Source organism: Hemitrygon akajei, chromosome 13, assembly GCF_048418815.1.
Source record: "Hemitrygon akajei chromosome 13, sHemAka1.3, whole genome shotgun sequence".
NCBI lineage: Eukaryota > Metazoa > Chordata > Chondrichthyes > Myliobatiformes > Dasyatidae > Hemitrygon > Hemitrygon akajei.
Genome location: NC_133136.1, coordinates 39,126,650 through 39,198,738, shown reverse-complemented (window position 1 = coordinate 39,198,738; position 72,089 = coordinate 39,126,650). Strand labels below are relative to the sequence as shown.

At 42.8% G+C, this 72,089-nt stretch overlaps 2 protein-coding genes and 1 pseudogene across 3 annotated transcripts; all 3 read left to right on the top strand.

Moving 5' to 3' along the window:
• LOC140737481 (granzyme K-like) overlaps positions 1-1,169 on the top strand; it is a 6,007-nt pseudogene extending 4,838 nt beyond the window's left edge.
• A 4,922-nt stretch (positions 1,170-6,091) lies between these two features.
• Positions 6,092-9,466, top strand: LOC140737482 (granzyme K-like). Of its 2 annotated transcripts, none has more exons than XM_073063940.1 (4): positions 6,092-6,243; positions 7,285-7,438; positions 7,976-8,134; positions 9,146-9,466. In XM_073063940.1, exons 1-4 carry the CDS (start codon positions 6,140-6,142, stop codon positions 9,320-9,322), a joined length of 594 nt encoding a protein of 197 aa, XP_072920041.1. In that variant the 5' UTR covers positions 6,092-6,139; the 3' UTR covers positions 9,323-9,466. The 2 variants fall into 2 exon arrangements, with proteins under 2 accessions (XP_072920041.1, XP_072920040.1); XM_073063939.1 differs by having other exon boundaries at positions 7,976-8,245.
• Positions 9,467-48,686: 39,220 nt separating this feature from the next.
• Positions 48,687-56,565, top strand: LOC140737788 (granzyme A-like). Its single transcript, XM_073064425.1, has 3 exons — positions 48,687-48,719; positions 54,841-54,999; positions 56,245-56,565. Exons 1-3 carry the CDS (start codon positions 48,693-48,695, stop codon positions 56,308-56,310), a joined length of 252 nt encoding a protein of 83 aa, XP_072920526.1. The 5' UTR covers positions 48,687-48,692; the 3' UTR covers positions 56,311-56,565.
• The last annotated feature ends 15,524 nt before the right edge of the window (positions 56,566-72,089 follow it).

Below are 72,089 nucleotides of genomic sequence, written 5' to 3'. Positions count from 1 at the left end.
GCCGTGTTATCAGTAACATTTCTATCAAGCTATTGGATTAAGTATAAAAACCCCAGTGATTCACTGGTGCCTTCTACAGATTGAAACTTTCCACCCTTCCTCAGTGTTATTGTGACTGACTCTTACCTGCTTTCTGAAGGGCTACTCAGCTGCATTAAAAAGTCTTCAGAATGTGGTCCAGCATTACCCTAGGGAAGCTAAGGGAAACTAAATTAGGCCATATGAATATCTTGACAGCCTTCAACAGCTCACAGTGAAAAATGACTGAGATGATTAAAAACTACACAAGCATATTTCAGAAAAATTGTTTAAAGACAACTTGAACATAATAGCAAATAATTAAAAAGGTTAAAATAAAGTAAATTTAATAGACCATTTCCCGTTATTTAGTTATTTCACAGATCAGTAACTCCATTCAGTGAAGGAGGTTACTTTTCTTGCATCAGCTAGTCTTGCTTAAAAGCAGGGGGTCGGGTACAAAGTGAATCTGGCCAGATGCACGAGCTGGGTTTAGTGGAGAGTCGAGTGGCAGAGCGGAGGGACAGCTATACCAGCATTTGACATCTGTTTCATTCTGAACTTCCACATTCCACCAGAATTTGAAGTCAAACTGAAGTACAGATTGCAGATGGCTGATGGTTTTCTACACAATGACTAATTTAGGAATAAACTCAATCCAGGCCATGGGAAACATTCCATGAAAAGACTCTTTGTGAGTCCAGTTACCTACGTTTGCTCCTAAAGTAAACTCACACCTCCTCGGTACAGCTGGGCACGGATAATGAATTGTGATGTGATGTCAAACTGACAGTTTGCAGTCTGTCACTTTAGCTAATTCTCCTCAATTGTCACCTTCATCTTTTTCTCTCTCTTCCAGGGTGATTCAGGCGGCCCTTTGATATGCAACAAAATGTACACTGGGATTGTGTCCTTTGGGAAAAAAGGATGTCCAGATCCCCAAAAGCCTGGGGTGTACACTTTACTAACAAAGAGATACATTGATTGGATTCGGGATACAATTGGTTGACCGCTGAAGAATGCTGAAGAGCTGTACTGAGTTATCACAATCCTGCTTCACTCTGCTTTACTTACACTGATGCTCAGTTAATTGGCCTAGAGGGCCGGCTTACCTCTATCCTTACCTTTTCTGTTTTGCATAAAATGTTACAGCAAAGTGCAATAAAAAACAATAATTATCGAATTCCTTGCCTTGTGAAATCCCTGTCCACTGATGTAAGTTATGAAAGTGAACTGAACCACATGTAGGTGACATTTTAGACCAGCAGCAGTGACTTGCTTTGCACCATAGAGATGTCGATAGTGGAGGCAATCAGATTGTGAGATCATTAGGATTTGCATTAAAATATCACAGATTGATGGTGGAGTAGCTTTATAGAGGTTGTCGCAACTTCATGGACAGAAGGGGCTGCCCGGTGCTGTGAAGTTCCTTGTTCTATCAAGTAAATATTTAACTTTGGAACTGAATGCTCCTCTTGCACTACCAATGATCGAATGAGATTTACAGGAAGATGTTGTTTCCTGCTTCTCATTGCTAACTGTCACAACTCCAACAGTGACCTCAGGTCAGCTGCAGGGTCATCAGCCAGGACCACCACTCATTGATATTTCTCTCCCTTAGCCCTGGTCCATCTCCTGGTGGCACAGCAGTGACACGGGCCTCCCTGTCACCGCCTGCAGCTTCCAGTGGGGTTAGTTGGTCCCTTAATTATGTCCTTCCTCCTCAGCCACAGCCAAAAGCTGCCCTTTTCTGCCTCTTCAACCAGCTTTCTGGTGGGCCTCCTGAGCCTCATTCCTGTCACTGCCCTATCACAGGGTAACCTTGTCAGGGTAGATGATTGCCTCATGTCTTACACTCAGCTGCTAGGACTGAGTACTTCAGCCTCTTCCACTCATGGGCAGCCTCCACTCCTTCTTCCCATGGGACAGTTAACTCAATGAGAACCTCTGCACTGTGAGAGGGAGCAGCTGCTCTCAATTTATCAATTGTCTCAGCTTAATTTGCCTGTATAACAGAAGCCTAATGTCTCCATGATATCCAGATGCCTCCTTAGTTGAATGATTATCTCAACTCTCCAAATGTTTCACAGAATGGTAGAAAAAGTCTAAGGAACTTTGCAATTCCCAAGCAGCAAATATCTTATTTGCGGAACCTCATTACTGGATTTCACGATTCTATAATGACAAACCAATCCGTGCTAAATTGTACAATGATAATTCAAATTCATTTATCTGGCTCTATTTTTGTCAGGAGGAAATTGTCACTCATTTCTTGCTACCTCACCTGTAATATTCATAATCCTGTTAACATCTGACAGTCAGACTGTTCATTTAATTGGATTTGGATTGGTTTATTGTTGTCAAATGTACTGAGGTGCAGTGAAAGCTTGTACTGCATACTGTTCATACAGATCAAATCATTACACACGGCATTGCGATAGAACATGGTAAAGCAAGAACAGAATGCAGAATAAAGTGAAACAATTACAGGGAAAGTACAGTGTAGGTAAAGATATAAAGTGCAAGATTGGAACAAAGTAGATTCTGAGGTCAAGAGTTTATCTCCTTGTACTACAGAAACATTTAATAGCCTTATAACCTCAGGGTCATTTCTTCGGCAGTTGGAACGGATACGACTGCACAAGTGCATGAAAGTTGGCCTGTGAGGCAGCGGGAGAGTTTAAAAAGCGAGCAGATTAACGGAGCAGGTGACGGAGTAGTGGGAGACAGAGTAGGAAGGCTTTGGCTCGAGTGGCTTCGGCAAGCAGAGGCTGAGGACGAGCTTGCTCCCATTCAGGTAAGGCCGGGTAAGTTCCTTTAATTAATCTAATTAGCTTAGGAGTAGGCAATGGAGGCAGCAGTTAGGGCAGTTGAGTGCTCTGTTTGCAGTATGTGGGAAGTCAGGGTGAGCACAGCTGTCCCTGATGACTACACCTGCAAAAGGTGCATCCAGCTGCAGCTCCTGACAAACTGAGTTAGGGAATTGGAGCTGGAGCTGGATGAACTTCGGATCATTCGGGAGGCAGAGGCAGAAATAGACAGGAGTTTCTGGGAGATAGTCACCCCTAGGAGTCAGGAGACAGGTAGTTGGGTAATTAAAAGAAATCCCTCTCAGAAACTCATAATGTTTGCTGAAAATTTCCGGTTCGCTGTGACCCTGTTATGTGATGTTGATTCAGAACAGTCGACTTGCAAATCTTCACATTCATTATTGGTTTAGGGTGTTAGTGCGACACTGAAATAAATAAACCACTTCCCTCCAAGTTCATTATAAATTCAATAACTTAGGTGTTATCACAGAAGAAACAACAATGAATCCTTCACTGTACATTCCACTTCTTTTGTCAATTGTCGTCTTCCTAGCTCCAGCGTGTAAGTAGCAAAATAAGGAATATTTAAATACTTTCCATTCATGAAGCATTTATTTTAATTATATTTAATTTATGATGCACATTATAAGCATGGTTTATGGTAAGTACTGTACTTTTACTTTTTAGCTACATTAATATTTATCTTCTATATATGCCAATAGATCTCTACTTCATTGTTTTTCATTGTAATTTTATTTCTTATTTGGCGAGGACAACTATATAAAATGTGGTTACAAAATTTCAATGAGCAACATGTCAGGCAGCATGTATGGAGGGAAGGAAATTGTAGAAGTGTTGGCTTATTTCTCCAGCCCGTGGCATCTGCTGTTTCTTGTGTCTCCTTGTACTACTAACAATTTTTCCTGTAAATCTACTTCATAATATTTAACTAAGTACTATTACCTTGGGGATTAATGAGAAGCTGTTGAATTTAATTTTGCAGCTATGTAGGGTACTGGTCAAACCCCACTTGGAGTACTAGGCCAAACTTTGGTCCCCTCACTACAGGGAAGATGTGGAAACCATAGAGAGGGTGCAGAGGAGATTTACATGGGTGTTGCCTGGATTGGGGAGCATGCCTTATTGAGAATAGGTTGAATGAACTCGGCCTTTTCTCCTTGAAGCGACGGAGGATGAGGAGTGACATGATAGAGGTGTACAAGATAATGAGAGGCATTGATCATGTAGATAGTCAGAGGCTTTTCCCCAGGGCTGAAATAGATAGCAGGAGAGGGCATAGTTTTAAGGTGCTTGGAAGAAGGTACAGAGGAGATGTCAGGGGTAAGTTTTTTACACAGAGAGTAGTGAGTGCGTGGGATGGGCGGCTGGTGGCGGTGATGGAGGTGGAAATGATGGGATCTTTTAAGAGACTCCTGGATGGCTACATGGATCTTAGAAAAATAGAGGGTTATAGGTAAAGCCTAGGTAGTTCCAAGGTAAGGATATGTTTGGCACAGCTTTGTGGGCCAAAGGTCCTGTATTGTGCAGTAGGTTTTCTATGTTTCTATGACTGTCTCATCAGCTCACTGCCATTATCGTTCCCCGGTTATTCCCACCTCCCCCCAGTCGCTACCTCACTTACCCTTTAAAAGAGCGACATCTTTCTTCATTGTTTGGCGTTCCCAGTAGTTGCCCATGGACCATCCCGCACCCTCTGGGCCAGATGGTTCCACGTATTCCTTGGGCACTTCGCTTTTACCAACATGTGTATATCTTTAGTGTGCATCTGGTGAACCTCTCCCTGAAATATCTCCACAATAATTCCCACACTACGCGAAATAGAAATGATGGGTACCAGCTAAACAGCACTTCCTTAAAACCGCAGAGTATGTACTCCGCAATCTGCCACTTTTGAGTACCTGAACACATGACATCTGCTGTGTTCCTTCACATCACACTCGCAAAACGTGTACTCTGAAATGCAGCTCCCCGATCGAATGAGTTTCCACGTCCCCACTCTGGCGTCGTGAAATGTCAATAACCACCCTTCACAACTGGTGGCTTCATCTCACCAAATTAACACGCAAAGTTTTGTCTCTTACATAAACAAACATGCACACACACACACCACATTTATGCCTACCAGTTCAGCTCTCTGTGTTCGTGATTTCTCATGTTCCCATTTACCACCGACCTGAACAGATCCAAGTGTAAGTGCTATTTTTTAAAATACTCACCCAGTCAGACTGCTAAAATCGCTGGCCACACGATGGGTCAGGAAGGTATCCCACTCCTGACACCAAGTGTTGTTGCGTGAATGAAATCGCTGGAGAAAATTACTGGTAGATGCAAAGCAGCTTCCTTATTCGACAAAACAAGGTGCAGCAGGCATCATTCGGAGATGCTTTTGGTCGAAAGATCTCCAGAGCCAACATGGGGCTCAATATTTTATGTGCTCAACATCAAAGGACAACTTTATATTTACAATGTATGGACAATACTTTCTTTGAAACTATGCCCAAACTTCACAGCTCCCGATTTGCATGCACACCGCAGATATCTGATTTTAATGAATTTTTATCAACATTGTCTAGTCTGGGATTCATGACTTTTATGAACTCATGGTTCAGAGATACAGTCCAAATTAAATCCACAATGCATATTCAGATACGGACACTTGTAACCAAAGTCATTTGTTAAATGTAAATTGCTAATCCCAAAATTCCCTCCAACACCTTCGGCACATCTATTCCTGGGATGCGGTTTTGGGTTTCTCTCCCTCTACTGTTGATGCTCCCCTCACCCGAATCTCCTCCATTTCCTGTACATCTACACTCACTCCATCTTCCCTCTGCTGTAATAGTGATAGAGTCCCTCTTGTCCTTGCCTACTCGCCCATCAGCCTCTGCATCCAACACGTTATCCTCCGCAATGTACACCATCTGTAAAGGAAACCTACCACTAATCATATCTTTACCTTCCCCACCCCCCGCTTTCTACAGCGATCGATCCAGTGCCATATTGGGCTGAGTCCATTACTCTCTGCACCTTCTTACACTCTTGTACAATCGAATTGCTGTGCAAGGCCATGGTACAACTACTCTAGGGGAACTAAAGTAGTTACAGGGTACAACTACCCTGTCAAGGGTAATTAGAGATGGCTAATAATTGCTGGCATTGTCAGTGATGTTCACATCCTGTGTGTGAATAAACATGTATGTGAAATAAAATGTCAGTATCTTCTATATATTGCAGATCCCGGAGCTAAAATTATTGGAGGTCATGAAGTCAAACCGCATTCAAGACCTTATATGGCATCTCTCCAACGACATTTCAGGAACGGTTTGTTTGCTCCCTATTGCGGAGGTGCTTTGATCAGACCAAACTGGGTACTAACTGCAGCACACTGTGAAAAGTAAGCTATGTGGTGTATGAGTGAAAAAGATATTTTGTGATTAACATACAAGTGCTTAGCTCCCAATCCTAGCTTTCATAAAATAATTCCTTTTACACTGTTGTCACATTTCATTAATATGTGTATCACCGTATTATTGGCATTTATTTTTATTAGCAAGTGTCAGTTTGAATGGTCAGATATATACTCAGTGGCCACATTATTAGGTACCTCCTGTAGCTAAAAAAAGTGGCCACTGAGTGTCTGTTCATGGTCTTCTCCTGCTGTAGCCCGTCTACTTCAAGGTTTGACATACTGTGAGTTCAGAGATGCTCTTCTGAACACCACTGTTGTAACGCGTGGTTATTTGAGTTACTGTCAACTTCCTGTCTGCTTGAACCAGTCTGGCCATTCTCATCTACCCTCTCTCATCAACAAAGTGTTTTTGCCAACAGAACTTCTACTCACTGGATGCTTTTTCCTTCTTTATCACACCATTCTCTGTAAAAGCTAGAGAATGTTTTACCCGAAAATCCCAGGAGACCAGCAGATACTCAAACCATCCCGTCTGGCACCAACAACCATTCCACAGTCAAATTCACTTAGATCACATTTCTTACCCATTCTGATATTTAGTCTGAACAACAACTGAATCTCTTGACCATGTCTGCCTGGCTTTTATGTTTTGAATTGCTGCCACATGATTGGCTGATTAGATATTTGCATTGATGACAGGTGTACAGGTGTACCTAATAAAGAGTTAACTGAATGTGTGATACCAGGTCCACAACTAGACTTTAGCACTCTAGGTAAGCGTAGGAGTGATTTACAATGAGCTTGTCTGATGAACACTTTGAAACAATTTCAATCAGGAGTATAGTCTTGGCCCTTGCTTCGACACTGATTGGCTTTTGGAATCTGCGCATTAACTACCAAATATAATGTTGCTGCATTGTATATTTCCATAAAGTTTACTATTTGATTGTTGCCTTCCTGATGAATTTCTGTAAACTATTTTTAAGCAAAGTGTACTTAAGTATCTTTATTTTCGATTGGTAACAGAACAATTGGATCAGGCCAGGTTCTTCAAGCAGTTCTTGGAGATCATTCTCTTTCGAAGGATGTGACAAGTGAACAAAGACTGCGCATCATCAAACAGATTCCCATTACAAAATACAACAATCTGACTAAGAAAGATGATATCATGCTGGTGCAAGTATGAATATTTTTCTCATTCTTATGCAGTGTTTAAAATATCACAGTTAACCTTGCCCTTGACATATAAAGGGTTAGTAAGTTAATTGGGCACATGAGTATAACTGGGTGGCTGGGTTCATTGGGCTGGAAGGGCCTGTTACTGTGTTGTGTCTTTAAACTAAATTAAATATAAACTTTAATTAAAAGTGTGATAGCTGCTAAGTCTGACTTATTGGAGTTTCATCATTAACAAAGAAAGAGTTAGAGTGAAGAACCTTCACAGTAGGATCAGTGCTTTATGATCATCATCCAGAACACGGTTTTCATGACGAATTATCGATTCCATCATAAGATATGTAATTGATATTTGAGTTTATTGGTCACTTTTAATTGAGTCTCTGTCACATTGATCATCTGAAAATAAAGTAAGAATTCTGGAAAACAAAACATTTAAATAGATAGACTAACAAATCTCTTCAGGATTAAACAGATCATTCAAGATATTCTTCACTTTTAGGATCACAAATATGTGAATTCAATGTTTTTGTGTCAACAGCTCGAGACTGATGCAAAAATCAACCAGTATGTGAAAGTACTCAACCTTCCCAAACGAGGAATCACCGACATTAAATCTGGAACAAGGTGCACCGTGGCAGGATGGGGAAGAACAAAAATAAACAATTACTCTGACACACTTCAAGAGGTGAAGGTCAAGGTAATTGATCGCAGAAAATGCAACAGCATGGATTATTACAATCATAGGCCTGAAATAACCCAGGACATGATCTGTGTTGGTGACAGCAAGGGCAGAGGAGATTCATGTACGGTGAGTATGATGTCTAGCCGTGTTATCAGTAACATTTCTATCAAGCTATTGGATTAAGTATAAAAACCCCAGTGATTCACTGGTGCCTTCTACAGATTGAAACTTTCCACCCTTCCTCAGTGTTATTGTGACTGACTCTTACCTGCTTTCTGAAGGGCTACTCAGCTGCATTAAAAAGTCTTCAGAATGTGGTCCAGCATTACCCTAGGGAAGCTAAGGGAAACTAAATTAGGCCATATGAATATCTTGACAGCCTTCAACAGCTCACAGTGAAAAATGACTGAGATGATTAAAAACTACACAAGCATATTTCAGAAAAATTGTTTAAAGACAACTTGAACATAATAGCAAATAATTAAAAAGGTTAAAATAAAGTAAATTTAATAGACCATTTCCCGTTATTTAGTTGTTTCACAGATCAGTAACTCCATTCAGTGAAGGAGGTTACTGTTCTTGTGTCAGCTAGTCTTGCTTAAAAGCAGGGGGTCGGGTACAAAGTGAATCTGGCCAGATGCACGAGCTGGGTTTAGTGGAGAGTTGAGTGGCAGAGCGGAGGGACAGCTACACCAGCATTTGACATCTGTTTCATTCTGAACTTCCACATTCCACATTCCACCAGAATTTAAAGTCAAACTGAAGTACAGATTGCAGATGGCTGACGGTTTTCTACACAATGGCTAATTTAGGAATAAACTCAATCCAGGCCATGGGAAACATTCCATGAAAAGACTCTTTGTGAGTCCAGTTACCTACATTTACTCCTAAAGTAAACTCACACCTCCTCGGTACAGCTGGGCACGGATAATGAATTGTGATGTGATGTCAAACTGACAGTTTGCAGTCTGTCACTTTAGCTAATTCTGTTCAATTGTCACCTTCATCTTTTTCTCTCTCTTCCAGGGTGATTCAGGTGGCCCTTTGATATGCAAGAAAATGTATACTGGGATCGTGTCCTTTGGCAAAGGATGTGCAATTGTCAAAAAGCCTGGGGTGTACACTTTACTAACAAAGAAATACATTGATTGGATTCGGGATACAATTGGTTACCCGCTGAAGAATGCTGAAGAGCTGTACTGAGTTATCACAATCCTGCTTCACTCTGCTTTACTTACACTGATGCTCAGTTAATTGGCCTAGAGAGCCGGCTTGCCTCTATCCTTACCTTTTCTGTTTTGCATAAAATGTTACTGCAAAGTGCAATAAAAAACAATAATTATCAAATTCCTTGCCTTGTGAAATCCCTGTCCACTGATGTAAGTTATGAAAGTGAACTGAACCACATGTAGGTGACATTTTAGACCAGCAGCAGTGACTTGCTTTGCACCATAGAGATGTCGATAGTGGAGGCAATCAGATTGTGAGATCATTAGGATTTGCATTAAAATATCACAGATTGATGGTGGAGTAGCTTTATAGAGGTTGTCGCAACTTCATGGACAGAAGGGGCTGCCCGGTGCTGTGAAGTTCCTTGTTCTATCAAGTAAATATTTAACTTTGGAACTGAATGCTCCTCTTGCACTACCAATGATCGAATGAGATTTACAGGAAGATGTTGTTTCCTGCTTCTCATTGCTAACTGTCACAACTCCAACAGTGACCTCAGGTCAGCTGCAGGGTCATCAGCCGGGACCACCACTCATTGATATTTCTCTCCCTTAGCCCTGGTCCATCTCCTGGTGGCACAGCAGTGACACGGGCCTCCCTGTCACCGCCTGCAGCTTCCAGTGGGGTTAGTTGGTCCCTCAATTATGTCCTTCCTCCCCAGCCACAGTCAAAAGCTGCCCTTTTCTGCCTCTTCAGCCAGCTCTCTGGTGGGCCTCCTGAGCCTCATTCCTGTCACTGCCCTATCACAGGGTAACCTTGTCAGGGTAGATGATTGCCTCATGTCTTACACTCAGCTGCTAGGACTGAGTACTTCAGCCTCTTCCACTCATGGGCAGCCTCCACTCCTTCCTCCCATGGGACAGTTAACTCAATGAGAACCTCTGCACCGTGAGATGGAGCAGCTGCTCTCAATTTATCAATTGTCTCAGCTTAATTTGCCTATATAAACAGAAGCCTAATGTCTGCATGATATCCAGATGCCGCCTTAGTTGAATGATTATCTCAACTCTCCAAATGTTTCACAGAATGGTAGAAAAAGTCTAAGGAACTTTGGAATTCCCAAGCTGCAAATATCTTATTTGCGGAACCTCATTACTGGATTTCACGATTCTATAATGACAAACCAATCCGTGCTGAATTGTACAATGATAATTCAAATTCATTTATCTGGCTCTATTTTTGTCAGGAGGAAATTGTCACTCATTTCTTGCTACCTCACCTGTAATATTCATAATCCTGTTAACATCTGACAGTCAGACTGTTCATTTAATTGGATTTGGATTGGTTTATTGTTGTCAAATGTACTGAGGTGCAGTGAAAGCTTGTACTGCATACTGTTCATACAGATCAAATCATTACACACGGCATTGCGATAGAACATGGTAAAGCAAGAACAGAATGCAGAATAAAGTGAAACAATTACAGGGAAAGTACAGTGTAGGTAAAGATATAAAGTGCAAGATTGGAACAAAGTAGATTCTGAGGTCAAGAGTTTATCTCCTTGTACTACAGAAACATTTAATAGCCTTATAACCTCAGGGTCATTTCTTCGGCAGTTGGAACGGGTACGACTGCACAAGTGCATGAAAGTTGGCCTGTGAGGCAGCGGGAGAGTTTAAAAAGCGAGCAGATTAACGGAGCAGGTGACGGAGTAGTGGGAGACAGAGTAGGAAGGCTTTGGCTCGAGTGGCTTCGGCAAGCAGAGGCTGAGGACGAGCTTGCTCCCATTCAGGTAAGGCCGGGTAAGTTCCTTTAATTAATCTAATTAGCTTAGGAGTAGGCAATGGAGGCAGCAGTTAGGGCAGTTGAGTGCTCTGTTTGCAGTATGTGGGAAGTCAGGGTGAGCACAGCTGTCCCTGATGACTACACCTGCAAAAGGTGCATCCAGCTGCAGCTCCTGACAAACCGTGTTAGGGAGCTGGAGCTGGATGAACTTTGGATCATTCGGGAGGCAGGGGCAGAAATAGACAGGAGTTTCAGGGAGATAGTCACCCCTAGGAGTCAGCAGACAGGTAGTTGAGTGACTGTCAGGAGAGGGAAGGGGAATAGACAGGAAGAGCAGAGCACCCCTGTGGCCATTCCCATCAACAATAAGTATACCGTTTTGGATACTGTCGGTGGGGATGACCTACCAGGGACAAGTTGCAGTGGTTGCGTCTCTGGCACTGAGACTGGACCCTCAGCTCAGAAGGGAAGGAGGGAAAAGAAGAGAGCAGTAGTGATAGGGGTTTTGATAGTTAGGGGGACAGATAAGAGGTTCTTTGGAAGAGATCGAGAATACTGGATGGCACCAGGTGCCTCCCTGGTGCCAGGGTCTGCGATATCTTGGATCAAGTTCTCAGTATTCTCAAGAGGTAAGGTGAGCAGCCAGATATCGTGGTCCATGTAGGGACCAATGACGTGGATAGGAAGAAGGAGGAGGTCCTGCAAAGAAGATTTAGGGAATTAGGTGCAAAGTTGAAGGACAGGACCTCCAGGGTTGCAATCTCAGGATTCCTACCCGTGCCACGTGCTAGTGAGGCCAGAAATAGGAAGATAATGCAGCTAAATACGTGGCTAAGGAGTTGGTGCAGGAGGGAGGGCTTCATGTTTCTGGGCCTTGATCCAGGGAAGATGGGACCTGTTCCAATGGGATGGGTTGCATCTGAACTGGAGGGGGACTAACATCCTTGCGGGATGGTTTGCTAGTGCTGCTCCGGGGGGTTTAAACTAGATTTGTGGGGGGATGTGAACCACAGTGTTAGAGCAGATAGTGAGGTGGAGGAGGATAAAGGTAATGTGAGAGCTGCAAGTATAGTGCATGGAGTAAAGCTAGATCTAGCATATAAAGAGGCTTTGTGGAAAGAGTAACAGAACAAAGGGTGTAAAGGTAGTAAGGTAGAAGGGCTAAAGTGTGTGTACTTCAATGCAAGAAGCATCAGGAACAAAGGTGATAAAGAATGGTAGGGTAAAGGAACCATGGGTGACAAGTGAGGTGGAAAATCTAGTCAGGTGGAAGAAGGCAGTATACATGAGGTTTAGGAAGCAAGGATCAGATGGGGCTATTGAGGAATATAGGGTAGCAAGAAAGGAGCTTAAGAAGGGGCTGAGGAGAGCAAGAAGGGGGCATGAGAAGGCCTTGGTGAGTAGGGTAAATGAAAACCCCAAGGCATTCTTCAATTATATGAAGAACAGAAGGTTGACAGGAGTGCAGATAGGACCGATTAGAGATAAAGGTGGGAAGATGTGCCTTGAGGCTGTGGAAGTGAGCGAGGTCCTGAATGAACACTTCTCTTTGGTATTCACCAATGAGAGGGAACTTGATGACGGTGAGGACAATATGAATGAGGTTGATGTTCTGGAGAATGTTGATATTAAGGGAGAAGAGGTGTTGGAATTGTTAAAATACATTAGGACGGATAAGTCCCTGGGGCCTGACGGAATATTCCCCAGGCTGCTCCACAAGGTGAGGGAAGAGATTGCTGAGCCTCTGGCAAGGATCCTTATGTCCTCGTTGTCCACGGGAATGGTACTGGAGGATTGGAGGGAGGCAAATGTTGTCCCCTTGTTCAAAAAAGATAGTAGGGGTAGTCTGGGTAATTATAGACCAGTGAGCCTTACGTCTGTGGTGGGAAAGCTGTTGGAAAAGATTCTTAGAAATAGAATCTATAGGCATTTAAAGAATCATGGCTTTGTGAAGGGCAGATCATGCCTAACAAGAAGCCTGATAGAGTTCTTTGAGGAAGTGACCAGGCATATAGATGAAGATAGTGCAGTGGATGCGATCTACGTGGATTTTAGTAAGGCATTGACAAGGTACCACATGGTAGGTTTATTCAGAAAGTCAGAAGGCATGGGATCCAAGGAAGTCTGGCCAGTTGGATTCAGAATTGGCTTGCCTGCAGAAGGCAGAGGGTCGTGGTGGAGGGAGTATGTTCAGATTGGAGGGTTGTGACTAGTGTTGTCCCACAAGGATTGGTTCTGGGACCTCTAACTTTCATGATGTTTATTAATGACCTGGATGTGGGGGTAGAAGGGGGGGTTGACAAGTTTGCAGACAACACAAAGGTTGGTGATGTTGTGGATAGTGTTGAGGATTGTCAACGATTGCAGAGAGACATTGATAAGATGCAGAAGTGGGCTGAGAAGTGGCAGATGGAGTTCAACCCAGAGAAGTGTGAGGTGGTACACTTTGAAGGACAAACTCCAAGGCAGAGTACAAAGTAAATGGCAGGATACTTGGGAGTGTGGAGGAGCAGAGGGATCTGGGGGTACATGTCAACAGATCCCTGAAAGTTGCCTCACAGGTAGATAGGTTAGTTAAGAAAGCTAATGGGGTGTTAGCTTTCATAAGTCGAGGGATAGAGATTAAGAGTCGCGGGGTAATGATGCAGCTCTATAAATCTCTGGTTAGGCCACACTTGAAGTACTGTGCCAGTTCTGGTTGCCTCACTGTAGGAAGGATGTGGAAGCATTGGAAAGGGTACAGAGGAGATTTACCAGGATGCTGCCTGGTTTAGAGTGTATGCATTATAATCAGAGATTAAGGGAACTCAGGCTTTACTCTCTGGAGAGAAGGATGATGAGAGGAGACATGATAGAGGTGTACAAGATATTAAGAGGAATAGATAGAGTGGACAGCCAGCGCCTCTTCCCCAGGGCACCACTGCTCAGTACAAGAGGGCATGGCTTTAAGGTAAGGGGAGGGAAGTTCAAGGGGGATATTAGAGGAAGGTTTTTTACCAAGAGAGTGGTTGGTGCGTGGAATGCACAGCCTGAGTCAGTGGTGGAGGCAGATACAATAGTGAAATTTAACAGACTACTAGACAGGTATATGGAGGAATTTAAGGTGGAGGGTTATATGGGAGGCAGGGTTTAAGGATCAGCAGAACATTGAGGGCCGAACGGCCTGTACTGTGCTGTATTGTTCTATGTTCTATGTTTAAAATATCCTTGAGCCTGGTGCTACATGCTATCAGCCTTATTAAACCTCTGCCTGATGGGCACTTTAATTATGCTGGCTGGTTTACTGAGGTAGCGAGAAGTATGGAGAGTCCATGGAGGAGAGTCTAGTTGCTGTGGTAGAGTCATAGAGAAGTACAGCACAGAAACAAGGCCTTCGGCTGATCTAGTCCATGCAGAAACCATTTAAGCTGCCTAGTCCCATTGAGCTGAACTGTGACCATAGTCCTCCATACCCCTACCATCCATGTACTTATCCAATCTTCTCTGAAACGTTGGAATGGAGCTCTCATGCACCACTGATGCTGACAGCTCATTCCACACAAGTGTTCCCTTGCATTTCTTGTTCTCCATGAGCACCTCATGTGTTCCTACTTGCCTATACCTGCTATGCACCTCCTTTTTTTCTCAAAACCCGGGCCTCAACATCTCTTGAAAACCAAGGTTCCCTACACTTATTATCCTTACATTTTATTCTGAAAGGCACAGACAAGCTTTTTTACTCTCAATTTTGTTTTTGAAGGCCTCTCACTTTCCAAGTACACCTTTGCCTGAAAACAGCCTGACCCAATCCACACTCACCACATCATTTCTGATTCCATCAAAATTGGCCTTTTTCTAATTTAGAATCTCAGCCTGTGCACTAGACCTCTCTTTTAACATATTTACTTTGAAATGTGGTCACTGGATTCAAAGTGTTCCCCTACAGAACCTTTTGTCACCTGCCCTGTCTCATCCCCGATAGCAGATTCAGCATTGTACACTCTCTCATTGGCACTTCTATGTACTGATGGAGGGAACTTTTCAGAGCACGTTTGACAAACTCTCTCCAATCTCGTCATTTTACAGTATGTGATTCCCAGTCACTATCTGGAAAGATAAAATCACCAACTATAACAACCTTATGTTTCTTGCAACAGTCTGTGATCTCTTTACAAATTTGTTCCTCTAAATCCCTCGGACTGTTGGGTGATCTGTAATACAGCTCCATTAACATGGTCACACCTTTCTTAATTCTCAGTTCCACCCATAAGGGATCACTAGTCGAGTTCTGCAGTCTGTCCTGATGGACCACTGTCGTGACATTTTCCCAACTAATAACACCACCCCTCCTCCTTTCATCCCTCCTGCTCCCTCACATCTACAACAACTGAACCCCGTAATATTGAGATGCCAGTCCTGCCTCTCCTGCAGCCAAGTATCACTAATGGCTACAACAGCATAATTCCATGTGTTGATCCAGGCCCTGAGCTCATCCACCTTTCCTATGATACTTCTTGCATTGAAATATACACAGCTCAGGACACTAGTCTCACCCTGCTCAATCTTTGATTTCTGACTCTGTCTGAGGTCTTACCGATATCTGTATCCACAACCTCTCCACTAACTATTCTGGCACTCTGGTTCCCGTCCCCTGCAACTCTAGTTTAAACCCCACTGTGCAGCATCAACAAACCTTCCCACTAGGATATTAGTCACCCTTTAGTACAGGTGTAAACCATCCCTTCTGTACAGGTCCCACCTTCCCTGGAAGAGAGCCCAATGATCCAAAAACCTTATGCCGTCCCTCCTGCACCAACTCCTTAGCCACGTGTTAAACTGTATAATCTTCCGAGTTCTGGCCTCACTAACATGTGGCACAGGTAGTAATCCTGAGATCACAGCCCTGGAGATCCTGACCTTTAAATTAACACATAAATCCCGATGCAGAACGTCATCATTTGTCCTACCCAGGTCATTGGTACCTACATGGACCATGACCTCTGGCTGTTCACCCTCCTGTTTAAGAATGTGGAGGACTTGATCTGAGATATTTCGGACCCTCGCACCTGGGAGGCCACATTCCATCTGGGAATCTCATTCTCATCCACTGAATCTCCTGTCCATTCCCCTAACTAACGAATCCCCTATCACCACAGCGTGTCTCTTCTCCCCACCTTCCCTTCTGAGTCACAGAGGCAGACTCAGTGCCAGAGATCTGACACTGTGACTTTCCTCTGTTGGGTCATCCCCCAAACAGTAAACAAATAATGGTATACCTGTTGTTGAGGGGCATGTCCACAGGGCTGTTTAACTGGCTGTTTAAACTCTTTCCCCTTCCTGACTGTCACCCGTTTTCCTGTCTCCTGTCCCTTAGGTGTAACTATCTCTCTATATATCCTATCTATAACCCCTTCAGCCTCTCAAATGGTCCAGTGTTCATCCACTTGTTAGAATTTGCAGCTGAATGCACTTTTTGCAGATGTATCCTTCAGGGACACTGGTAGTCTTCCTGTCTTCCAACATCCCACAAGAGGAGCATTCAACTATCCTGTCTGGATGAGCTGAGCTGACTCCACAACTTTCTGCAGTTCCTTGTGGCCATGAGCAGTGCATCTGCCATAACGCATCAAGACAGAATGCTTTCTATGCTGCATCAATAAAAATAGGCAAGGTTCAAAGGGTAGCTACCAAATTTCTGTCACCTCCTGAGGAAGTAGAGGTATTCATGAGCTTTTTGGTCATGGTGTATAGCTGTTGGTCCAGAACAGGTGATGTTCACTCCTAGGAACTTGCAGGTCTCAACCTTCTCAACCTCAGCATTGTTGATGAAGATAGCAGCTGATCAAAACCCTCCTTCCTGACATCAATGACCAGCTCTTTTGTTCTGCTGAATTGAGGAAAAGATTGTTGTCATGACAGCATGTTACTAAGCTCTCAGTCTCCTTCCTGTATCCGAGTTCATCATCATTTGGGATAGGGGCCACCATGGTGGAGGTAGAGGAGAACCTGGTCACAGAGTTTGAGTGTATGGGGATCTGAGGACCCTGTGCAAGTAGGGGGCTGAGGACACAGCCTTGTGAAATGAGAATAATCATGATGAAGGTGTTGAGCCTACCCTACTTGTTCCAGTTTGTTGGTCAGGGAGTCAAGGATCCAGATGCAAAGGGAGGCCAGTGGAAGGAACTCGATTGATAGGAAACCCTACATTTCCCAGAATGCCTGATGCTGAGGCGCTCCTGGTGGATGTTTTGGAAAACCACGAAACGGAGTCACGTTTACTGCTGGGGTATTGGTGAGGCCCGAACTGTAGAAACTGTCGGATGTACAGGTAAACAGGATGACAGTGATTGTCAGGAACACCTCAGAGAGGGAGGTCACCCTCAGGAGGGGATGCCAATGGCACATCTTTTCCCAGTGATTATAATGTCTAGTTTTCCTGTGAGAAAAGCAGGCGAGAGACCATCTCCTGGAGCAGGAAATTTGACGACCAAGTCATTTTACTTTGGTGACTCCTGGTGCCTGGAATTTAGAAAAGGAAACTGACAGAGAAGATGTTGAAGATCGAAGATGTCTTTTCTATGGATGAGTTTGATGTGGGGTGTTCCAAGAGTACTCGCCACACCATCCGAGTGTCAGAGGACACTCATTTCAGAGAAGGGTCTTGGTGATTGGCACCCGTTGAGATGGAGGACATTTGATGGACGCTGGGAAGGAAGATTCGATGGAGACCAAGAGGGGGAATTCAACCGGGTGTCGGAGAGTATGTGAAGGTGCCGCGCCGGCTTTTGGAATATTTGAGCGCCACTTGTGTACATTTGACTCTTTAATTATAATGGGCCTTTCATTTTTTTCTCTCCCTTTTCTTGAATAACTCTTTGATCACGTTAATGTTTATAAATATACTTTCTTTATAATTGTATGGAATGTATGAATTGTTATTTCTTGCTGACAGGTGATTGCATGGGGTAGTAAATTACACATTATTCACACAAACCGGTGTTCGGGTGGGTGAGACATTCCAACCTCACGGGTTTGGCAGGACCTCAGTCACATCTACCCTGGACATACGGAGACTTGCTTGAGGTACTGATGTACCTGGATGATCTCGTAGTGTTCGGGTCCACACTAGATGAGCATGAGATGAGGCTACAGCTGGTGTTAGACCACCTGAAAGCTGAAGAGAAGAGTTCAAACTGTCACGGGACCAGTGCCAGTTCTGTAAGATGTCAGTCAACTATGTTGGACTCAATGCCTCACAGGATGGAGTGGCTACAGACCGTCCAAGATAGAGGAGGTGACCACATGTCCAAGGCCCAAGAATGTGAGTGCACTACATTCATTCCTTGGATTTTGAGGGTACCACTGGAGATTTGTGAAGGACTACTCCAGAGAAAGCCACTCTGTGAATCAGTTTCTGTGTGGTTACCCACCCTCGGGGCAGAAAGGGAGGAGAATGAGAAGAAAAGAAGGCAAGGTTGATCTTAGCCATTCGGAGCCTTTCAGGGAAAGATGGGATGCAAAATGTGAAGGGGCCTTTCAGCTGCTGAAAGAGTTGCTGACTGACACAGCTGTGTTGGTCTTTGCAAACCCCAGTTGCCATCTGTACTGTATACAGACACCAGCTGTGAGGCTTCGACAGTGTTCTATACCAGGACCAAGGGAAAGGGGTGAGACCTCTGACTCTCGTCAGCTGGAGCCTGTCACCCTTCGATCGAAAGTATCCAACACATATATTAGAGTTCCTGTCATTGAAATGGGCCGTGGTAACTAAGTTTAGTGACTATCGATATGGTGCTACGTTTGAGGTGAGGACTAACAATAATCCACTGACTTCTATCCTGATCTCGACAAAGTTGGATGCCTCAGGTTTTCACTGGTTGGTGGCATTGTCTGCTGATGATTTCAGCATTAAATATCGGCATGGAGTCGGAACATTGATGCAGATGCATTGTCCTGACGTTTGAATGAGGTGCTGGAAATGGACGGAGAGTGGGAGGTCATTCTTGCCTCTAGTGCTAAAGCAATGTGCTAGTTTTCCACAGAGGGGAAATAAGAGGCAGGAACTTGGCATGGTAGAGCTGTGGACCATTTGGGAGCTTCTAGTCATGTCATTCCACAAGCATATTGCAACTTGATCACTCTGGATATGAAGCAGTTGCCTGCCTTGAGTCTTGCAGAAATGGCAGAGCCCGAGATGTCCCTTGTATCGGTGCCATTTGGTCATCTGTTGTGAAAGGGGATATGGCCCAAGGTGAGAAGACAAAACACCCTGCAATACCCTTACTGATGAGAGAATGGGACAAACTGGAGTTGAGGAAGAAAGTTTTATACAGGGTCATGTCTCCTCCAGACAGGCCTCGGCGTTCCCAGTTGGTTTTGCCTGAGAAATACCGGAGTATTGTACTAAAGTCACTTCATGATTATTCAGGTCATCTGGGGTTGGCCAAGAGCCATGGATTGGTACGAGACCGGTGCTATTGGCCCGAATGAAACCTGACGTTGAAGAATACTGTAAGTCGTGCATCTGATGTATTCGGAGGAAGACACTGCCTACGAGAGTTGCTCCATGATCTCATTTACAAAGCACGGGACCACTTTAGTTAGTGTGTTTGGATCTCTTCTTCACAGAGACTGATTCCAGTAATGTTGGAAATGTCTTGGATCCCCACACCTGAAATGCTCAGGGCTTCCCCACAAAGGATCAGAGAGCAGCCACAGTTGCCAAAATGTTCTGGGCAAAGTATTTTGTTGTTTACGGCCTCCCAGGAATAGTACACAGTGATCAGGGAAGGGATTTTTGTGAGTCAGCTCCTACATGGGTTACTGAGCATGCTGGGAGCTGAGAAGTCAAGGACCACGCCGTATCACCCTCAGGGTCATCCTCAGCCTAAAAGTTTCAACAGGACATTGTTAGACACGCTTGAAACTCTGGATGCCAACAAAAAGAACAAGTGGAGTCAGCATATAGAGCATTTGGTACACCGCTACAACTGTACACAGAATGAAGCTACTGGCTACTTGCCATACTATTTGACATTCAGACGTGAAGCAAGATTACCTGTGTATATCTGTTTTGGAGCCAACAGTGAAGACTTACTGTAGAAAAAGTAACTCAAAGTATGTGTCTGGCATGAAGAAAGAACTGTAAAGAGCTTATTATCTAGCAGTGGTTTCTGTTACCAAGGAAACAAGAGGATAAATGATCAAAACATTAGGTTCACTGAACTGATACCTGGAGACAGAGTGTTAATAAGAAATTTGGAGCTACCAGGTATGCATGCATTGGCCGACTGTTGGGTGTCCACACCTTACGTAGTGGAGAGCCAGATGCCGATTTGCCAGTTTCCAGGTGAAGCCAGAAGATGGGAATAGTCCTGTCAAAATTCTCCATCAGAATCTCCTTCTTCCTTTAGGGCATGAAGTACGTGTTGACCCAGAGTCTGACACAGAACTACACCTGGTAGGAGAACTCTGCACAGAAGGAGAACAGAAAGACAAACTGCTGACAATAGTGTGATTCCAGTGGAAAGACCTGAAAAGGGACCGACCACGGAATACAATAGTCTCAGAGGATGATGAACTGGGAGTATTGTATGATTTATATGCAAACTCCCCAAGATTTGATGAAGAGATTTCTACCAGTGGACAGGCCAACATGATAATTGACAGAGAGGGCAAAATGGGCTCCAATATGATTGAGGATGAAGCTGAATTCAGTCAGGGGGCTGGGGGACCTGTGTCAGAGTGATAGATAGGGTCAGGCAACCATGAGTGAACAGGAACCGTCACAAGAAGTGCCTGAGGCTGAGGAAGCTGAAGAAAAGATAAGTTCTCAGAGAGTCAAGAAGCCCCCAGACAGGCCGGCATCTGATGCACGGGATAAACAGTGTTGTATCCATCCCAGTAGTGAGATCTGTTACTGCCATTTACAGAAATCACATTTATTTGAATATTGTGTTTTTAATAATGATTTACTAAATTTTAAAGACATGAAGACATGACTTTTTTTTGGGGGGGGGGGGGAATAGAATACCCTGTTTAAGATTTCGACTGTTATGCTGTGAGGTATTTTATTTTTGCAATTTTCTGTAAAATTGGTGTGTCTTCAAATTAAGAGTATTGTGGCTTCAGCTAAAGAAAAGTGGTCATGTTGTCCAATTTAGGAGTGTTGTGTCAGCCAATCAGCAGTGGGGTGACATGGAGCACTCCCGAGAGCTGGGCGAGGAGAGTTTTCTGAAGGACAGCAAACTGGTTTGGGGTCTTTTCTGGTGGGAGGTACAGAGAGAAGACCACCAGGGAGAGGATCCCATCTGAAGGTGTGGGGGAGGGACCCTATTGCAACGAGAGCCTCTTGAGACGGAGAAATCCAGTAAGGAAAGTTCTACTTGTGGTGGGAGATGAGAATTCAACGCCATGAGTTAAGCAATCACCCAGCTACTACAGAACTGAGCGCCAATCCTTATGTAACAGTTAGACTGGTTTAACTGTTATGGGCCCTTTTAGCTTTATTTTTGTTTCTCTGTTAACTGTTTCATAAAGTTGAAAATTGGTAAATACACCTTCTACATAATTTTATGCTGTTGTACGATCTGTCATTTCTGGGCCACTGATAGCTGTGTATGGGCAGTATTTACACGGCATTAACTCTTATTGAGATTCCTTTAATTGGGACATCCCGAGGTTCCTGTTTGGTTGAACCCCAAATCATACCGATGCTAGACATGTAGTGCTTATGAAAGGCGGCCTTCTCTCCACTGAGTCACATGGCTGTTAGCAGAGTTACTAACGAGCCAAGTTGGTGTCCGAGGCCCAGTGAGAGTGTTGCACTTGTAAACACTGTCTCTAAGAATCCTCTCCAATGGTTTGACCACAATTGCCTCACTGGTCTGTAATTCCTAGTGTTATCCCTACTACCTTTCTTGAACAAAGGAATAACATTTACTTAAAAGCTAAAAGAAGAAAAAGTAAAAGGTCAGGGAGTAATAAAAGTCATGAAGTTGTGGTTGCTGTCTCCAAAATGCTCACTCACCGAGAGATCTGTCACATGATTATGTTCCTTGTCTGGTTCTAGATCCAGTAAGGCCTCTCCTCCAGTTGGCCTGTATACATATTGTGTCAGGAATTTTTCTTGGATACATCTAACAAAATCTGTCCCTTTAAAATTCTTGTGCTAAAGAGATGGCAATCAATATAAAGGAAGTTAAAGTCACCCTTGACAACAGCACTGTTATTTTTACCCCTTTCCAAAATCTAATTACCTATAGATCTGCTTCTCAGTGACCCTGTTGCTACTGGGGGGAGGGGGGTTGTCTGCAGAATACCCCCAAAAGAGTGATTACTCCCTTCCTGTTTCTGACTTCCATCTACACAACTCAGTAAACGATCCCTCCAGGACATCCTCCCTTTCTGTATCTGTGATACTATCCCTGATTAGCAATCCCAGTCCTCCACCTCTTTTACCTCATTTTCTGTCCCTTTTGAAACGTCTAAACCCACAACATCCAGCAGCCATTCCTGCCCTTGTGGTAGCAATCTCTGTGATGGTTTCCATCCCACTGACTCTTGAACAGACCTTCCATACACTAAAACATGAACTCTTGATTTCCCAGTCTACTTTGTCAATGACCTTTGCACCTTATTTGTCTACCAGCACTTTCTCTGGAACTGCAATACAATGCATTCTGTTTCTCGTTTTACCTCCTCAGTGTACTTATGTATGATGCAATGTCTGGATAGCAAGCAAATGCAATCTTTTTATTACATCTCAGTGCATCTGACAATAAACCAATAAAGCAGTAGTGTTAGATGGACTTCATTTGTGTTTTGATTACTTTACAAGACAACATGAACATATCATTGCAAAAAGTTTCAGTAAAGTGACAAAAATTTAAAATATCATTACAAATTGTGAAGAAGGTTGTTTTAAAGTTCACGTTTGAAGGTCAGTTTGACGGTACTGGTGGGTTTCATTATTAATGAAACATTCAGCTCTGGAAAGGGTGACGAGCCACTTGCTGCCAAGGAACATATGACCATTTACCTGAAGTATATTTCTCAGGGTGAGAAACACTGCACACCGATCTGCTGAGCCTCCTCCACCCAAAGGATGACTCATCTTTCTCAATCATTTGCAAACCGATCAGCAGTATGTTTACTGTGTTTTCTGTTTCTAATTGAAATCTCTTGCATTTAAGTTATTGTTGAATCCTTTAAAATATCTTGAGATCACTAAATAGAGTTTGCTCGCTGAGTGAAGCATATTGCTGAATTCAGTTGGCTTATTGTTTAGACTGATTAAATGGGGTTTGGTTTGGCTGTACAAGAGCCATTTGTTCAGAAATTACAGGGACATCTGGGTAGAAAACCAAAAGAAGAGCTGAATCATCTTTAAGAAGGAATCAATTTATGTACAAAACAGTGATGGATTGCACAGATGCTATTCCATGCAAAAATGGAATATTAGATGTGGGTATAATATGCAGCATCTAGTTGTTTTCTGTAGAGAGTAGTGCTGCTGAATAATAAGGGACCACAAATGCTGTGCTCCTGATAAATGACCCAATTGATGGTAGGGAGACCCCTATGACCCTCTCAGCTGTTCTCACATTCCTTTGTAGGGATTTCCGGTCTGATGCTCAACAGCTCCTATTCCAGATGGAGATGTATCTTGTCAGGAAGCTCTCAATGGTGCTCCTGTAAAATGTAGTTCAAATGTGAATTGGGAGCCTTGCTTGTCTCAATCTTAGGAATTACAGGCGTTGCTCTGCTTTCTTGTTCAGGGAGGTGATATTAAGGGACCAGGTGAGGTATTCTGTAATGTGAACTCCCTGGAACTTGGTGCATCTAACTCTCTCCACAAAGGAGCAATGTATCTGCAGAGGGCAATGGTTCATCTGCAGAGGGCAATGGTTCATCTGCACCTTCCAGAAGTCCACAATCATTTCCTTTGTATTCTCCACATTCAGGCTTAAATTGTTCTTCTCACACCAATCCATCAGCCGCTCCACTTCCTCCTCATACTCTGTCTTGTCATCGTTCTTGATAAGGCCAACCACTGCTGTGTGTTCAAATTCAGCAATTGGCTCTTTGATTTTGCCCAGTTTAATCCATCAGTTTTAGGACCACTTCCATGAGCTCACTCCCTTCCCAATCCTCCTATCAGGATGAACATTCACAGGCCTTCCCTGTTGGTGCTACACTCTACCTGTATTATGAATCTGGTACGCAGTGTTTACTGTGTTTATTGTACAGTGTTTCAGGAAAGAGGAGGGAAACCCCTCTGCAGTTGCCACAAATTGACATCTCCTATCTTGAGGAACATCATTGTTATGTTGTCTACATAAGCAAAACCCTCTAGCATGTTCTTCCCTTCCCAGAAATGAAAGATGTTATGAATTTGTACCAGAAGTTCATCACTCTCATGTTTTAATTCTTTATTGGAATTTTATCAGCTATCAATGCCTTCTTTTATCGATGGCAAAAAGACCCTTTCATTCTCTGGGCAGCTGGAACACAGCAATAATTGCAGCAGATAATATTGTTGTGAGATGGACTCAAGAAAGCTTTCAAAGTGCTCCCTCAAGTGGCCACCCTCTCAGAATCAGAATCAGGTTTAATATCACCAGCATCGGTCGGGAAATATTTTGTCTTTGCGGCAACAGTACAAATGAATATAGAAGAATGCAGGAAAAAACATGAATTACAGTAAATATAAGTAGTGCAAAACTAAAAATATAAAAAGTGATGAGATGGTCTTCACGGGTTCAACGTCCATTCAGAAATCGGATGAAGCTGTTCCTGAATTGTTGGGTGTGTGCCTCCAGGATCCTGTACCTCCTTCCTGATGGTCGCAATGAGAACAGGGCATGTCCTGGGTGATGGATGCCACCTGATGAGGCATCGCTCCTTGAGATGGAGGCTAGTACCCATCATGGAGCTGACTAATTATACAACTCTCTGCAGGTGATTGCGATCCTGTGCAGTCCCATGCAGCCAGTTAGACTGCTCTCCACGGTACATCTGTAGAAATTTGCGAGTGTCTTTGGTGACATACCAAATCTCATCAAACTCCTGATGAAATATAGCCGCTGTTGTGCTTTCAGGCTTTAGGATTAGTTGTTCCCATCATGCAACACTGCACTTGGTTCCAGCTTTGACATCGGCGCCTGATTTAGGAAGTTCCAATGTTGACACGTACTTGTTCAGAACAGCTTCATGGGCCAACTGTTCACATTAACAGACAAAACAGACTGGATTATAAGTATTACCACTGGCTAAATTCTATATGTTTGCACTGTGGATTCATATATTATGAAAATGTTTTCTAAACAACTTAGATCCACAATCAGCTCTGTTAGGTTTCTATCTATTTACTCAGTGTACAAGAAACTTAATTTCCAATCAGTCACTGTGTATCTATGGGCCAATGATGCCTTTGTCATTATGTTGATATAAAGCTGGATAGTTTATCAAAAATAGAAATGCAGTGAACTTTAATTCCACTTCTAAAATTACACCAAGACTACCTTTATAAGGTACCTTTACCTTTACCTTTACCTGACGGAGAGACCAACAAGAAATAAATGTAAAATATTACCAGAATTCATGGTTTTCTCTGAGCATTATGTTGACGACTGATTCTTCCTCAGCAGGCAACAAGGGCAGGGATCTGACTTCTCTTCCTGACTCCACCAAGATCCATGGGCACAAAACATTTGAACTCGACAAGGAGCTCAATGCAGGTGCCCTGTCTGGCATGTGCCAGGACTCTGCAGTAATGATGATGCAGCCACTGCCAGTGTTCACTCTTATTGCTCAATAAAACTTACAGGAAGTTTATTACTTTAGTGCCTGTGTAGCCAATAACAAATGTTGAGAAACAGCAGTCATTACCCAGTTTAACTTCATCAGCTGCCATCTTGCCCAATGCAATCAAACTGAAGGCACAAGACCCAATGTAAACCTTAAATATTTATGAAGTCGTCACCATAAAATATCCTGAAATTTCACTGACTTTGGTTTGGTACTTGAGTTCAAGTTCAAGTTCAGTTTGTTGTGACTCGAGCATATACGTGCATACTATCAAACAAAACAACATTCCTCTGGATGAACATGCACAACACAGCAAATATAACTCACACACACAACACATAAAGTAACACTACGACAAATCAATTAACAAATAATAAGTTGCATATCCGATACAAATTTAACAAAACAGTGTAATGCAACTGGCACTTCATATGCGATGAGACTTGGTTGGCGACAGGGAGTTCAGTAGTTTTATGATCTGGGGGAAGAAGCTGTTTCCCATCTTAACAGTTCTTGTCCTAATGCTACGGTATCACCTGGCTGATGGTCGTGGTCAGAAATTGTTAGATGAATGGGAGGGATTATTGACAAGGCTAAGGGCCCTGCATATGCAGTGCTCCTGATAAATATTTCAGATGCGTGATAGAGAGACCCCGGTGATCCGGGGAGCCTCACTTGCCTCAATCTCCTCATGATGTGGAGATACTGTTGAGCTTTCTTGATCAGACAGGAGGCCTTGAGGGGCCAGGTGAGATTGTCCATTATGATCATTCTCAGATCTTGGAGCTCCTAACTCTCTCCACGGAGGAGCTGTGTATGTACAGTGAGGAGTGATCAGCCTGCACCTTCCGAAATTGCACAATCATTTATTTGGTCTTGTCCATGTTGAGACTCAAGTTGCTGTGCTCGTACCGTTCTACCAACCACTCTACCTCCTCTCTGTATGCGTCTCATTATCATTGTTGATGACAACCACTGTTTTGTCATCAGTGAACTTGATGATTTGGTTTGATCAGTCATGTGTCAACAGTGTGAACAGAAACAGGCTGAACACACAGCCCTGAGAGTGCTGGTGCTCAGCGTATGAAGCTAGAGATGTTTCTGCCCTCATGAACTGACTGTGACCTTACTGTCAAGAATTCCAGGATCTAGAGCATCCTGGCATTTGAGGCACCATTTTCCAGGTGGGACAGGACAGAGTGGAGTGTAGAGGCTATGACATCATCAGTGGACTGATTGGAGTGAAAAGTGAACTGGAAAGGATGCAATGTAGCAGAAAGATGGGGTTTAATATGATCCATACCCAGCAAGTCAAAGCACTTCATTATTGTTGACGTCAGTGCCACTGGATGGTCAGTGCTGAGGCAGGTTACTGTCGTATTCTTGGGCACCGGGATGATGGTGGTCACATTAAAGCCTGTGGGGACAGTGAACTGCTCCAGAGAGATATTGAAAATGTTTGTTAGAATCTCATGTGCCTTATGTCTCTGGTGTCACAGAAATGGCTGTGAATTCTCTGAGAATAATCCCATTTTGTCTTCCTGATGGCACGGGAAAGCACAGCTCTTGCTCACTTGAGAGTTGTCTTATTCTCTGACCTGAAGGCAGTGTCATGATTTCTCAGCTCTGCCTGGGCCACTGGCTTCAGATTTGCACTCACATAGATCCGTTTATTAACAGAGACATCTTCAGTGCACTTCTCTATAGAGCCAGCCACAGATCTTGCATATACATTGACGTTAATGTCATGTTTATAGATAGCCACTCCCTGAGCATATTCCAGTCCATGGTAACCTGTCTCAATGACTATCGTCCAGTAGCCGTTACGTCCACAGTGATGACGCTTTTTGAGAGTTTGCTGATGAAATGTGTCAACTCCTGCCTGAGAAGCAACTTGGATCCACTCCAATTTACCGACCAGCACAAGTCCACAGCAGATGCCATTTCATTGGCTCTTCAGTCAACCCTGGAACATCTGGACAGCAAAGGCACACACATCAGGATGCTCCTTATTGACTACAGCTTGGTATTCAATGCTCTCATCCCCTCAAAACTAATCAATAAGTTTCAAGATGTTGGCCTTAATACCTTCCTGTGCAATTGGATCCTTGTTTTCCTCACTTACAAAACCCAGTCAGTTCAGTTTGGTAACAATTATCTCCTCCATAATCTCCATATGCACAAGTGCACCACAAAGCTGTGTGCTTTGCTCCCTGCTCTACTCACTTTACACTGATGACTATGGCTATGCACAACTCCAGTGCCATGTTTATCTTTGCTGATGTCACCACTGTCATAGGCAAATCAAAGATGGTGACGTATCAGCATATAGAAGGGGGTATTAAAATCTGGCTGAGTGGTGGCACAACAACAACCTCTTACTCAATGTCACCAAGACCAAGGAGATGATTATTGACTTCAGGAGAAGGAAACCAGAGGTCCATAAGCCAGTCCTAATTGGGGGATCAGAGGTGGAGAGGGTCTGCAACTTTAAATTCCTTAGTGCTATCATTTCAGTGAATCTGTCCTGGGCCCAGAGAGTAAGTGTAATTATGAAGAAAGCATGGCAGTGCCTCGACTTCCTTAGGAGATTGCAAAGACTCGGCATGACGACTAAAACTTTGACAAACTTCTCTAGATGTGTGATATAGCTGCGTCACAGCCTGATATGTAACACCTTGTCTGTAATGGAAAATCCTACAAAAAGTAGTGGATATGACTGAGTCCATCATGGGTAAAGCCCTCCCGACCACTGAGCACATCTGCACGGAGCATTGTTACAGGAAAGCAGCATCCATCATCAGGGACTCCCACCACCCAGGTCATGCTCTCTTCTCATTGCTGCCATCAGGAGCCTCAGGACTCACACCTCCAGGTCAGGAACATTTATTACCCCTCAAGCATCAGGCTCTTGAGCTAAAGAGGATAACTTCATTCATCTTCACTGTCCTATCAGTGAACTGTTCCCACAACTGTGGACTCACTTTCATGGACTCTTCATCTATGTTCTTGATATTTATTGCTTGCTTGCTTGTTTGTTTGTTTATCTATCTACCTATTTATTTATTTATTCATCTATCCGCCTGTTTCTTTATTTCTTTCATTTTCCATTTTGTATTTGCAGAGTTTATTTATTGCCTTTTGCACACTTCTTGCCTGCCCTGTTAGTGTGGTCTTTCATTGATTCTATCATCGTTATTAGATTTGTCAAGTGTCCCCACAACAAAATAAATCTCAGCGTTGTAAACGGTGACATAAATGTTCTTCAATATTAATATTTGAACTTCGAACTTTCAAGACATTCTGTATGAAACCCCCTTTTACTGGGTGTCTCTAGAAACAGCTCGTTTGCCCCTCACTAACAGCCACTGGATTCCGCGGCAGAAACTCCACCTTTCCCTGGCTTCATGCGTCTAGGATGTTTACAACTTTGATCCCAGTAAATCCGTTAGGTTGGGATGTCTTGCCCACCCAAACTCCGGTTTGTGTGAATGCTGTGTGATATACTGTCCCCGGCAAGAAATAACAGATCGTACACTGCATACAATTTATAAAAAAAGTATATTTAATATAGTTAATTAAAGCAAATGGCTATTAAATGAAAGAAAGAGAAATCAAAAGGGGGCCATCACTTTTAAACAGTCAAATGTGCACTTAAGTTGTTCATCTTGAACTTGTTTGTCACTCACGCACTAGACCCTTCATCTACGTGAAAGCACACACCAGCATTCAAAGGTCTCTTAAAATTCACCTCAAACAAACGGGTCTCCCACGGGAGAATTAACTCCAGCTTCTTGAAGCCATTCATCTGCACAAAGCACCTTGTACAACAGGGACGGCAGCCTCAGACATCTTCCCTCCTGTCCTCTCCTAGCTCCTGCCAACAAAGACCTTCAGCCTAACATTCTCTGGAACATTCTCCCAATTCCACTGCCCTGATTGGCTGACAGCACATTCCCAAGTTGAATAACAAGCCTCTTATCTGAGCTTAAACACAAACAAGCTGAAAGCAGAACAGACTGCTCTTACAGAACAGCTAAAATGAAATAACTATAGCATAGCAGTAAAAATCTTAACCAGGATGTTACATGTAACACTGAGGTTGTCCTCTGTCCAAGTCTTTATCTCCCTTCAAACTGGTTTGACAGATTTAATCAGTGGTTGGTGTGCAGGAATTAGCACCACGGGTAAGTCTTCAGAGAATCCAATGGGAAGCAGCTTCCTGTGTTGGTATAAACCAGGTCTAATGTGTCCCACCCTCTGGTGCAAAGTCAGCATGTGTCCTATGGGGGTGTGCCTTATTCTGATGGTCGAAATTCACTCCATTGTGATTGGTTCGTTTAGAGCTGCAGCTGCTCTTCCCTTTGGATAACCGTCTGGTGTCCAGTTTCAAGTATCCTCAGTATAAAAAATTGCATGTGTAATATCCAACAGTGTCTTGTTATCATAAGAAAGATGTAAAGGGAGAACAATGACACCATTTGCTAGAACTGGAGTGGCCTCTGTGACTGGATGGGCCACCATCTTGAAGTGTGAGAAAGACAAACTAACCCATTAGTAATTCTTGGCAAATCACCTGACCACAGAAACCTGTATGAAATTCATATTGTAGCTGATTTAAGTACTTCTTCAAATTTGTGAATGTTAAAGTAAGAACTCTTTTCATTGAATTATGATTTTTCCTTATAATTGGTTTGTTCCAATTCTGATATAGAAGTCTGCAAAATTATGTTTTGAAAGCTGAATAACAATTGCTTCTAGGTTTTCTGTCTGTGGGAACTCTTTAAAATGAGTAGCTGTTGATCACCATGGAACCTTTGAACTACAGGACAACAGCCTTAAGGCAGAAATCCTTGCTGCAGAGATCACAGAATCTTTGTTTGGAACCTTTTTTAAAACTAAAAGGAAAGGAAAGTCCTTCAATTTAACTCTAGCTGTTAACTCTGGGTTGTTATTCTTTAATGTGACCCCCCTTCCAATATATAAATTGTTAGCTGATTTGTCATATACCATTTTTCTATTTTCACTTGAATCCTTTGGAATGTGTAAACTTGCAGTTGCATCCCCTTTTCTGTGCTTGATCCAATGACTTTCAAACTTTTTAAACTCCTGGTGAAATTTTGTAAGCGGTAATGAGCAAACATTTCTCACAACTTCCACTGAATTCCTGTCATAAATATTCTGTTGGAATTCTTTTTCAGGTCCTTTTGATGCCTGATAAATAAAACAATTATTCATTGATGTAGATGATTTAGTTCATTCAGGTTTGTGTTATTTTCATATTTAAATCCAATCGTTAAAATCCCTTGCAAAAGTGAACACCAATATATACTCATGGAATAGTTAGTTTCAGAATTATAACCCAGTGATGATGAAGGAAAGATGTTATATTTTTTACAACTGCATGCTATGACTTAAAGGTAAACATCAAGCTGAAAAATGCTGTGATGTTCCCAAGCACCGGCTGCCCCTGTTGCAAGTATAATAAAAGTGTCAGGTACAGGACTATAATTTATAGGTGGCAGGGCAAGTTGGGAAGACTTCTCATAACAAAGTGTACAGTATGCTTGAGTTTAATATTAGACTAATAGAATGCAGAAGAAAGGAATCATGCTGAATTTTATTAAAAAACTACGGATGGAATTATTTGTATGATTATGTTCTTTATAGGATCACAATTTAGGAATGGTAGCAAGGCTTTGGCAATACTGATTTGGCATGCCATCTAATGTTACGTACCCGTGACACGTGACAGGTGTTGAAGCTATACTGGACTTGAGGTAATGGTCTTGTGATGGTGGAGTGACGTCATTTTCCTGCCAGTAGAGGTCATGTGACAGTTTTTTTTTACAGGGTATAAAAGGAGGACCCCTCCCTGTGAGGAGGGGCAGTTCGTGGCTGGATTTGCCATGTTGACTTCATGCCACTGCGTGATTTAATGTTATGACACAGTTTAGTTGAAAGATGAAGTTTTATTTAATGCCTAAAGTTTAAAAGGTATTTGCCAGTAGTTTCTTTATAATACTGCTAGTTGAGCATCAGTGGAGAGTGAAGATCGGAGTTCGGGAGTTAAAAGATCGAGGAGAATCGATTTCGATGGTGCAACAGGTTCGACCTTGTTTGATCCTTATTTGGAAGGAATTCGTTGACTGTTCTCGTGTTAATCCCTGTGAAATAGCAGAAAGGATTGGGAACAGTTTTGTAAAGGAAAGGTCAGTGCCTTTAAGCCGTTCCATTTCCATCTTCGTGGGAAAAGTAGTTCGCCTGGGAATTGCAACATCACGACGTGAAAGAGAATTTAAATCATCTTAAAAAGTCTCTCCCTTAAATGGACTGAGAGCATTTTGAACTTTTGCAACATTACTTTGAAGAACTGTTTTTGCAACATCGCTTTAAGAACTGTTTAAGCTTCCTTGCTTTAAGAACCGTTTAAGCTGCCGCACAGCAGCTGATTTCCGGTTACGTTAGTGATTTGTTTACTTCTGGGGGGTTTGTTTTCAGTGTTTAATAAACATGTTATTTGTTATAATAACCCCTGCTGAACTCATATATTTATTGTTGCTTGAATCCGTAACACTAAACTTTTGATAAACTTCCTATAGGTGTGTGGTGGAGAGTATATTAACTGGCTGCAGCACAGTCTGGTATGAAAACACCAATGCCCTGGAAAGGAAAATCCTATAAAAAGTAGTGGACACAGCCCCGTCCATCACGGGTAAAGCCTTCCCCATCATTGACCACATACAGTATACATGGAGCGTTGACACAGGAAAACAGCATCCACCATCAGCGACCCCCACCACCCAGGTCATGCTGTTTGCTTGCTGTTGCCATCAGGAAGAAGGTACAGGGGCCTCAGGACTCACACCACCAGGTTCAGGAACAGTTATTATTCACCCTCAACCATCACGCTCTTGAACCAGAGGGGATAATTACACTCAACTTCACTTGCCCCATCACTGAACTGTTACCACAGCCTCTGGACTCACTTTCAAGGACTTTTTGTCTCCTGTTCTCAATATTTATTGCTTGCTGGATTATCTATCTATCTATCTATCTATCTATCTATCTATCTATCTATCTATCTATCTATCTATCCATTTTTTTATTCTTTCTTTCTTTTTGGATCTACACAGTTTGTTATTTTGATCACTAGTTAAAGACATAAGTTGGTGTGGACTTTCATCAATTTTATTATGGTTATTATTCTATTATGGATTTATTGAGTATGCCGACAAGAAAATCAATCTCAGGGTTGTATATGGTGACATATATGTGCTTTAATAATGAACTTACTTTGGAATTTAAACTTTGGATACTGTTGAAGATGTTAAATGAAGTGATACCAGAGAGGGACTAAAGGAACTATGGGATTCTAGGCTTCATCAACAGGGGATTGAGTTCAAGAGTAGAGAGGTCATGTTGCAACTCTACAAATCTCTGGTGAGACCGTACTTAGAGTATTGTGTTCAATTCTGGTCACCTCATTATAGGAAGGATGTGGAAGCTATGGAGAGGGTGCAGAGGAGATTTACCAGGATGTTGCCTGGTTTGGAGAACAAGTCATATGAAACAAGTTTAGCAGAGCTGGGACTTTTCTCTTTGGAGCATAGAAAAATGAGAGAGGACTTGATAGAGGTCTATAAGATTATGAGAGGCATAGATAGGGTGGATAGTCAGTACCTATTTCCCAGGGCACCAATAGCAAACACCAGAGGGCATATGTACAAAATTAAGGGAGGGAAGTTTAGGGGAGACATCAGGGGCAAGTTTTTTTTTACACAGAGGGTTGTGAGTGGCTGGAATGACTTGCCAGGGATGGTGGTGGAGGCTAAAACATTAGGGGTATTTAAGAGCCTCTTGGACAGGCACATGGATGAAAGAAAAATAGAGGGTTATGGGGTAGTGTGGGTTTAGTACTTTTTTTTAAGGATTATATGGGTCGGAACAACATGGAGGGCCGAAGGGCCTGTACTGTGCTGTAGTGTTCTAAACTGAACAAGGAGATGATTATGGAGAAGGTTGATGCGGGTATTAAAAAACAAGTAATGGTGACAGAAGGATCAGTAACCAAAGAATACTAATTTACAGTGGATGGTAAAAGGCTCAAAGGATTGAAAATGTGATGGTCACTGATTGCATTGTCACCTTTGAATGATCATTTTTTGTACAACTGAAGGGAAATGTTAATCAGTGTATGGAGAAGTGCAGACTGGGATTAATGGTATTTCCCCAACAAAATGAAGTCACTGTGGTGCAGTTGATAGTGCTGCCACCTAACAGATCCAGCAAGCTGTGTAAAATCATGGTGCCTCAGCTGTCTGTGTGGAGTTTGCATGGTCACCCTGTGATCGTGTGTTTCTCTGAATGCTCCAATATCCTTCTACAACCCACTAATGTCCAGGTTGGCAGGGTATTTGGTCACTTAATTGCTCCTAGTGTTCAAGTTAATGGTAGAAATGGGGGAATTAATGGGAATACGGATGGGGGGTGGGGAAGGAATTAAGCAGGATTAGTGAATGATTTTTGTACATGGGTGCTGATGGCTGGCATGAACTCAGTGGGCAGAAGGGCCTGCATCTGTGTTGTATGAAGCAATGATTCTATGAATTGTCAAAGGAACAATGAACTGAACAGACGTCTTCCATGAACTGGCAGGATATGAGGCAATGATGAGGTTCCTGCCCGTTCATCCTCCAAACATCACTACAATGGGAGGCCAGAATGGGAAAAATACAAAGCAATCATTAGAATTCATCAAGACAGCAAAAAAAACTTGGAAACCAGTTATATTTGGCACAAAATTGCCAGGTTCAGAACCCAGATGTTGAGGATCCAAACAGCCAAAAATCCAGGGACAAGAGTTTGAATCCCACTACAGAAAGCAATAGAATTAAATTCAAATAATTAGATCAATGTGGATTTAAAGATAGACTCTGATTGTTTAGAAATATACATGTCTCACCAATGTCTGTCAGGAAAGGAAATCGGCCAGCCTTACCTGGACTGGCCTTTAACATGACTCCAAACCCACCAATGAGACTGACTCCACCTCCTCAGTTTAAGGACAATTAGAAATGGACAAGAATGCCAGCGTTAGTAGCTACACCTACAGCAAATGAACCAACAAATTGAAACAAAGGATTACAGATATGCCATTGAAATTAACATACAACAGCTATGGGCAAATTCATGATTGCAGCATAGGACTGTGGAATTGGCCTTTAAGTAATCTTGAGAACATATATTTAGTACCTGAACCGGCATGATGTCATTTTCTGGAGTTTTTGAGTTAAACTCTGGGTGAAGAGTCATCTTACTCTTAAGGAACTTCCCTCTTACTCTCTTTTAATTTCACTTATTTCCTTCAGTTCGTTGTTCTCATTAGACCTTCATTCTCTAGTATTTTTGGCAGATTTTAGTATCACCTTTCCTGAAGACAGATTCAAAGTAATTGTTCAGTTTCTCTGCCATTTATGTATTTTCCATGATAAATTGTCCTGCCTCCTGTCTATAAAGGACAAATATTAGCCCCAAGTAGCATTTTGCATTTTAACTTAATCTACCAAAGTTCCTACACTTTATGAATAAACTCTTCTCAGGCTTCAAGCCATCACAGGTATTGATTATAGCAAACGTTTCAATGAGAAACTCTCCATCATCTTCAGGGACAATGCCTAGTTATGTCTAGTCAGGTGATATTTATATCCCTGTATTCTGACCCTCCTGATTGGTTAGTCCGCATCCAATCAGGTCTCCGCTCTCCAACCTTGATTACAATCAAATTCCCGTTCTTACTTAGAGCAAGACCTTTGTCTTTGTTAAAATTCATTCCCTCTAAGTTTTATTTCAATGTCTTTCTTTACCAGGTGGTTCTGAAAACCATTAGTATGGCACAGTAGTTTTGTGCTGTCGAAGTCAATCCTATGACCATTGCGAATGCAATGTTCTGCTACCACCAGTTTCTCCAGGTAACCCAAATGGATACACCTCCTGTGCTCCATGATGGGGGTTTCCACCGTGCGTTCAATTTGACCGATATACACTGGCGGTAGCGACGGGTTCCTCCTCGTTGTTTGGTTTCCTGGTTTTACTGTCAGTCCTGTAAGGGCCCTGATTGATTTCTTTCAGCTTGTAGCCATTCTGCATCCACGTCGTGCATAATCATCTTATTTCCTCAGGGAGACACTCAGGGTTGGAACTAGCTTTCATACGGTTAAGCAAAGTAGAAAGAACCGCTCTACATTGGGAGTCGTGATGATGGCTATTGGTATTAAGGTATAAGTCAGTGTCAGTGGGTTCCTGGTAGACGCCATGTCTGAGGCTACTGTACAGTTTCCGTTACCTTAGAATGTCCAGGAACAGGAGGAAACCATTCTTCTCCATCTGCATCATAAATTGTATGTTTGGCTGTTTACTGTTCAGATGTTTGTGAAACTGTTGGAATGCCTGGAGTCCATGAGGCCACAATATGAAGGTGTCACCACCATTACGCCTCCCAACGTAGAGTGGTTCTTTCTACTTCGATTAACTGTGTGAACATACTGAAATTTGTGAAAGGGGCCACACAATAGTCAGTACAGAGTAAATGGAAATTTCCTCCAATTCAATATGGATAATTGATGCCATTGTCTAGTCCCTGTTGTGATCTCTATCCCTGATCTTGAATTCCATCCCTCACACTAGCAATTGTTTGAACAGTTTACATTTTTGGTGCTGGAATCAACTGTGATAAATTTTTCTGGTCAGATATCTCAACTAAATCTGCCAATTTCCATTCTGAAAAATTATCACTTCCATTTTGGAGTTGCTCTGCAGTCGAAAAATGCTCAGCAGATCAGTCAGCATTTTTGGAAGTGAAAATTCTACTTAATTCTCTGAGTGTTTCCTCGTACACTGCGTGTTTACTCAGTCCCTCAATAATGGCAATGTGTTCCACAGCTTTAACATTACTCCTTAAAAATAATTATCCACCCTTCTTTCTTGCTTTAAGAGTGTGTGTGTGTGTGTGTGTGTGTGTAGAGAGAGAGAGAGAGGAGATAAATGGTGAAAGTTAAGGGGAGAGAATGTGTGAGTGAGAAAGAGGTAAATAAAGTGAGGAGGAGAGGAGACAGAGAAAGAGATAGAGAGGTGAGAGTTAGAAGGGGTTGAGAGAGAGGGGGGAGACACAAGAAAAGACAGAGGAAGTGAGGAGGAAGATAAAGAAAGAAAGATAGGGAGAGGATGTGTGGGTGAGAGAAAGAGGCAGTGAAGGAGGGAGAGGGAGATGAAGGGAGGGGAGGGAAATAGAGAGAGAGGGAGATGAAGAAAGGAGAGGGAGATGGTGAGAGAGAGAGGGAGATGGAGAGAGACATAAGGAAGGAGGTGAGGAAAGAAGAGAGAGATGGTGTGTGTGTGAGACTGAGAGTTGCAGTCACAACTACATGAAGGTCTCTATTGTTGGCCAAGCAAATGAGAAATTCATTTTCCTTAACCTCCATAGAAAAAACTGTCCATTTTCATAAAGGTTTATACATGCTAAGCTAAACCAGGAAAAACTGCAGGTTAGGATAATGACTTGCATTGCCAGTGGAGTATGTTTTATTCCATCATGCTGACCGTCTCCTTTGCTTTGTTCAGAAAGAATATGTATACTGCTTTCAGATCAGATTATCAGGAGATCCAAGGCCTGGATGATTTGTGAACCCAATCCAATGGGAGGTAATGCCAACTGGAGGGCATTAAAGGGTTTAAAGTTCAAAGAGGGAGTTTAAAGAAGATTTATGAACTGATGGAAGTAGATATTATAGCAATGATTCAGAGCCATTTGGACAGACACATGAACAGGCAGATAATGAAGAGATATGGACCCTGTACAAGCAGATATTCACATGGTATCAGGATCAGCACAGACTTAGTGGCCTGAAGGACTTTGCTCTACTGCTCTATATTCTGTGTAAGTGTCTGGTCACTTTCATTGGAGGTTGGAGGGTGGGACACTCAAATAAATAAATCACTTCCCTCTAAGTTTATCATAAATTCAAAATAACTTAGGTGTGATCACACAAGAAACAATCATGAAACCATCACTGTACAATGCATCATCTTCCGAGTGCCGGTGTTTAAGTAGCAAAACAACGAATATTTGTTTTCATTCAAGAAACTAGTTTAATAATATGTAATTTATTCGCACATGATAAGCGTAGTTTATGACCAATATTCTCGCAGGGAGGTTTGCTAGAGCTGTTGGGGAGGGTTTAAAACTAATTTGTCTGGGGGTGGGAACCAGAGTGAAGGGATTCAGGATAGGACAGACGGTGAAAAAAGCAAAGATAACGTGCAGTCAGACTGTCAGGAAGGACAGGCAGATGACAGGACAAAATTACAGCAGCAGGGTGAGTATCTGTGCATTACAGATGCAGAATCAAAAAGGATACAAATACATTACTCAGAGTGTTATATCTCAATGCACAGAATATAAGAAATAAGGCAGATGATCTTGTTGCACTATTACAGATTGTCAGGTATGATGATGTGGCCATCACTGAATCGTGGCTAAAAGGATGATTGTAGTTGGGTGATGAATGTCCAAGGTTATACATTGTGCTGGAGGGATTGGAAAGTTGGCAGAGGGGGTGGAAAAACAAAGGAAAAACAAAGGAGAAGGCATACAACAAAGCAAGACTTAACAGGAATACAGGATTGGGGAGCTTTTAGAAAACTACAAAGAGCAATGAAAAGAATCATTAGAAGGGAAAAGATGAAATATGAAAGCAAGCTAGCAAACAATATCAAAGTGGACAATAACAATTTTTCATGTATGCAAAATAAAAAATAAAGATGAGTGTGGATATAGGACCGCTAGAATGTGAGGCTGGAGAAATAGTATTGATGGATGAAGAGGTGGCAGGTGAACTATATGAGTATTTTGCATCAGTTTTTACTGAGTGAAGACACTAGCAGCGTGCCAGATGTTGAAGGGTGTGAGGGAAGAGAAGTGAGTTCATTTACTATCACAAGGGAGAAGGTGCTCAAAAAGCTGAAATAGCTCAGAGTACATCAGACATCCAGATGTACTGTAATAGATTGGGGAGGCATCCGTAATGATCTTTCAAAAATCATTGGACTCGGCATGGTTCTGAAGGACTGGAAAATTGCAAATGTGACTCCACTCTTTAAGAAAGGAGGAAGGCAGCAGAAAGGAAATTGTTGACCAGTTACCCTGACCTCAGTAGCTGGGAAGATGTTGGAGTCAATTGTTAAGGATGAGGTTATGAAGTACTTGGTGACACAAGACAAGATAGGACAAAGTATTCATGGTTTCTTTAAGGGAAAATCTTGCCTGATGAACCTGTTGGAATTCTTTGAGGAAATTACAAGTAGGATAGATGAAGGGGATGCAGTGGATGTTGTATATTTGGACTTTCAGAAGGCCTTTGACAAGGTGCCACTCATGAGACTGCTTACCAAGTTAAGACCCATGGTATTACAGGAAAATTACTGACATGGTTGAGCATTGGCTGATTGGTAGGATGCAATGAGTGTGAAGAAAAGGATCCTTTTCTGGGGGTTGGCTGCCAGTGACTAGTAGCGTTCCGCAGGGGTCGATGTTGGGACCTTGTCTTTTTATACGATATATCAATGATGTCAGTGGCCTTGTTGTCAAGCTTGCAAATGATATGAAGTTTGGAAATGGGTTAGGTAGTGTTGAGGAAACAGGTAAACTGCAGGAGGACTTAGAAAGATTAGGAGAATGGGCAAAAAATTGGTAAATGAAATACCATGTTGGAAAATAGGTGATGTTCACTCTGAGCAACTTGAAGGTCTCAACCTTCTCAACCTCAGCGACTGTTTCAAGCCGGCTTTAATCATACCAGTGCCCAGGAAGAGGGTGTCAACCTGTCTGAATGACTATTGCCAGTGACACTTACATCCACAGTGTTGAAGTGTTTTGGGAAGTTGGTGTTGAAGCATATCCACTCCTGTCTGAATGGTCACTTGGATCTGCTCCAATTCGCCTACTGAAGCAACAGGTCTACAGCAGATGCTGTCTCGCTGGCTCTTCACACAACCCTACAACATCTGGACAACAAAGATGCATACATCAGGATGCTCTTTATCGATTACAGTTTAGCTTTTAACACTATCATCCCCTGAAAACTAATCAGCAAACTCCAAGACCTGGGTCTCAATACTCCTTTTGTACAATTGGATCCTGGATTTCCTCACTTGTAGACCCCAGTCAGTTCGGATTGGCAAAAGCATCTCCTCCACAATCTCCATCAGCACAGGAGCACCACAGGGATGTGTACTTAGCCCCCTGCTCTACTCACTTTACACCTGTGACTGTGTGGCTAAGTACAGCTCCAACACCACATACAAGTTTGCTGATGACACCACTGCTGTGGGCCGTATCAAAGGGGTGATGATTCAGCATACAGGAGTGAGTTTGAAAACTTGTCTGAGTGGTGTAATAACAACAACCTCTCACTCAATGTCAATAAGACAAAGGAACTAATTGTAGACTTCAGGAGAGGGAAACCAGAGGTCCATGAGCAGTAATCATTAGAGAATCACTAAATTAGTCAGTATCTCTAAATTCCTGGGTGTCACTATCTCAGAGGACCTATCCTGGACCCATTATATAAATATTCTTACAAAGAAAGCACAACAGCACCTCTACTTCCTCAGAGTCTGCGGAGGTTCAGCATGTCACCGAAAATCTTGGCAAACCTCTATAGATGTGTGGTGGAAAGTGAGCCGACTGGATGCATTATGGCCTGGTATGGGAACACCAATGCCTTTGAGTGGAAAATCCTACAAAAGGGAGTAGATTCGGCCCAATACATCCTCTAAGGATGTATGGTGGAAAGTGAGCTGTGAAGCCATTTTACTCATCCAGACTATCATTTTGTTGTTATCTGCCCTGTCCTTAGTACCGTTCCAGTACTATTTGCATGATCTCATAAAATGTGCAGAAATGCTGATCACATCAGTCCTGAATGATATCAGATTGTCCCACATCACTACTGGCCACTCTGTTATCTTATCATAGTTTTCTGATCTTCATACTATCTGATATGTTTCTCTCAGATCCCCTTTAAAAGATCCCCTTTCTACAATTCTCATGACCAGACACTTACACAGAATATGGAGCAGAATAGCAAAGTCCTCAGGCCACTAAGTCTGTGCTGTTCATGGTGCCAATTTACACTGTACATCTGCTTGCACAGGGTCCACATCTCTTCATTGTCTGCCTGTTCCTGTGACATTGCATGTTAACAATTTAGTTTCATATTTTGATTTCAGAAAGTATAGATAATTGTCTGATCATTAATACGAGAGTGAAGAATTTAACAACTGTGAATTGGGGCCGAGCCAACCCCTTTCACCTCATCCCTGAGTATACAAAATAGAATGTATAATAATAATAATAATAATAATTGTGATTTGCTTATTAAAAATAACTTGTGATACTTTCTGAAAAAGAAACATTAAACACGCTGTGTTTGAATTTGAAGACTTAACATGATATGGGATGAAAATCTATGGGTCATAATTCTACAGTTTTGCTCGTGAGGATGTGGACTGTGTATCCTGGAGCGGAACCTTCATTCTGTTGGAAATATTGGTGACTCTACCACAATACCAAACGTCTCCCGGCAGTGTAACAGATGAAACCCTATGTGACAGGAAATGTGGTAAGCCAGCCCTCCTCATCTTTCCTGATCTATGTGGAGCTGTTAAAATTCTTGCTGCAGCTTGGTTGTCCCGTTCCTTTCTTCCATTTTCGAGCTGGATAGGCTCCTACTTGTTTCCATTCATTCACTGAGGTCAGAGCATCGGAGAGGATTTAGGTAGGAAGTAGACACATTTTTCGAAAGATCAAGGAATTGAGAGCTATGACCGTTTGACCAAAGAGAGGAGGTGAAACCTGTGGAGGATCACTCATAATGACATTAACTGGTAGGGCAGGCAGGTTTGATGGGCCGAATGTCCGGCTCCCGCTTCCATTTGCTTAAATTCATATGATCTGTTGTACTGTGCAACCTCTGAAGTGCCTGAAGAATATATCCTCGGGGCTGTCTTTAATTTTGATCCACACACCACCCTTTGCTTGCAACAATTAAAACAACAGTTCAGATATATGTATTACCTCATAACCACCCCAGCCAAACCCTTCGGTATCCTTAAATTTGTGAAAGGGGCCACACACTAGTCAGTACAGAGTAAATGGAAATTTCCTCCAATTCAATATGGATAATTGATGTCATTGTCTTCAGTCCCTGTTGTGATCTCTATCCCTGATCTTGAATTCCATCCCTCACACTAGCAATTGTTTGAACTGTTTGCTTCCTTAGTGCTGGGTTCAACAGTGATACATTTTTCTGATCAGACATTTCTTTACGAATCTGCTGATTTCCATTCTGAAACATCATCACTTCCATTTTGGAGTTGCTCTGCAGAAGAAAAATGCCAAAATGCTCAGCAGATCAGTCAGCATCTGGGGAAATGAAAATTCTGCTTAATTCTCTGAGTGTTTCCTCGTACACTGCGTGTTTACTCACTCCCTCAATATTAGCAATGTGTTCCACAGCCAAGCTCTAAAGCTTTTGACTTTACTCCTTAATTTTTTAAAATCTACCCTTCTTTTTTGTTTTAAGACCACATCAGTGTGTGTGTGTGTGTGTGTGTGTGTGAGAGAGAGAGAGAGAAAAAGGATGAGTCAGATAGATGGAGTGGAGCCAGAGATGAACAGAGAGAGAAAGATAGGGAGAGAATGAATGTGTGAGAGAGGGAGGAAGAGAGAGAGTGAAAGAGAAAGAAAGAGGGGGGAGATTAAAAGAGCAGAGTGAGAGAGTGAAATAGAGAGAGAGAGAAAGGGAGATGAAGAAAGGAGAGGGAGATGGAGAGAAAGAGAAAGAGCGAAAGTTGCAGTTTGTTACCACTGCAACCATTTGTTACCAGTTACCACTGATTCTTGCATTCAGAATATGAAAGACACCACCATTCAAGTAAAAGAGAATTTCAGTTTCCTTAGTCTCCATAGATAAAACTGTCCATTTTGATAAAGGTTTATACATGCTAAGCTAAACCAGGAAAACCTGCAGGTTAGGATAATGACTTGCATTGCCAGTGGAGTATGTTTTATTCCATCATGCTGACCGTCTCCTTTGCTTTGTTCAGAAAGAATATGTATACTGCTTTCAGATCAGATTATCAGGAGATCCAAGGCCTGGATGATTTGTGAACCCAATCCAATGGGAGGTAATGCCAACTGGAGGGTAATAAAGGGTCTAAAGTTTAAAGGGGAAGTTTAAAAGAGATTTACGAGGCAAGTCTTTTTCAACATCACAGTATGTGCCTGGAACACTCTTCCATGGAGGTGATGGAAGTAGATATTATAGCAATGTTTCGGAGCCATTTGGACAGACACATGAACAGGCAGACAATGAAGAGATGTGGACCATGTGCAAGCAGATGTACAGTGAAAATTGGCACCATGGTCAGCACAGACTTAATGGACTGAAGGACTTTGCTCTACTGCCCTATATTCTATGTAAGGGTCATGGACACGAGAAAATTGTAGAAAGCTATTGACTTTTAAAGAGGATCTGAAAGTATCACATCAGATAGTAAGAAGAGCAGAAAACTGAAAAGATAACAGAAAGCAGATGGTGATGTAGAAACAATCTGGTATCATTCAGGACTGGTGTCAAGAACATTTCTGCACATTTTGTGAGATCATTCAAATGGTACTGGGACTGTGCTAAGGAGAAGGCAGCTGTCAACAAAATGATAGTCTGAATGAGTGAAATGGCTTCACTGTATTTAAGCAATTTATAGACAGATTTAAAAGATACTTTTCATCCTTTAATAATACAAAGTTTCAAAGCTTCTATACGCAGAAGCATTTCAGTTGGTGGACTACAATTCATAGAGTTTATTATTGATTGGAGGCATGAGTCTGAATCCCATCCTGGCAGCTAAACAGCTTACGCTGCTAAAGTTATTATAAAATGACAATTGCCTTCAGCTCTGGTGACCATAAAGTTGTCAAATCTCGAGCAGAAACCATTCTGGTTCACTAATGTCCTTCAAGCAAAAGTGATCTGGCATCATTACCTGTTTGGACCTGCTTGGGAGTCCAGACCACTTACAAGGTTGATTTGTAATTGCCTCTTGAGATGGGCTGGGTAAAGGGGCAATTAGGAATGGACACAATCCCAGTTTTTCCAACGATAGTCACACCCTGTCCATCTCACTTAATCCATTTATCAGTTTATCCATCTTTATTACATTATCTCTAATCCTTCTAAACTCACCAGCCTATAGACATTTTTTGAATGATAGCAAAAAAGAACTTGCATGTGTCTTTCATATTTCAAATTAAAGACATTCCAAAGTGTTTCATAGTATTGCTCAGACTCCAACTGAACTCTGCTGTTCTTCTCTGAATTAAGGACATTGTCAATTTTATGTCTACTTGAGAAGCTTATAAGAGTCTTAGTTTAACATCTTTTCTAAAAGTTGACACCACCAACAAGAGAACCCTTTATTTCTATTGCTCTGGACTGTTGGCTTGGTTTACTGACCCCAGGTTGATTTACCAGTGAGTGAGAATGATTATATGAATTGGATTTTATCAGTTTAGATCCAGATCCTCTCTACAAGGTTACAATTTCCAGGATCTGATGTTGGACGTTAGTCAGAAACAAGAAATCTGAAGAGATTCCATGTTATAGCTATTCATTGACATCAGTCCAATTACACTGGACCACAATTGTTTTCAAAAGTTTTGTCTCCTCAGAATTTATTTTTGTTTATGATAAGCCACTTGAAGCCTGACATGATATAATTTTAGACTACTTGTATAACGTAGGAATTTGGAGAAACAAGAAATTAACTTTTATTGAATATAATGCATTTAATTGCATAATGGTGCTGATGCTTTGTAATAGTTAACTAAGCTAAAAGTGTTTTGTTGATGTTTTTCATTTGCATTCAGTGTCTGAGGCTTCTCGCTAAAGCGTCCAACAATAATCAGCCAGTTGCCCAGATACCATTTCTCAATGACCTGGTGAAAACTCACTGTGTTTGTCACTGACAGCACCAGGATTTGCAGGGAAGAAGTCTAAATGGGAATGCTGAAAATAAATCTTTAGTGACATATTGCACTTCATGGTTCTGTATGCTTGAAGCATGTTGTCAACCAGCTATTCGTAGTTTGGTGCTCTGTAGTTGCCAACATTCTTGAGTGATTTCCATGGATGTTCTCTAGTCCCACTAGAAGTTCTTCAAATTGACTGTCATTGATGACCTGTTTGATTAGTGAACCAACAAAAATGTCATCCTTAATCTTGGCATCAGTTATTCTGTCTTGAATAATGAATTCAAATAGCAAATATAGGTGATTTCCAATATAATGGTGCATGATAGGGAAATTTCATTATGATTTTCATGATCAGCAGCCCAAAATCCATAAGATGCACCCTGAAGAATTCAGGAACCAAAATCTTTGATGTCTGGTGTTATTGTCCCTTTCATTCCAAAAGTCCTATCCTCAACTACCTCAACTATTCTCAACAAATGGATGCCATCTATATGGCATAATATAGTGCAATAATATCATTTGGCCTTGGATTGTCAATATTTGAAAGTAAATACAATAAAGTGGCATATTCAAATAATGTTTCTCAAATGTAATGGTCTTTTAAGACATCATCTAGTATGCATTCACATAGAATCTAAACAAATATGTCCTGCATGTTATCAGGTTAATCAATGAAATCTAAGGAGATAGGCATCAAAATGAAAAGCAAACCCTCAATGAAACCCACAATATTTGCTGAAAATTTCTGGTTCACTTTGACCCTGTCATGTGACTTTCCATAACTGATATGGATTCAAATTAGAAAAATCAGCAAATCTTCATGTTTATTGGTGGTTGGGGGGGGGGGGTCACTAAAATAAATAAACCACTTCCCTCTAAGTTTATTATAAATTAAGCAAAAACTTTGGTGTGATCACAGAAGAAACAATGATGTACAATCTGCTTGTTTTGTCCATTGTCATCTTCCTAGCTCCGGCGTGTAAGTAACAAAATAAAGAATATTTAAACACTTTACATTCATGAAAGATTTTATTTTAATTATGATTAATTTATGATGCACATCATAAACATAATTTGTGATGATCAATGTAAATTTTCAGTGATAGCTGTATTAGTATTTATCTTCTCTATATAAGGCAATGGATGCCTATTGCATTGTTTTTCCTTGTAATTTTATTTCTCATTTGGAGAGGACAAATATATAAAATGTGGTTACAAAATTTCAATGAGCAACATGTCAAGCAGCATCTATGGAGGGAAGGAAATTGTAGAAGTGTCGGCTTATTGTTTCTCCAGCCTGTGGCATCTGCTGTTTCTTGTTTCCCCTTGCTCTACTATCATTTTTTCTTGCAAATCTACTTGATAATATTAAATTTTTATCTAAGTATTATGATCCTGAGGATTAATGAGAAGTTGTTGGATTTAATTCTGTTGAGTAGAATTCCAAGTGGTAGCCATGGGCCAAAGCTATGCCTACCTCTTCATAGGCTTTGTTGAACAGTTTATGTTTGAATCCTTCCCCAGTTATACTCCCCACCTCTTCCTTCACTACATTGATGACTGCATTTGCGCTGCCTCATCACCATTGCACTTGTCAACTATATCAACTTTGCCTCTAACTTCCACCCCTCTTAAATTCACTTGGTTCATTTGACACCTTCCTCCCTTTTCTTGATTCATCTGTCTCCATCTCTGGAGGCAGATTGTCAACCAAAATCTTTTACAAACCTACTGATTTCCGTGGTTATCTAGATTATATCTCTTCCCGCCTTATCTCCTGTAAAAATGAAGTTTCTGTTTCTCAGTTTCTTTGCCTTTGATGTACCTATTCCCAGGATATGGCTTTCCATTCCAAGACATCAGATGTATCCTCCTTCTTTAAAGACGAGTTTTTCCTCCCTCTACTATTGATGCTTTCCCCCATTTCCCATACATTTATGCTCAGCCCATCTTCCCTCTGCGGTAATAGTGATAGAGTTCCTCTTGTCCTTGCCTACTCGCCCATCAGCCTCTGCATCCAACAGATTATCCTCTGCAATGTACGCCAACTGTAAAGGAAACCGACCACTAATCATATCTTTACCCAACCCCCCCCATGCCCTGCTTTCTGCTTCCTTATTCGACAAAACACGGTGCAGCAGGCATCATTCGGAGATGCTTTTGGTCGAAAGATCTCCAGGGCCAACATGGGGCTCAATATTTTATGTGCTCAACATCAAAGGACAACTTTATATTTACAATGTATGGACAATACTTTCTTTGAAACTACACACAAACTTCACAGCTCCCGATTTGCATGCACAACACAGACATTTGATTTTAATGAATTTTTATCAACATTGTCTAGTCTGGGATTCATGACTTTTATGAACCCATTGTTCAGAGCTGCTCTCCAAATTAAATCCACAATGCATATTCAGATACGGACACTTGTAACCAAAGTCATTTGTTAAATGTAAATTGCTAAACCCAAAATTCCCTCCAACACCTTCGACACATCTACTCCCGGGATGCAGTTTTGGGTTTCTCTCCTTCTACTATTGATGCTTCCCTCACCCGAATCTCCTCCATTTCCTGTACATCTGCACTCACCCCATCTTCCCTCTGCTGTAACAGTGATAGAGTCCCTCTTGTCCTTGCCTACTCGCCCATCAGCCTCTGCATCCAACACATTATCCTCCACAATGTACACCATCTGTAAAGGAAACCTACCACTAATCATATCTTTACCTCCCCCCACCCCCCGCTTTCTACAGCGATCGATCCAGTGCCATATTGGGCTGAGTCCATTACGCTCTGCACCTTCTTACACTCTTGTACATTCGAATTGCTGTGCAAGGCCATGCTACAACTACTCTAGGGTTATCCCTGTCAAGGGTAATTAGAGATGGCTAATAATTGCTGGCATTGTCAGTGATGTTCACATCCTGTGTGTGAATAAACATGTATGTGAAATAAAGTGTCAGTATCTTCTATATATTGCAGATCCCGGAGCTAAAATTATTGGAGGTCATGAAGTTGAACCGCATTCAAGACCTTATATAGCATCTCTCCAAATAGATTTCAGGAACGGTTCGTTTGCTCCCTATTGTGGAGGTGCTTTGATCAGACCAAACTGGGTACTAACTGCAGCACACTGTGAGCAGTAAGCTATGTGGTGTATGAGTGAAAAAGATATTTTGTGATTAACATACAAGTGCTTAGCTCCCAATCCTAGCTTTCATAAAATAATTCCTTTTACACTGTTGTCACATCATCATTAATATGTGTATCACTGTATTATTGGCATTTATTTTTATTAGCAAGTGTCAGTTTGAATGGTCAGATATATACTCAGTGGCCACATTATTAGGTACCTCCTGTAGCTATTAAAGTGGCCACTGAGTGTCTGTTCATGGTCTTCTCCTGCTGTAGCCCATCTACTTCAAGGTTTGACATACTGTGAGTTCAGAGATGCTCTTCTGAACACCACAGTTGTAACACGTGGTTATTTGAGTTACTGTCGACTTCCTGTCTGCTTGAACCAGTCTGGCCATTCTCATCTTCCCTCTCTCATCAACAAAGCACTTTTTGAGCAAGTGTAATTAATTATCTTGATTTTCAATTGGTAACAGAACAATTGAATCAGACCAGTTTCTTCTAGCAGTTCTTGGGGATCATTCTCTTACAAAGGATGAGACAAGTGAACAAAGACTGCGCATCATCAGACAGATTCCAACATTCAACAATAGGACCATGAAAGATGATATCATGCTGCTGCAAGTATGAATGTTTTTCTCATTCTTACGCAGTGTTTAAAATCTTTAATTTGCTTATTAGCAATGTTTACTTTACTGAACAACAACTGTTGAATGGCTTTTGTGACTTGGATGAGAATTATTGATTGTGGAGAATATTAGTATTGGCAATGATCCCTCCCATCCATCCAACAGTCTCCTTGATTCCCTTCCGTCAGGTAGGCGGTTCGATAGAAATACGACAAGAACCGTGAGGATGAGAAACAGCTTCTTCCCCGAGGCTGTAACATGACTCAACTCCCTGCCACCACCCAGGTCTCATCAGTTATGAAGCGTCAGTAGCTCGTACTCTTTACTTTTTAACTGTGCAACTTATTATTTGTTAATTTAATTGTGGTCATATTACTTCATGTGTTATGTGTATGAGGTACAGTATATGTACTGTGTTGTGATATCGGTCAGGAGGAAGGTTGTTTCGTTTGGCTGAATACATGTGAACGATTGAATGACAATAAATTGAACTTGAACTTGAGCTGTCTAAGCCTGGACAATATCACAGTTAACCTTGTCCTTGACATACAAAGGTTTAGTAAGTTAATTGGTCACATGAGTATAATTGTGTGGCTGGGTTCATTGAGCCGGAAGGGCCTGTTGTGTCTTTAAACTAAATTAAATATAAACTTTAATTAAAAGAGTGACAGCTGCTAAGTTTGACTTATTGGAGTTTCATCATTAACAAAGAAAGAGTTAGACAGTGAAGAACCTTCACAGTAGGATTAGTGCTTTATGACCATCATCCACACCACAATTTTCATGACAAATTATCAATTTGATGATATGAAATGTAATTGATACTTAATTTTATTGGTCACTTTTAATTGAGTCTCTGTCCCTTTGATTATCTGAAAATAAAGTGTTACGAAAGTGCCACAACTCTGAGGGGCCGAAGGGTACAAAGTAGCCTCCTCCTTTTTGAGAGTCGCAAAATTGCTATTAATTCAGGTCTGGGGACCCAGGAAATGAGAGAGAGAATCCTCAAGGGTTTGGAATGTGTTTCCTGCCCTCAGCGAGACAAAGCCACGGATACCGGCCATTGTCTCTTGGAGACGGAATTGTGTATTGAGTACTGTACTATTCATTGAAGCCCTCAGGGAATGACCAGAGTGGGCTGGTTGAGGGATTGCATCATCCCAACCTGATTGACATCTGAGACCCCGTGAGTAAGGATAAAAGAGGGTCTGGGGAACAACCCCTTTAGACGCACCAGGAGAAACGCTAGAAATCCCGTGACAGCGTAATAGCGACAGCCGGTGGAGAGCCCACGTCCGTCCTTTCCTGTTGCCAGGATTGGGGCCTTACCACGGAAGAACGGCTTTAGCTAAAAGGAGAAACCACCACCAACGGAACTCTGGAAGGATCGACATCATAAAAAGGAAATGCTGGCAAGTTCTAAAATCTGTCTCTCTCCAACCAAAAAGCTGCAGCCTGAATGAACTGATTGACTTTTATATTGCCATCGGACAATACATTATCCCCTAGACAACGATAGAGCTTATTTCTTATTGATTATTATTATATCCGCACTTGTAGAGTTAGTATTGACAACGTATATTATCTGTATGTTTGCATTGATATTATTTTTGTGTATTTTTACCAATAAATACTGTTAAAAATAGTACCATCAGACTTCAACGGACCTCTCTATCTTTGCTGGTAAGTGATCCAGTTACGGGGTTCGTAACAACTTGGGGTTCTTGTCTCGGGATTTGATACCAAATTGGGGGGCCAGTGAATCGGGCTTGTAAGTCCAAACTTGGATCTGGTTGCACGGGTAGCCAGACGGGAAACCAGCAAAGATGGACGTGGATGAATTTATAGAAAACCCGACTCTGGAGGCGCTAGAGGCACCACCAAGTCGGAATTAATAAATATTGCGAAAGGACTAAGCCTCACAGAGGTGAGGTTGTCGATGAAAAAGCGGGAGGTGCGGAGGGCCAAAACTCAGTATTATATTGTGATGAATGTGTTTTCTGCTGAGGTATTGGAAAATATCCCTGAAAAGGCACCAGCCAGTGGGACGGCTCAGTTAGAGTTGGAGAAATTAAGGTTGGAACATGAAATTAAGTTAAAACAGCTGGAAGCAGCCAAAAAGCAGCGGGAGCATGCGCTCCAGCTAAAGGAGTTAGAGGTGAAAAGGGAGCAGGACAGAACTGAGAAACAAAGGGAGCATGAGCTCCAGCTAAAGGAGTTAGAGCAGGACAGGGCGGAGAAACAGAGGCAACATGACTTGGATATGGAGAAGTTAAGGCAAGAGCGAAGAGCTCAAGGGTCAGACCGAGAGGAGCGAGGAGCGGTTTAATGTTAGTCGGGAGTTGAGGGTAGTACCTCCGTTCGAGGAGACGGATGTTGATAGTTATTTCTTGCTTTTTGAAAAGGTGGCAGTGAATCAGAAGTGGCCCAAAGAGCAGTGGGTGGCGTTGTTACAAAGTGTGTTAAAAGGGAAGGCACAACGAGCATATGCGGCGTTGTCCATGGAGGAGGAGGAGTCTGAGAATTATGAGAAAGCAAAGGAGGTCATTCTTTGGACCTACAAATTGGTACCTGAAGCGTATAGACAAAAGTTCAGAAATTTAAAGAAAGGGTGGAATCAGACGTATACCGAGTTTGCCTATGAGAAGGGTGTGCTTTTGGATCATTGGTGTACAGCAGAAATAGTGGAAGAGGATTTTTGGCGTCTCAGGGAGTTAATTCTGATTGAGGAATTTAAAGGTTGTGTTTCGGAGGATATCCGGATGTATTTGAATGAGAAGCCGAATAAGTCCATCTCCGAATTTGCTAGGTTCGCAGATGAATATGCCCTAACCCAGAAGACAAAGTTTTCCTCGAATAAAAGTTACCAGAGAGACTGTGGGAATGATAGAGAAAGCCCGTCGGCTGAGGCAGAGATCCCGCCGGGAGCTAGTGGTAAGATTGAGGAGGAGAGGCCAGATGGCAAGAGATTTCCTGGCTTGACCTGTTTTAATTGTGGAAAGGGGGGACATATTGCATCTAGGTGCCTTGCTCCGAGGAAGGAGACAGGGAAATGGAAAGCAGCAGTCCCTATAGGATGTGCCGTGGTGATCAGTAAATCGACAAGAGAGCCCTGGGTAGACAGAGTACGAGAAGGGTCTGAGACTTGTATGTCAAACAGAACCGTGTCTGTGAGAGAGGGAGACCCACCCGTTCCCGTGCGGATCTGGAGAGACACGGGAGCTGAAGTGTCATTGATTAGCAGTAAGGTACTGGATTTTGGTCGCAAGACGGGAATGGTAGCTTTGAAAGGAATAGGAAAAGGGACAGAAACAGTGCCCTTGCATAGGACCATTATAAATTGTGAGCTGGTATCTGGACCAGCTGAAATGGGGGTGCGATCAGAATTCCCGAGAACTGACGCGGATGTCCTTCTGGGTAATGATTTAGCCGGTGGTAAGTTTTGGTCAGCAATGAAGCTGACGAGCCAGCCTGTCAGTGTTGAGGTCCCGCCCCTAGATTCCAAGATCTATCCCGCATGCGCGATCACTCGCAGCATGTCGAGAAAGGCAGCTGGGACAGAGAGCAGTTTAAATCCGGCCAGTATCGATTTGGCCGAGACGTTTTTACCGACCCTGTACCATGAGGGTTTAGAGGGTGGTAAACCGGAGAGTAGTAAAGTGAAAGAGAGTAAGGGAGAGGAGGTAGACCTACCCTTAGCGAGGAGAAAAGTTATAGAGGCACAAAATAAAGATGAGAAACAGCTAAGGCTGTTAAAAGGTCCAGAGTTGGATATGGATGATCTGTCTGGGTTGGCAGAACTGTTTGAAGAAGTTGAAAATTCTAAAGGTGTTCCTGATAATGAAATGAGGGCAGTCCTAGATGAAAAGGATGCCATTACCTTGAAGAAGTCTGCTGGGTTGGCAGATGAGGTTGTTTCAGCCCGCGGGGTTGAGTTTACTCCGGAAGGGAGTTGCCCAGAGAGTAGCTGGGAGGATCAGGGGAATTTAGAATTTGAAAGGGGTACAGGTATTGAAAGCCTGGAAGAGGCAAATGTCCCGTTTGAGAGTGTCCAAAATGTGGATGCATGTGGTACTGAACCTAGTAATGGAACTCAGAAAAAGTCTGAGGTATTTGATTCAGTTGAAAAGGAATGCAGTCCTTATGGGTCAGATGGACTTGGTTCAGTGAAGAAAGGATTAACCTTGGTAATAGTGGGAAATGAGAATTCCCAGTTGTTTGTGTTCGAAGGTGTGTTAAAAGTTAGTGAGGAGATAAAAGGTGGTGAGGTGAATATTATTATTGAAGGAAAAGGGAAAAGTGTAGTTCCCAAATTGAATGAAGAAAATTTAAAGTCTGGATTGATGTCCGAAGCAGTAACCAGGCTACAGAGACAATGGCTTGTTAACACGGTGCCTGCGAATCAATTACAGGTTGAGTTGGAATGTAACGGTGCCCCACACGCTATTGTTATTCAAGAGTGTGGTGTGAAAAAGCAGAATTCGGAATGCTGTTTGAACAAAGAGGGATCGCTTTCAGATTTTAAATTGAGAATTAATAGCCTGAGGGGTCCTGAAGAGAAAACTAGCAACTTGCTTAAACTTAAAGAATTGGGTGGAAATTCAGAAAATGGTCTAAGTTTGGAACACATTGCTGATAAAATAACTCCTATGGAAGGAGCGGGCGAAAGCCTATTTCGCCATGGTGCACAAGCTCACCACGTGGGAGTTAACTGGAAAAGAGGCGAGGGTTAATGGGATGCCATTTTTAAATAGCAGAAGCCGGTTTTAAGGGATTTCGACAAAGCATGTGAATAATAAAGACAACCCCCATGGAAGACTGACTGTTAAGTTTGAAAGTAACATAAAGATTAGTATTTGCATGAACTTTTGTAGTATACACGTAAGCTAAGATCACAACTCTTTAGTTTTTGTTTGCTGAAGGAAAGAAATAAAAAAAAGGTGGTTACTAAATTGGAGTCTGATGCTACAAGACTTTAATAAGGTACAAGATGTTAAGATATTAAAGGAAGTGACAATGTAATCGTTAACTGTTTAGATGCTGAATTGAATGTATAACTGTATTACTCTGTAGAAAAAAAAACTTTTGTATTGTGTTAGATTCTAAAATCCTGTAAGACTCTGTATTACTTTGTTTTCACCGCTGGTAAAAACGCTTTGAAGAAAGGGGGTGTTACGAAAGTGCCACAACTCTGAGGGGCCGAAGGGTACAAAGTAGCCCCCTCCTTTTTGAGAATCGCAAGATCGCTATTAATTCAGGTCTGGGGACCCAGGAAATGAGAGAGAGAATCCTCAAGGGTTTGAAATGTGTTTCCTGCCCTCAGCGAGACAAAGCCACGGATACCGGCCATTGTCTCTTGGAGATGGAATTGTGTATTGAGTACTGTACTATTCATTGAAGCCCTCAGGGAATGACCAAAGGGGGCTGGTTGAGGGATGGCCTCATCCCAACCTGATTGACATCTGAGACCTCGTGAGTAAGGATAAAAGAGGGTCTGGACGCACCAGGAGAAATGCTAGAAATCCCGTGACAGCGTAATAGTGACAGCTGGTGGAGAGCCCTCGTGCATCCTTTCCTGTTGCCGGGATTGGGGCCTTACCACGGAAGAACGGCTTTAGCTAAAAGGAGAAACCACCACCAATGGAACTCTGGAAGGATCGACATCATAAAAAGGAAACGCTGGCAAGTTCTAAAATCTGTCTCTCTCCAACCAAAAAGCTGCAGCCTGAATGAACTGATTGACTTTTATATTGCCATCGGACAATACATTATCCCCAGACAACAATAGAGCTTATTTCTTATTGATTATTATTATACCCGCACTTTTAGAGTTAGTATTGACAACGTATATTATCTGTATGTTTGCATTGATATTATTTTTGTGTATTTTTACCAATAAATACTGTTAAAAATAGTACCATCAGACTTCAATGGACCTCTCTATCTTTGCAGGTAAGTGACCCAGTTATGGGTTTCGTAACTAAAGAAAGAATTCTGGAAAACAAAGTATTTAAATAGATAAACTAACAAAGCTCCTCAGGATTAAAGAGATCATTCAAGATATCCTTCACTTTTAGGATCACAAATATGTGAATTCAATGTTTTTGTGTCAACAGCTCGAGACTGATGCAAAAATCAACCAGTATGTGAATGTGCTCAACCTTCCCAAAGGAGGAATCACCGACATGAAATCTGGAACAAGGTGCACCGTGGCAGGATGGGGAGAAACAAAAATAAACAATTACTCTGACACACTTCAAGAGGTGAAGGTCAAGGTAATTGATCGCAGAAAATGCAGCAGAATGTATAATTCTGAAATAACCCAGGACATGATCTGTGTTGGTGACAGCAAGGGCAGAGGAGATTCATGTCAGGTGAGTATGATGTCTAGCCATGTTATCAGTAACATTTCTATCAAGCGATTGGATTAAGTATAAAAACCCCAGTGATTCACTGGGGCCTTCTACAGATTGAAACTTTCCACCCTTCCTCAGTGTTATTGTGACTGACTCTTACCTGCTTTCTGAAGGGCTACTCAGTTGCATTAAAAAGTCTTCAGAATGTTGTCCAGCATTACCCTAGGGAAGCCAAGGGAAACTAGATTAGGCCATAAATGCTACACTTACAGGCAATGTCCACATCCCCAAGTGGATTAAAAAAAAATCAGGTAAGTAAATGGTTTGTGTTGATTATGGAGGAACCATTTTCTTGCATTTTCTAGAATCTCATATCCAGGCCCTGAATTTAGATGTCAGCATAACTTGCCATGACTTCTCTACCGATAAACTTTGTCTACCATCAGTGTGATGATGAAATGGGCAGATGCAAGAGAACAGAGTCAATCCAGAGAAATGTAACATATTGACATGTCTAAAATGTAAAGAGAATTTATTCTAAATTGTGTCAATTTGAAAATAAGGATCATGCTAGATCTAGTGCTCTGTCTGATCCGAACATCCAGTTGGGGACAGAGTGGATCAGTCTGTCTGACACTCTGTACCCATGAGGTGTCCTGTGAGACAGGCCAGGCTCGGGATGCCGAGCAGAATCAGGAATTGGATCCTGAGGATTTGCCTCCATGAATATCCTGACAGCCTTTAACAGCGCACACTGAAAAATGCCAGAGATGATTAAAAACTACACAAGCATATTTAATAAAAATTGTTTAAAGACAACTGAACATAATAGCAAATAATTAAAAAGGTTAAATTAAAGTAAATTGAATAGACCATTTCCCATTATTTAGTTGTTTCACAGACCAGTGACACCATTCAGTAAGGGAGGTTACTGTTCTTGTATCAGCTAGTTTTGCTTAAAAGCAGGGGGTCGGGTACAAAGTGAATCTGGCCAGATGCACGAGCTGGGTTCAGTGGAGAGTCGAGTGGCAGAGTGGAGGGACAGCTTCCCCAGCAATTGAATTGATAATGAATTGTGATGTGATGTCAAACTGACAGTTTGCAGTCTGTCACTTTAGCTAATTCTGCTCAATTGTCACCTTCATCTTTTTCTCTCTCTTCCAGGGTGATTCAGGTGGCCCTTTGATATGCAAGAAAATGTATACTGGGATTGTGTCCTTTGGCGCATGATGTGCAATTGCCAAAAAGCCTGGGGTGTACACTTTACTAACAAAGAAATACATTGATTGGATTCGGGATACAATTGGTTGACCGCTGAAGAATGCTGAAGAGCTGTACTGAGTTATCACAATCCTGCTTCACTCTGCTTTACTTACACTGATGCTCAGTTAATTGGCCTAGAGGGCCGGCTTGCCTCTATCCTTACCTTTTCTGTTTTGCATAAAATGTTACTGCAAAGTGCAATAAAAAACAATAATTATCAAATTCCTTGCCTTGTGAAATTCCTGTCCACTGATGTAAGTTATGAAAGTGAACTGAACCACATGTAGGTGACATTTTAGACTAGCAGCAGTGACTTGCTTTGCACCATAGAGATGTCGATAGTGGAGGCAATCAGATTGTGAGATAATTAGGATTTGCATTAAAATATCACAGATTGAAGGTGGAGTAGCTTTATAGAGGTTGTCGCAACTTCATGGACAGAAGGGGCTGCCCGGTACTGTGAAGTTCCTTGTTCTATCAAGTAAATATTTAACTTTGGAACTGAATGCTCCTCTTGCACTACCATTGATCGAATGAGATTTACAGGAAGATGTTGTTTCCTGCTTCTCATTGCTAACTGTCACAACTCCAACAGTGACCTCAGGTCAGCTGCAGGGTCATCAGCCGGGACCACCACTCATTGATATTTCTCTCCCTTAGCCCTGGTCCATCTCCTGGTGGCACAGCAGTGACACGGGCCTCCCTGTCACCGCCTGCAGCTTCCAATGGGGTTAGTTGGTCCCTCAATTATGTCCTTCCTCCTCAGCCACAGCCAAAAGCTGCCCTTTTCTGCCTCTTCAGCCAGCTCTCTGGTGGCCCTCCTGAGCCTCATTCCTGTCACTGCCCTATCACAGGGTAAACTTGTCAGGGTAGATGATTGCCTCATGTCTTACACTCAGCTGCTAGGACTGAGTACTTCAGCCTCTTCCGCTCATGGGCAGCCTCCACTCCTTCCTCCCATGGGATGGTTAACTCAATGAGAACCTCTGCACTATGAGATGGAGCAGCTGCTCTCAATTTATCAATTGTCTCAGCTTAATTTGCCTATATAACAGAAGCCTAATGTCTCCATGATATCCAGACGCCTCCTTAGTTGAATGATTATCTCAACTCTCCAAATGTTTCACAGAATGGTATAAAAAGTCTAAGAAACTTTGCAATTCCCAAGCTGCAAATATCTTATTTGTGGAACCTCATTACTGGATTTCATGATTCTATAATGACAAACCAAACCGTGCTAAATTGTACAATGATAATTCCAATTCATTTATCTGGCTCTATTTTTGTCAGGAGGAAATTGTCACTCATTTCTTGCTACCTCACCTGTAATATTCATAATCCTGTTAACATCTGACAGTCAGACTGTTCATTTAATTGGATTTGGATTGGTTTATTGTTGTCAAATGTACTGAGGTGCAGTGAAAGCTTGTACTGCATACTGTTCATACACATCAAATCATTACACACGGCATTGCGATAGAACATGGTAAAGCAAGAACAGAGTGCAGAATAAAGTGAAACAATTACAGGGAAAGGCAGTGTAGGTAAAGATAGAAGGTGCAAGATCATAACAAAGTGGACTGTGAGGTCAAGAGTCTGTCTCCTTGTACTGGAGAAATATTTAATAGCCTTATAACGTCAGGGTAGAAAATGTCCTTGAGCCTGGTGCTACATGCTATCAGCCTTATTAAACCTCTGTCTGATGGGAACTTTAATTATGCTGGCTGGTTTACTGAGGTAGCGAGAAGTATGGAGAGTCCATGGAGGAGAGTCTAGTTGCTGTGGTAGAGTCATAGAGTCATAGAGAAGTACAGCACAGAAACAAGGCTTTCGGTCGATCTAGTCCATGCAGAAACCATTTAAGCTGCCTAGTCCCATTGAGCTGAACTGCGACCATAGTCCTTCATACCCCTACCATCCATGTACTTATCCAATCTTCTCTGAAACGTTGAAATGGAGCTCTCATGCACCACTGATGCTGACAGCTCATTCCACACAAGTGTTCCCTTGCATTTCTTGTTCTCCATGAGCACCTCATGTGTTCCTACTTGCCTATACCTGCTATGCACCTCCTTTTTTTCTCAAAACCAGGGCCTCAACATCTCTTGAAAACCAAGGTTCCCTACACTTATTATCCTTACATTTTATTCTGACAGGCACAGACAAGCTTTTGTTTCTCTCAATTTTGTTTTTGAAGGCCTCTCACTTTCCAAATACACCTTTGCCTGAAAACAGCCTGACCCAATCCACACTCACCACATCATTTCTGATTCCATCAAAATTGGCCTTTTTCTAATTTAGAATCTCAGCCTGTGCACTAGACCTATCTTTTAGCATATTTACTTTGAAATGTGGTCACTGGATTCAAAGTGTTTCCCTACAGAACCTTTTGTCACCTGCCCTGTCTCATCCCTGATAGCAGATTCAGCATTGTACACTCTCTCATTGGCACTTCTATGTACTGATGGAGGGAACTTTTCAGAGCACGTTTGACAAACTCTATCCAATCTCGTCATTTTACAGTATGTGATTCCCAGTCACTACCTGGAAAGCTAAAATCACCTACTGTAATAACCTTATGTTTCTTGCAACAGTCTGTGATCTCTTTACAAATTTGTTCCTCTAAATCCCTCAGACTGTTGGGTGATCAGTAATATAGCCATTAACATGGTCACACCTTTCTTAATTCTCAGTTCCACCCATAAGGGATCCCTAGTCGAGTTCTGCTGTCTGCTCTGATGGGCCATTGTCGTGACATTTTCCCTGACTGGTAATGCCACCCCTCCTCCCTCCACTTGCTCCCTCACATCTAAAACAACGGAACCCCGTAATATTGAGATGTCAGTCCTGCCTCTCCTGCAACCAAGTATCACTAATGGCTACAACAGCATAATTCCATGTGTTGATCCAGGCCCTGAGCTCATCCACCTTTCCTATGATACTTCTTGCATTGAAATATACACAGCTCAGGACACTGGTCACACCCTGCTCAATCTTAGATTTCTGACTCTGTCAAAGGTCTACACTAGACTACAGACCTACCCAGGACTGCATAAAGTGCACAAAACATTGCAGGCATTACAATAAGTAACAAACAGGACAATTGGGCAAGGTGTCAGTCCAGGTTCTGGGTATTGAGATGTCTGATAGCTTGGGGGAAGAAACTGTTACATAGTCTGGTTGTGAGAGCTCGAATGCTTCGGTGCCTTTTCCCAGACGGCAGGAAGGAGAAGAGATTGTATGAGGGGTGCGTGGGGTCCTTCATAATGCTGTTTGCTTTGCGGATGCATCGTGTAGTGTAAATGTCCATAATGGCGGAAAGAGAGACCCCAATGATCCTGACGAAGGGTCTCGGCCCGAAACGTCGACAGTGCTTCTCCCTATAGATGCTGACTGGCCTGCAGTGTTCCACCAGCATTTTGTGTGTGTTGTTGTTTGAATTTCCAGCATCTGCAGATTTCCTCGTGTTTTCCCCAATGATCCTCTCAGCTGACCTCACTATCCACTGCAGGGTCTTGCAATCCGAGATAGTACAATTTCCAAACCAGGCAGTGATGCAGCTGCTCAGGATGCTCTCAATGCAATCCCTGTAGAATGTGATGAGGATGGGGGTGGGGGGGGGGGGTGTGAGAGATGGACTTTCCTCAGCCTTCGCAGAAAGTTGAGACGCTGCTGGGCTTTCTTTGCTATGGAGCTGGTGTTGAGGGACCAGGTGAGATTCTCCATCAGGTAAACACCGAGAAATTTGGTGCTCTTAATGATCTCTACCGAGGAACTGTCGATGTTCAGCGGGGTGTGGTCGCTCTGTGCATTCCTGAAGTCAACAACCATCTCTTTCGTAGTCTTCAATAAAGAAAGTGCTTCCATTTCAATGATGTGTGTGGTGAAAACCAATTTACAAGGAGTTTCTCAGAGCTGAAGAAACTTTCGATAGTTCTCCTTTCACGTGCTCGCCATACATGGATGCAGTGTGGAGTTATGTTACCAAAGCAGCAATCCAGAGTGCTGGACCTGAGTTCAGCACAGTAGCTGCGGAATTTACAATGTAGTCTTCACAATGATGGCTCTGATCTCCAATGTCTTCTGGAGAAAAAAATGTCTGCCATACTTACCTGCCCTACTTGTGAATTCAGACTCAGATCCATTCCACACTGTTTAGCTGACTCATAAATGTCCTCTGTTGTGGCCTAACAAGTGATGCGATTACTATTACTCTTGTCAAAACTCTCTCAAGGCCAGTTAGGGATGGGCAATAAAACTGTCCTTGCCAGAAACACCTTTATCCTAAAAACAACCCATTCAATAAGTAAAAATAATCTAACACATTTTAGAAAGTTGCTGGCTCGAGTCCATTTTGTAACTGCCCAGTTAGGTGTCATGATGTTGGCAGTGTGTTCCTTTCAGTAGTCGTGCTTAAATCAACCAAGTAGGGTGACAGACTTGTAGTTGCACTGTGACTGTTCAACGATGATCATCGTTTCACCTGAAAGCTCCAACATGCATTGTCATTGGGTTTGTGTAAATAGTGAAATCTATTGTTGCTCTTCCTGTGATTTGGTACGTGCCTCAAGATGGGGAAAAGCAGGTTCATCAATATGAACAGCTCATGGAAGTAACTGGTTTAATGGAAAAGTATTCCACCAGGAAGTGATTATTTCCTTTACCTTCTCCATTAAATAATTTCTGCCCTGAAAAACAAAAGCTATTTGAAGCCACTTTTTGGCCAGGAACAATGTTTCAATAAACTATCCGTGAATTATAATTTGTTGATTGAGTGCACTATTCTGCACATTTCATTTAGATCTCCTATTTATTATTCCACATAGCTGAGCATTGTCAAGTGAGGTTTATTGGCATTTAATTACATACATGTATACAACATATAAAACCATGTAATGTATAGAGAAACGAGACAACTTTTCATCTAACCAGGGTGTAAATCTCATAGCGCACAATAACTTATGAAGGTAAGGATAAAATCTACGCATGAATCACACATAAATAACAAACTGAAGTGCATTAATATAAAATATTGTAAGGTATGGAACCGATTAACCAGTGACACTTTGAATATGAAATGTCCAGGTGTTCAGAACCTTATGGCATGAAGAATGAAACTGTTTCTCATCTTGACCATTCTTGTTTTTATGCATCGCCATTTCCTACCTGATGGTAGAAAGTCAGAGAGGATGCTGGATGGATGAGTGGGGGCTTTCATAATGCTACGGGATCACGAATGCGGCACTCCTGATAAATGACCCAATTGATGGTAGGGAGACCCCTATGACCCTCTCAGCAGATCTCACAGTCCTTTGTAGGGACTTCCGGTCCGATGCTCAACAGATCCATCTCCAGATGGAGATGTATCTTGTCAGGAAGCTCTCAATGGTTCTCCTGTAAAATGTAGTTCAGATGTGGATTGGGAGCCTTGCTTGCCTCAATCTTCTTAGGAATTGCAGGCGTTGCTCTGCCTTCTTGTTCAGGGAGGTGATATTAAGGGACCAGGTGAGGTATTCCGTAATGTGAACTCCCTGGAACTTGGTGCATCTAACTCTCTCCACAAAGGAGCAATGTATCTGCAGAGGGCAATGGTTCATCTGCACCTTCCAGAAGTCCACAATCATTTCCTTTGTATTCTCCACATTCAGGCTTAGATTGTTCTTCTCACACCAATCCATCAGCCGCTCCACTTCCTCCCCATACTCTGTCTTGTCATCGTTCCTGATAAGGCCAACCACTGCTGTGTGTTCAAATTCAGCAATTGGCTCTTTTATTTTTCCCAGTTTAATCCATCAGTTTTAGGACCACTTCCATGAGCTCACTCCCTTCTCAATCCTCCTATCAGGATGAACATTCACAGGCCTTCCCTGTTGGTGCTACACTCTACCTGTATTATGAAACTGGTACGCAGTGATTACTGTGTTTATTGTACAGTGTTTCAGGAAAGAGGAGGGAACCCCATCTGTAGTTGCCACAAATAGACATCTCCTATCATGAAGAAGGTGATGGTTATGTTGTCTACAAAAGCAAAGCCCTCTAGCATGTTCTTCCCTTCCCAGAAATGAAAGATGTTATGATTTCGTACCAGATATTCTTCACTGTCATGTTTTAGTTCTTCATTGGAATTTTATCACCTGTCAATGCCTTCTTTTATCGATGACTGAAAGACCCTTTCATGCTCTGGGCAGCTGGAACACAGCAATAATTGCAGCAGATAATATTGTTGTGAGATGGACTCAAGAAAGCTTTCAAAGTGCTCCCTCAAGTGGCCACCCTCTCAGAATCAGAATCAGGTTTAATATCACCAGCATAGGTTGGGAAATTTTTTGTCTTTGCAGCAGCAGTACAAATGAATACAGAAGAATGGAGGAAAAAAATGAATTACAGTAAATATAAGTAGTGCAAAAATAAAAATATAAAAAGTGATGAGATGTTCTTCACGGGTTCAATGTACATTCAGAAATCGGATGGCAGAGGGGATGAAGCTGTTCCTGAATTGTTGAGTGTGTGCCTTCAGGATCCTGTACCTCCTTCCTGATGGTCACAATGAGAACAGGGCATGTCCTGGGGGATGGATGCCACCATATGAGGCATCGCTCCTTGAGATGGAGGCTAGTACCCATGATGGAGCTGACTAATTATACAACTCTCTGCAGGTTATTGCGATCCTGTGCAGTCCCATGCAGCCAGTTAGACTGCTCTCCACGGTACATCTGTAGAAATTTGCGAGTGTCTTTGGTGACATACCAAATCTCATCAAACTCCTAATGAAATATAGCCACTGTTGTGCTTTCAGGCTTTATGTTTAGTTGTTCCCATCATGCAACACTGCACTTGGTTCCAGCTTTGACATCGGTGCCTGATTTAGGAAGTTCCAATGTTGACACGTACTTGTTCAGAACAGCTTCACGGGCTAACTGTTCAAATTAACAGACAAAACAGACTGGATTATAAGTATTACCACTGGCTACATTCTATATGTTTGCACTATGGATTCATATATTATGATGATGTTTTCTGCACAACTTAGATCCACAATCAACTCTGTTAGGTTTCTATCTATTTACTCAGTGTACAAGAAAGTTAAATTCCGATCAGTCACTGTGCATCTACCTGCCAATGATGCCTTTGTCATGATGATAGTATAAAGCTGGATAGTTTATCAAAAATAGAAATGCAGTGAACTTTAATTCCACTTCTAAAATTACACCAAGACTACCTTTACAATGAATAGAAGGAGAGACTAACAATAAATAAATGTAAAATATTACCAGAATTCATGGTTTCCTCTGAGCATTATGTTGACGACTGATTCTTCCTCGGCAGGCAACAAGGGCAGGGATCTGACTTCTCTTCCTGACTCCACCAAGATCCATGGGCACAAAACATTTGAACTAGACAAGGAGCTCAATGCAGGTGCCCTGTCTGGCATGTGCCAGGACTCTGCAGTAATGATGATGCAGCCACTGCCAGTGTTCACTCTTATTGCTCAATAAAACCTACAGGAAGTTTATGACTTTAGTGCCTGTGTAGCCAATAACAAATGTTGAGAAACAGCAGTCAATACCCAGTTTAACTTCATCAACTGCCATCTTGCCCAATGCAATCAAACTGAAGGCACAAGAACCAATGTAAACCTTAAATATTTATGAAGTCGTCACCTTAAAATATCCTGAAATTTTACTGACTTTGGTTTGGTAATTGAGGATTCAAAGTTCAAGTTCAGTTTGTTGTTATTTAAACAACAACAGACGCTGGAGGAGCCTTCCTGAAGATAAATCCTAGGAAGCCGATGGGCCCAGATGGCGTCCCAGGACGGGTTCTCCAGGCCTGTGCAAGTGAGCTAGCTGGAGTGTTTGCTGACATCTTCAACTGCTCCCTGCTTCAATCTAAGATCCCTTCATGTTTTAAGAAGGCAACGATAATCCTGGTGCTGAAGAAAAGCAAGGTGACATGCCTGAATGACTATCGACATGTGGCTCTAGATCAATTGCTATGAAGTGCTTTGAGCGATTGGTTATGGCACACATCAACCATAGCCTACCGGTCAACCTCGATGCTTTGCAATTCGCCTACCGGAGCAACAGGTCAACAGCAGATGCCATCTCTCTGGCACTACATTCCTCCTTAGAACACCTGGAGAATAAAGACGAATATGTAAGGCTCCTTTTCGTTGACTACAGCTCTGCCTTTAATACCATCATTCCAAATAAACTGATTCCTAAGCTCCAAAACCTGGGTCTTAGAACTCAGCTCTGCAGCTGGATCTTCAACTTCCTCACAGACAGGACCCAGGCTGTGAAAATAGGGGACAAGCTCTCCTCTACAATCACTTTGAGCACCGGTGTCCCACAAGGCTGTTATGGTCCGGTCCGGAGCCCGCATTCCAGGTCTTGATCTGATCCGTTGACTCCGTACCCCAGGTCTTGTAGCTGTCCCTCCTTTCGCCCACGAGTCCAATTAGTTACACCTGTGGATCATTGTGGCTTGTTGGGGCTCAAGGAGGTGCACCTGATGCCCATCGACTGGCGGTGTATATAGGGGGCTCTGGGACTGAGTGGAGTTGGGGGTGTTGTCCTGTTTCTCTGGTTGCCCTGGCTTAGAGTTCCCCCTGTTAAAGACAAGTTCTTTGAGTAAGTTTGGCAGTCACCCTGGACCTAGTTCTCTTCCTATCCCTTGCCTCTGTTGGGCAAACCTGGCTGGACTGCTGTTGTCTGGTGGAGGACTCTGCCCCTTTCCATCCTTTGCTGCTGATGGGTTGTGCCCTGCAACCTACCCAGGTGCCCTGTGACCTGCTCAGGCCCCTGTGTTCCTGTCTGGGAGGTCCGGGCCCTGCCTAGGAGTTATGTGGCCTGCCCAGTGAACTCCAAGACTCTCCTGGAACCCCAGAATCACTTTGAATGTCACATCCCTCATGCACACCACGGTCACCACATCTTGTCTATCGTTTAGTTGTTGCTGTCCTGCCCCTAGTACTTAAGTGCCTGTGTCCTGCACTTGGGTCCAGCCTCCTGTCCCCTTATGACAAAGGCTGTGTACTCAGCCCCCTGCTGTACTCACTGTACACCCATGATTGTGTGGCCAAGTTTCCATCGAACTCAATATGAGCTTGCTGATGACACCACAATTGTAGGCCGTATCTTGGATAATGATGAGTCTGAGTACAGAGAGGATATTAAGAACCTGGTGGCATGGTGCAAAAACAATAACCTATCCCTCAACGTCAGCAAGACGAAGGAATTGGTTGTTGACTTCAGAAGGAGTAGTGGACCGCACGACCCCATCTACATCGGTGATGTGCAAGTGGAACAGGTCAAAAGCTTTAAGTTCCTCAGGGTGAATATCACAAATGACCTGACTTGGTCTAACCAAGCAGAGTCCACTGCCAAGAAGGCCCACCAGCGCCTTTACTTCCTGAGAAAGCTGAAGAAATTTTGCCTGTCCCCTAAAACCCTCACTAATTTTTATAGGTGCACCATAGAAAGTATTCTTCTAGGGTGCATCACAACCTGGTATGGAAGTTGTCCTGTCCAAGACCGGAAGAAGCTGCAGAAGATCATGAGCATAGCCCAGCACATCACACAAACCAATCTTCCATCCTTGGACTCACTTTACACCGCACGCTGTCGGAGCAGTGCTGCCAGGATAATCAAGGACATGACACACCCAACCAACACACTTTTTGTCCCTCTTCCCTCTGGGAGAAGGTTCAGGAGCTTGAAGATTCATACGGTCAGATTTGGGAACAGCTTCTTTCCAAGTGTGGTAAGACTGCTGAATGGATCCTGACCCGGATCTGGGCCGTACCTTCCAAATACCTGGACCTGACTTGCACTATCTTACTCTAGTATGAAGCTAGAGATGTTTCTGCCCTCATGAACTGACTGTGACCTTACTGTCAAGAATTTCAGGATCTAGAGCATCCTGGCATTTGAGGCACCATTTTCCAGGTGGGACAGGACAGAGTGGGGTGTAGAAGCTATGACATCATCAGTGGACTGATTGGAGTGAAAAGTGAACTGGAAAGGATGCAATGTAGCAGAAAGATGGGGTTTAATATGATCCATACCCAGCAAGTCAAAGCACTTCATTATTGTTGGCGTCAGTGCCACTGGATGGTCAGTGCTGAGGCAGGTTACTGTCGTATTCTTGGGCACCGGGATGATGGTGGTCATCTTAAAGCCTGTGGGGACAGTGAACTGCTCCAGAGAGATATTGAAGATGTTTGTTAGAATCTCATGTGCCTTATGGCTCTGGTGTCACAGAAATGGCTGTGAATTCTCTGAGAATAATCCCATTTTGTCTTCCTGATGGCACGGGAAAGCACAGCTCTTGCTCACCGAATAGTTGTCTTATTCTCTGACCTGAAGGCAGTGTCACGATTTCTCAGCTCTGCCTGGGTCACCGCCTTCAGATTTGCACTCACATAGATCTGTTTATTAACAAAGACATCTTCAGTGCACTTCTCTATAGAGCCAGCCACAGATCTTGCATATACATTGACGTTAATGTCATGTTTATAGATAGCCACTCCCTGAGCATATTCCGGTCTATGGTAACCTGTCTCAATGACTATCATCCAGTAGCACTTACGTCCACAGTGATGACACTTTTTGAGAGGTTGCTGATGAAATGTGTCAACTCCTGCCTGAGAAGCAACTTGGATCCACTCCAATTTACTGACCAGCACAAGTCCACAGCAGATGCCATTTCATTGGCTCTTCACTCAACCCTGGAACATCTGGACAGCAAAGGCACACACATCAGGATGCTCCTTATTGACTACAGCTCGGTATTCAATGCTCTCATCCCCTCAAAACTAATCAATTAGAACATAGAACAGTACAGCACATTACAGGCCCTTTGGCCCACAATGTTGTGCTGACTCTCAAACCCTGCCTCCCATATAACCCCCCACCTTAAATTCCTCCATATACCTATCTAGTAGTTTCTTAAACTTCACTAGTGTATCTGCCCCCACCACTGACTCAGGTAGTGCATTCCACGCACCAACCACTCTCTGAGTAAAAACCTTCCTCTAATATCCCCCTTGAAATTTCCTCCCCTTACCTTAAAGCCATGTCCTCTTGTATTGAGCAGTGGTGCCCTGGGGAAGAGGTGCTGGCTGTCCACTCTGTCTATTCCTCTTAATATCTTGTACACCTCTATCATGTCTCCTCTCATCCTCCTCATCTCCAAAGAGTAAAGCCCTAGCTTCCTTAATCTCTGATCATAATCCATACTCTCTAAACCAGGCAGCATCCTGGTAAGTCTCCTCTGTACCCTTTCAGTGCTTCCACATCCTTCCTATACTGAGGCGACCAGAACTGGACAAAGATTAGCTTCAAGATCTTGGCCTTAATACTTTCCTGTGCAATTGGATCCTCGTTTTCCTCACTTACAAAACCCAGTCAGTTCAGATTGGTAACAATATCTCCTCCATAATCTCCATTTGCACAAGTGCACCACAAAGCTGTGTGCTTTGCTCCCTGCTCTACTCACTTTACACTTATGACTATGGCTATGCACAACTCCAGTGCCATGTTTATCTTTGCTGATGTCACCACTGTCATGGGCAAATCAAAGATGGTGACGTATCAGCATATAGAAGGGGGTATTAAAATCTGACTGAGTGGTGGCACAACAACAGCCTCTTACTCAATGTCACCAAGACCAAGGAGATGATTATTGACTTCAGGAGAAGGAAACCAGAGGTCCATAAGCCAGTCCTAATTGGGGGATCAGAGGTGGAGAGGGTCAGCAACTTTAAATTCCTTAGTGCTATCATTTCAGTGGATCTGTCCTGGGCCCAGTGAGTAAGTGTAATTATGAAGAAAGCATGGCAGTGCCTCGACTTCCTTAGGAGATTGCAAAGACTCGGCATGACAACTAAAACTTTGACAAACTTCTCTAGATGTGTGATAATAGCTGCGTCACAGCCAGATATGTAACAGCTTGTTTGTAATGGAAAATCCTACAAAAAGTAGTGGATATGACTGAGTCCATCATGGGTAAAGCCCTCCCGACCACTGAGCACATCTGCACGGAGCATAGTTACAGGAAAGCAGCATCCATCATCAGGGACCCCCACCACCCAGGTCATGCTCTCTTCTCATTGCTGCCATCAGGAGGAAGGTACAGGAGCCTCAGGACTCCCACCTCCAGGTCAGGAACATTTATTACCCTTCAAGCATCAGGCTCTTGAGCTAAAGAGGATAACTTCATTCATCTTCACTTGCCCCATCAGTGAATTGTTCCCACAACCGTGGACTCACTTTCAGGGACTCTTCATCTATGTTCTTTATTTATTGCCTTTTGCACACTGCTTGCCTGCCCCGTTAGTGTGGTCTTTCATCGATTCTATCATCGTTATTAGATTTATCGAGTGTCCCCGCGAGAAAATTAATCTCAGGGTTGTAAACGGTGACATAAATGAGTTTAATATTAAATTTTGGACTTTGAACCTTCAAAACATTCTGTATGAAACCCCCTTTTACTGGGTGTCTCTAGAAACAGCTGGTTAGCCCCTCACTAACAGCCACTGGGTTCCGCGGCAGAAACTCCACCTTTCCCTGGCTTCATGCATCTAGGATGTTTACAACTTTGATCCCAGTAAATCCGTTAGGTTGGGATGTCTTGCCCACCCAAACTCCGGTTTGTGTGAATGCTGTGTGATATACTGTTCCCAGCAAGAAATAACAGATCGTACACCACATACAATTTATAAAAAAGTATATTTAATATAGTTAATTAAAGCAAATGGCTATTAAATGAAAGAAAGAGAAATCAAAAGGGGCCCATCACTTTTAAACAGTCAAATGTGCACTTAAGTTGTTCATCTTGAACTTGTTTGTCACTCACGCACTAGACCCTTCATCTGCGTGAAAGCACACACCACCATTCAAAGGTCCCTTAAAATTCACCTCAGACAAACGGGTCTCCATCGGGAGTATTGATTTTAGCTTCTTGGAGCCACTTATCTGCACAAAGCACCTTGTACAACAGGGACGGCAGCCTCAGACATCTTCCCTCCTGTCCTCTCCTAGCTCCTGCCAACAAAGACCTTCAACCCAGCATTCTCTAGAACCTTCTCCCAATTCCACTACCCTGATTGGCTATCAGCACATCCCTAAATTGAATAACAAGCCTCTTATCTGAGTTTAAACCCAAACAAACAGACAGACAGACAGACATATTTTATTGATCCCGAGGGGAAATTGGGTTTCGTTATAGTCGCACCAACCAAGAGTAGTGAAGAAATATAGCAATATAAAACCTTAAATAATTAAATAATAATAAGTTAATCATGCCAAGTGGAAATAAGTCCAGGACCAGCCTATTGGCTCAGGGTGTCTGACACTCCAAGGGAGGAGTTGTAAAGTTTGATGGCCACAGGTAGGAATGACTTCCTATGACGCTCAGTGTTACATCTCTGTGGAATGAGTCTCTGGCTGAATGTACTCCTGTGCCTAACCAGTATATTATGGAGTGGATGGGAGTCATTGTCCAAGATGGCATGCAACTTGGACAGCATCCTCTTTTCAGACACCACCTTCAGAGAGTCCAGTTCCACCCCCACAACATCACTGGCCTTACGAATGAGTTTGTTGATTCTGTTGGTGTCTGCTACCCTCAGCCTGCTGCCCCAGCACACAACAGCAAACATGATAGCACTGGCCACCACAGCCTCATAGAACATCCTCAGCATCGTCCGGCAGATGTTAAAGAACCTCAGTCTCCCCAGGAAATAGAGATGGCTCTGCCTCTTCTTGTAGACAGCCTCAGTGTTCTTTGACTAGTCCAGTTTATTGTCCATTCGTACCCCCAGGTACTTGTAATCCTCTACCATGTCCACACTGACCCCTTGGATGGAAACAGGGGTCACTGGTGCCTTAGCCCTCCTCAGGTCCACCACCAGCTCCTTAGTCTTTTTCACATTAAGCTGCAGATGATTCTGCTCGCACCATGTGACAAAGTAGCCCTGTACTCAGCCTCATCTCCCTTGCTGATGCATCCAACTATGGCAGAGTCATCAGAAAACTTCTGAAGATGGCAAGATTCTGTGCAGTAGTTGAAGTCCGAGGTGTAGATGGTGAAGAGAAAGGGAGACAGGACAGTTCTCTGTGGAGCCCCAGTGCTGCTGACCACTCTGTCTGACACACAGTGTTGCAAGCGCACGTACTGTGGTCTGCCAGTCAGGTAATCAATAATCCATGACACCAGGGAAGCATCCACCTGCATCACTGTCAGCTTCTCACCCAGCAGAGCAGGGCGGATGGTGTTGAACACACTGGAGAAGTCAGAAGTCATGATCCTCACAGCGCTCGCCGGCTTGTCCAGGTGGGCATAGACATGGTTCAGCAGGTAGACGATGGCATCCTCAACTCCTAGTCGGGGCTGGTAGGCAAACTGGAGGGGGTCTAAGTGTGGCCTAACCATAGGCCAGAGCTGCTCTAGGACAAGTCTCTCCAGGGTCTTCATGATGTGGGAGGTCAATGCCACTGGTCTGTAGTCATTGGAGCCACTGGGGCGCGGCGTCTTCGGTACAGGAACGAGGCAGGACGTCTTCCACAGCACAGGAACCCTCTGGAGACTCAGGCTCAGGTTGAAGACATGGTGAAGTACTCCACATAGCTGGGGGTCACAGGCCTTGAGCACCCTGGGTCTGACACCATCTGGGCCTGCAGCCTTGCTTGGGTGGAGACGTTTCAGCATTATTCTCACCTGTTCAGCTGTGAAGCCCATCGTGGTGGTTTCAGGTGTAGGAGGGGGTGTAGTCACGAGAGCAGGATGAGGAGGGGTAGGAGGGGAGAGTGGAGTATGTGTTGGTTGGGGGCCGACAACAGATGAATCATGTGGGGGATGAGCAGGGGCCACAGTGTCAGATCTGTTGAAGAACAGGTTAAGTTTGTTGGCCCTGTCCACACTGCCTTCAACTCCTCTGTTGTTATTTTACTGGAACCCAGTGATGGTCCTCATCCCACTCCAGACCTCTGCTGGAGTTTCCACTCAAGCATCCTCCTATACCTGTCTTTAGCCTCCCTGATCTTGGCTTTCGGGTCCCTCTGTATTGTCCTCAGTTCCTCCCTATTTCCATCTCTAAACGCCCTCTTTTTAGCGTTCAGGATGTCCTTAATGTCTTTCGTTACCCATGGCTTGTTAAACAAGCTGAAAGCAGAACAGACTGCTCTTACAGAACCGCTAAAATGAAATAACTATAGCATAGCAGTAAAAATCTTAAACAGGACATCACATGTAACACTGAGGTTGTCCTCTGTCCAGTCTTTATCTCCCCTCAAACTGGTTTGACAGATTTAATCAGTGGTTGGTTTGCAGGAATTAGCACCACGGGTAAGTCTTCAGAGAATCCAATGGGAAGCAGCTTCCTGTGTTGGTATAAACCAGGTCTAATGTGTCCCACCATCTGGCAGCAAAGTCAGCATGTGTCCTATGGGGGTGTGCCGTATTCTGATGGTCAAAATTCACTCCATTGTGATTGGTTCGTTTAGAGCTGCAGCTGCTCTTCCCTTTGGATAACCGTCTGGTGTCCAGTTTCAAATATCCTCAGTATAAAAAATTGCATGTGTAATATCCAACAGTGTCTTGTTATCATAAGAAAGATGTAAAGGGAGAACAATGACACCATTTGCCAGAGCTGGAGTGGCCTCTGTGACTGGATGGGCCACCATCTTGAAGTGTGAGAAAGACAAACTAACCCATTAGTAATTCTTGGCAAATCATCTGAC

What these genes read in the sequence shown, in the direction of transcription:
- LOC140737482 (XM_073063939.1), top strand. Translation starts at nt 6,140, where the DNA reads ATGGCATCTCTCCAACGACATTTCAGGAACGGTTTGTTTGCTCCCTAT. An exon ending in ACTGCAGCACACTGTGAAAA is followed by an intron (nt 6,244 to 7,284) that starts GTAAGCTATGTG and finishes GATTGGTAACAG; the next exon opens with AACAATTGGATCAGGCCAGG. An exon ending in GCAGAGGAGATTCATGTACG is followed by an intron (nt 8,246 to 9,145) that starts GTGAGTATGATG and finishes TCTCTCTTCCAG; the next exon opens with GGTGATTCAGGTGGCCCTTT.
- LOC140737788 (XM_073064425.1), top strand. Translation starts at nt 48,693, where the DNA reads ATGAAAGATGATATCATGCTGCTGCAA. An exon ending in ATGATATCATGCTGCTGCAA is followed by an intron (nt 48,720 to 54,840) that starts GTATGAATGTTT and finishes TTGTGTCAACAG; the next exon opens with CTCGAGACTGATGCAAAAAT. An exon ending in TTCAAGAGGTGAAGGTCAAG is followed by an intron (nt 55,000 to 56,244) that starts GTAATTGATCGC and finishes TCTCTCTTCCAG; the next exon opens with GGTGATTCAGGTGGCCCTTT.